The sequence below is a fragment of the Carya illinoinensis genome, chromosome 11, assembly GCF_018687715.1.
Source record: "Carya illinoinensis cultivar Pawnee chromosome 11, C.illinoinensisPawnee_v1, whole genome shotgun sequence".
Taxonomy (NCBI): domain Eukaryota; kingdom Viridiplantae; phylum Streptophyta; class Magnoliopsida; order Fagales; family Juglandaceae; genus Carya; species Carya illinoinensis.
In genome coordinates this window covers 10,922,304-10,994,392 of record NC_056762.1, presented here as the reverse complement: position 1 = coordinate 10,994,392, position 72,089 = coordinate 10,922,304, and the positions used below count along the sequence as shown (strand labels likewise).

Genomic DNA, 72,089 nt, shown 5'->3' with positions numbered 1-72,089 from the left:
TGATCTAGGGTTTTCAAGTATATATGGGCCAAGCTAGATCTAGCTGGGAATATGACTCTTCAGATGATCAATCAAGACAACCATATGTGTAGGCCGGACGCATTAATGCTAGCTGATGCAAAGAGCATAGACAATGCATTAATATGACAATGAAGATTTGTATGTGTTTCCATTGTTGGTTGAGCCATGAAGATCCATTGAAGGGAGTGGAGGAAAAAGTAATCTGAAACAAAAGGCCGGCGGACTGCCGCAAAGCAAGGCGCGCGTACGTGGGGACCATGCATGCATATATATGCACGTTTTTAAGGGTGGCCATAAAAATGGTTCTGGTAGGAGTCGATGGTGACTGCATTGACTTGCGCGCATATATACCATAGTCTTGACGCCATGCAAAAAGAAAAATAATATTTTTTTTTTTTGAAGTACGTACTTAATTCCATAAGAAAATTCTATAGGATTGAATTTTTACCTTAAAAAAATTAATTTAATAATTTTGCTCATGACCACGTTTAACTTCATAGATTCGATCGCCCCCAAGATCAGGTTGTACGTACGTACATTTATAAGCGGAAAAACCGGTGGAGAAAATGATGAAAACGATAAGCTTAGTTGAAACAAATGTCGAGTACTGAAGAAAGAAAAGGGGTTAGAAAGGGATGGAAGTCGGAAAAGCTAGCAAGGCATTCAATGGCGTGAAGTGAAGAGGGATGAGAGGTGAGATAAAAAGGCCAAGCTTCACGCAACTCTTTGGGAAATTGCTAGATTTTTAGGACCCAAAAGAGAAAATCATTTCAACCAAGTGTGTATTAAGATTTATCAGTTTTTGTCCAATATAGCATGAGGGGTGGTACTAGATCCACCGTTAGGAGCTACCGATATATAGATGTTTTGTGTTTTTTTTTTTTTGGACTTTTTTTTTTACATATATTTTTTAATACTTTTAAATATATATATATTTTAAATATAACATTATTAAAAAAATAATTACTTAATCATTAAGTTAAAAAAAAAAAAAATAGGATAGGAGATGTTAAAAAAGTGTATAAGTTCCTAGCTTAATTACAATTTGAGATCTAATATTATTTAGATTTCAAAAAATAACAATTATTGTCATATTATTTTTCATAGTAACTCATCAAAGCAAATCATAGTCATTGAACTAAAAATATTTTCATTTTAAACTATTATTAAAAGGATTAATAACACTTTTTATCCATTAAAATATATTTGGATAAAAACGTCTTTTTATTTTTGAAGATCGATATTGCAATTCTAAATTTGAAAATAATAATAATAATATTATGTTTAAATTAAAAAATGAGAATATTGTCTTTAAATTTAAAAATAATATTTTATTACTATAAGGTATCGCTTAAAAAAACAATTGTCTTCATATTATCTCTCATAATATTAATAATGAATCAATAACACCTTTTAAATTAATATTATTAAAAAAATACATTATTCTTTTTTAAATCTCAAATTAATAGTGTATTTTTACATTTTATCAATATTCCAATAACAATTATATCCATGTAGTTTTCTAAAACAATTAAAAATAATATTATATATTTTTTCATTTATAAGAAAATTATTATTATTATTATTATTTTCTACATGTCTAATTGGTCTAATTATAACTAGTGGAGTAATGCATGTCCTTTATAATTTCAATATAATGAGTTTAGTAAACTTTTTATTTGTTATGTGTTCAATAATTTTATATTTTCTGTTTCCTTTTTTTTAAGTATAATTATAATAATTTGTAAAATTTATTGCATAGATTTTTCTTAATTTTTTCAAATTTTAAAATAATAATAATATTTTAATATTTAATCTTAAAATTCAAAATTTTTATCTCATTTACCAAACCGAACCTAAAGATATAAAATAGAGATTTCTCAAGTTAGGACCTCAAATTATCTCATTTTCACTCATAAATTATTTTATTACTATTTATAATATTCTTATCTCATCTCAGACTTATAATACAGCAAATTCACGTGGATCGACGAAGGATGTGGACAACATACAAAGGTAGACTTGTCAAAGATAGGTGAGCCAAGCCAATTTTGTTTCCGCATAATTATTCAAGGGTGGGGGCCTGTCTTCTAAGTCTGAACACCCACAAAATTACATTAATTTACATCAACAAAAGAGCTAATTGCATGCTATTCCCTATTATTGGTTGTTGGTTACTTTCATTCCTCATGCTTCATATTTTGCACAAGTTTTATAATAATTTTCTTTTATTCCATTTCTCTACTATTAATTATTCGAAATCGAAAGCTATAAATTAATAATTTGATAGGCATAAGGTCTAATTCAATTGTTTTCTTCTTTAACATATAATTAAAAAAGAAAAAAAAATCATTTTCATATTTTATGCTAAATTCATATTTTAAACTCTTTTTCTTTGACTATCTATTTATTTAATAAATTATTTAAAATAAAGAAATGTTATATATATATATATATATATATATATAAATTAATTTTATTATTTTAGCAAATTACTGAAATAGCTTTTTATAAAAAATTTTAAACTACGTTTAGCAACTTTCTTTAAAATATATTCAGACAAGGAAGATGACAAACTAGATTAAGAGTAGAGTAGTAATGTGTTGATTCTATGATGTGGGTAGGGACTGCGGAGACTTCCATACTTGCTCAAGAAGTTAAACTACTGTTCATGTTAGTTCACCGACTCGCTCACTCAATCACCATCTGCCCCTAAAAATAGTAGCCACATCATCTTCCATGGATTTTGGGACGCACTGATACGAGTGGTATCTCTCTTATTCACCTTGAGTCCTGTCCGCTTAAGCCCCACATTACAATACCGCTATATCTACAGTACATTGGTAAAGTACCCCCTCCCTCTCTCTCTCTCTCTGTCATATCAATTATTATCTGACCGGTGTTCTTGCTTATTATATTTGTTCTTTGTTTTTTCTGATTAAGTCCTTGCATTGAAAATTATTACCTGTTTCTTGATTGGATTCACGTGGTTTCAGACATTTTTGTACTGTTCAGTTACGTGGGTTCGGAATTTTTTATAAACGGTTCTTTTTTTTTCAATTCAATTGGTTTATCAGGAATTGAGATTCCCACGATATGAAGCTTCAAGGAGAGGATTTGTGAGGTCTTTCTCTTTGTATATGTAGGCTGACCGACAGTGTTGTGAACAGTTCTTTTCTGATTATCCAATGGTTACCAGTATCAAGTGCTTAGGCGCATTAGTGGATTTGGAGGTTAAAATTCAACTTGGTTTCTGGGCTGAAATGTACTAAGAAAATTCTTTACTTTTTTGGTTGTTGTGCATGAACTGTAGTGGGTTTGTGTGATCTCTTAAACTGTGGCCCAGTTGCTTGATATGGATCCTTGGAATTATGTTGGTGAAGGGAAGGGGCTTGACCCCGATGGAATGGTTTTGCCTAGTAATTCGCCCTCGAGAAACAAGAAAACTTGGTTGGGTTTGGAATTCAGAACGCCATGTAGTTATGGCAACCAGTTAGTGTCTGGTCAACAAGAAGCTGTTGAGAATCAAGGTTTTGAGGAATTGGGTTTTCCAGAGATAATTGGTAAACAGTTAGCCTACGATTCGTTTGGCGAAGTTCTGAGCGGTCACGTTGGGGGTGGAAGAGTTGTTAATCCAATCATGGCCACGTCAAATGCAATTGGAGAAGATGACTCTACTTCTAAGCTCTCAAGCTCTGTGGTGGATTCAAACAGTCGGGACTCGTCCTTCTTTGATTTGAAGCTTGGACGGCTTCCTGATCACAGAGATGGCTGTAATTCTAAATTTTCAAAAGGAATTCCGATCTTATCTTCGTCAGAGTCATCTGTACCTCCAGCGAAAAGAACACGGACATCATCAGGGTTACATTCGCAGACTGCATTCTGCCAAGTTTATGGTTGTAACAAGGATCTCAGCTCTTTTAAAGACTACAACAAGAGGCATAAAGTTTGTGAGGACCACTCCAAGACTTCCAAAGTCATTGTGAATGGCATGGAACAGAGGTTTTGCCAACAGTGTAGCAGGTCAGTTGTGTTTTATTAAGCCTTCACTTCAAATCCCCTACATGTAGATATGCCCAAAGAATTTATTTTTTTTCCCTTTAATTTTCATGTCCTTTCGGCAGTCAGAAGGAGCCATTGAAGAACTTATAGTTCGTTCAACTGTATGCTGTTCTTTGTTTCTGAGTACAGGATTCCTTCAAATTGGATTCCCTCGCATTGTCTTTCACCATCTTGTCTTTCGTATCATCTATTATCATCTAGTATTTCTTCTTTATTTTGCATGAGAAGATATTAATTCGTCTGTCCTATCCTCTCTGGTCCCAATAGTCATTGTTTTAAGTTACTGTGTCCTAAACTTGAGATTTTATGGAAAAGATCTGTTTTTTTTTTTTTTTTTTTTTCTCAAGTTGATCATTTTTACTTTTTAACTCAGGACATGATTTTTGAGAAGTTAAACCAACATTTTTCAACATTTTAATTCTGTAAGCCATTACCTTGACTCATTTATCGTGTTGTAATTCTTATTGCTGCTATGATATGCACACCATCCAGGTTTCATTTGTTGGCTGAATTTGATGATTGTAAGCGTAGCTGCCGTAAACGCCTTGCAGGCCATAATGAGCGACGCAGAAAGCCTCAAGTGGGTAGTCAATTCCGCCGGGATGGGAGATTGCTTCAATCATATGATGGTATTAAACTCTTCCTCCACCTCCTCCACCAACGCCCCTACAACAACCCCACCCCCCCCCCCCCCCCCCCCCCCCCCCCCAAAAAAAAAAAATTCTCTACTCTGGTGCTTAATTGGTCCCAAACAATAAGTTATTAACATGGATTTACCACTCCTTTAGTTTTCTTCAGGGATTTTTTTTGTTGTCCACCATATGACTGAATTTCCTCTGCTTAATTAGAAAACTTGATGGTACTTTGATTTCTAATTTAAGGTCTTTGACTGCTTCCATCGTGTATAATGACTATAGTGGAGTGCAGGATTTCATAATCTTTTGTTCTGTAATCCCTGATATGTTTTTGTACATAGGTTCTAATAGTTGAATCTATATGTATGATTGCTTGTTCAAATATTGTTGTTTGTTTCTGATTTTACTAGTCTCTTTAGATTATTAATATAACTTGACAAAATTTGTTAGTGTCTGTATATTGTTAATATCATTTATTTGAATTATGTTGTACTCTCAAAGGGAAAAATTAATGGGGAAGAGTAAGCTCTTTGTCAAGAATTGAATTGAATATTTCTGAAGTGTCCATTTACAGTGTAGGATCGTATAAAATATATAGATACATGCCTTGTCTTTCTATGGTAACAATTATAAAAAGAATTAAATAATTTACAATTATAATAAAATGCTAAGATCAGGGAATGGCTAATTTGGTGGGGATATGATTCTGTTAATACTCCCCCTCAAGTTGGTGCATGAAGATACGTAATGCCCAACTTGCAAAGAAAGTGATGAAAAAGTTCCTGTCCCAAGGCTTTGATGAAGATGTCGGCAATTTGCTAATGAGAAGATGTGTGAACAGCGGTAAGAAGGCCGGCCCGAATTTTATCACGAACGATGTGACAATCAATTTCAATATGTTTGGTGCACTCATGAAAGACTGGATTGTGAGCGATGTGGAGAGCGGATTGATTGTCACAATAAAGATTGATAGGTTCGGGATGAGAGACACCGAGATCTGTGAGAAGTTGTTTCAGCCAGATGAGTTCGCAAGTAGTGACAGCCATGGCGCGATATTCAGCTTCAGCTGAGGAACGAGCCACTGTCGTTTGTTTCTTTGTGCGCCAAGAAATGGGGCTCATGCCAAGCTGAATAAAAAACCCTGTGGTGGATCGGCGGGTGGAAGGACAACTAGCCCAATCGGAGTCGGTGTAGGCAGTAACATGTAAAGGACTGGAGGAGGAGAAGAAAATGCCTTGACTAGGACTGCCTTTGAGGTAGTGTAGAACACGAATGGCAGCTTGCATGTGTGGATCGCGAGGAGCATGCATGAATTGACTGAGAATATTTACTGCAAAAACAATATCAGGGCGGGTAATGGTCAGATAGATGGGGCGACCAACCAGTCGGCGATAGGCTCCCGGGTCGGTGAGAAGAGATCCATCATGGTCAGTGAGCTTCAAGTTTTGTTCCATAGGAAAGAAGGCAGTCTGAGCAGCAAGTTGGCCGCTATCAGTCAAGATGTCAAGGGTATACTTGCGTTGGTTGAGAAAAATGTCAGTCTGAGAACGAGCAACTTCAAGACCAAGGAAGCATTTGAGAGAATCAAGATCCTTTGTTTTGAAATGTGTAGAGAGAATGCATTTGAAAATATCAATCTGAGAAATATCATTGCCAGCAACTAGGATGTCATCAACATAAACGAGAACCATGGTGATGCTAGTGGGGGAGATAAGAGTAAATAAAGAGTGGTAACTTATCAAAAAAAAGAGTAAATAAAGAGTGGTATGCCTGAGACTGATGAAAACCTGCATCAAGAAGTACAATGGTTAGTTTAAAAAATCAGTTGCGGGAGGCTTGCTTTAGACCGTATAGTGATTTCTGTAGCCGACACACACGAGTCTCCCCCTTAGGGCAATAACCAAGTGGGGGTGTCATATAGACCTCTTTATCAAGATCACCGTGTAAAAAGGCATTGTGAACATCAAGTTGGTGAATGACCCAATTTCTGGTGGCAGCAACGGCCAGTAAGCAGCGGACAGTGGTCATTTTAGCAACTGGAGCAAAAGTTTCATGATAATCAACATCTTCAACTTGAGTGTATCATTTGGCAACTAACCGAGCTTTGTACCTCTCGATAGAACCATCGGCCTTGAGTTTAGTTTTGAAGACCCATTTGCATCCAATGGGTTTCTTACCAGGAGGAAGAGGTTCGAGGGTCCAGGTGGCATTGCCCTCTAAGGCTCGGAGCTCAGCAAACATGGCCTCACGCCAATGAGGGTGGTGAATGGTAGTGGAGTAACAGGAAGGATCAACAAACGTGGTGAGAGCAGTTAAAAAAGTAAGATGAGAAGGAGAAAAACGAGAATATAAAAGAAAAGTAGATAAAGGATGAGCAGTACATGAAATTGATGCAACGGATGAGGATGCAATGGACTCCATATGTATGGTCGGACAGATGTAATCCTGTAGATAAGCAGGTTGAGTGATGGTACGTCTAGGACGAAGAGAGAGAGAAGATTGGGGTGGTGGTGGGGTTTCGGAAATAGAGGGGGAAGAAATAGGAGATGGTGGTGGTAAGATGGGCTCGGGAGCAGGAAGAGGAATAATAGGTAGTGAGGGATCTGGAGGGGTGGGGTGGAGAGTGTTTGGAATAGAAATATGTGTTCATGAAAGGTAACATCACGAGAATAAAAAATAGTGTGGGTATCTAGGTTATAAAGCTTGTAAGCTTTATGATGATCGGGATATCCAAGAAAGACACATTTTGAGGCACGAGGTGAGAATTTATCACGGGAAGCATGAAGGGTTTGAGCATAACAAAGACAGCCAAATATGCGTAAGTGAGCGTAATTGGGTGAGGTATTGAAGAGAAGTTCAAAAGGAGATTTATTTTGAAGAATGCGATTGGGGGTGCGATTATTAAGATAAGCAGCAGTGAGGACACATTCGCCCCAAAATTTTAAGTGTAAATGCGCTTGAAAGTGGAGACTACGAGCGACATTCAGGAGGTGCCGGTGTTTTCGCTCCGCAACACCATTTTGTTGTGGAGTTTCGACACAGGTACGTTCATGAATGATCCCGTGGTCATGAAGAAAATTTTGAAATTTATGGGAGAGAAATTCTTGTCCATTATCAGTTCGTATAATTTTAATCATGGTATTAAACTGATTCTGGATAAGTGCAAAGAAATGAAGAAGATGAGTATAAGCTTCAGATTATGGTACATGAGGTATATCCAAGTGAAGCGAGAAAAATCATCGACAATAGTGAGGAAATAATAAGCACCACAAAGTGAAGAAGTATGATAACCACCCCATGTATCACAAAAAATGCGATTGAAAGCAAAAGTACTTTTATTAGCATTTAATGGAAAAGGAAGTCGAGTATGTTTTGAACGAGCACAAATATCACAATCAAAAATAATACGAGGATTATTATTAAAAAGAGTGAGAATATTTAAACGAGAAGGGTGACCTAGGCGTTGGTGCCATAGGATCTTATTAACGAGAGTCTGAGTAGAAGAAGCCATGACGGATGGAGGCCGATATACGTAAAGTCCATTGCAAAACGCACCCGCTCCAATCAGCTTCGTCGATTGTGGGTCCTTAAAAAAACATTGAGTGGAAGAAAAAAGAACAAGGCAAGTATTAGTTGATGTGAGTTGGGGTATAGAAAGTAAATTAAAATGAAAGGAAGGGACAAAATAGACATTAGCTAAAATGAGAGAATCGGTCAAAGGGATGGTGCCAATCCCTTCAATGGGAAGTGATGTTCCAATGGGTAAGCAAACATTCGGAGGATTGGAGAGGGAGGAAAAATCAGAGAACAAATTCCGATCATGGCACATGTGGTGGCTAGCTCCACTATCAATAATCCATGTTCGGCTGGAAGTGGAAGAGAAAGGGGAAGAAACATTACCCACAAAATTGCTGGAGGGGTTCGGTGGGCTGAGCAAATCTAGGAGCTTTTGATAGAACTCAGGGGTGAGACCGGGTACCAGTGAGTTCGTGGTGGAGGAGTAGGCGTGACGAGCCATCGGTGAGCGGCCCAATGGTGGTTTACCAAGAAGAGAAGGCTGGGTCTTTGGGCGAGGTGCTCGGCCTGGAGGGTAGCCGATGATGCGCCAACACTGGTCACGTGTGTGGCCATTCCTTCCACATTCTGAGCATCGGAGGAGTGGTTTCGAGGGGCCACTGGAGTGGGCAGCAAAACTGGTTATTTCGATTGGGGTGTGCCAAAGGTGAGGAGCCGCTGCTGTTCCTCCTGAAACAAAATAGAGAAAATTTTGGTGATGGGGGGAAGGGGTTCCATGGTTAGAATCTGGGTTCTTAATTGAGAGAAGGAATCATTGAGGCCAAGAAGAAACTGGTAAACTCTTTCATCCTCTGCTTGTTGTTGAAATTCTTTGAGATCACTGCATTTTTTAAGATGAGTAAGTTCATCCCAGAGTTGTTTAATCTGGTTGTAGTAGTCATGAATGGAGGTGGTGTTTTTATGCAGGGAAGCTAATTCTCGTTTAAGATGGTAGACCCCGTGCGTTGTTTCCATGACAGAAACGAGATTCAAGATTAAGCCACACTTCACGGGGATCAGTATGGAATTCAAGAGAGTTGGCTAGGAAGGGGCTGATGGAGTTAAGAGCCAAGTAAGAACCATGTCCTTGGTTTGATTCCATTGAGAATAGTTGGGTGAATCTGTGGCTGGTGGAGGAAGGGAACCATCAACAAAACTGAATTTGTTTTTGGCGTTGAGAGCACAAGTCATGACTTTTTGCCATTTGGGGTAATTATCTCCAGTAAGTTGGCCAGAGATGAGAATAAGACTAGGAGAATCAGAGGGATGAAGTAGATAGGGAGAAGGAGAAGGAGGGGGCTTGGGGGGTTCGGCCATGAAAGGTGTTGGGTTTGAAGGTTTAGAAACGTTGTTTGGCTGATACCATGTCAAGAATTGAATTGAATATTTCTGAAGTGTCCATTTACAGTGTAGGATCGTATAAAATATATAGAGATATGCCTTGTCTTTCTATGGTAACAATTATAAAAGGAATGAAATAATTTACAATTATAATAAAATGCTAAGATCAGGGAATGGCTAATTTGGTGGGATATGATTCTGTTAATACTCTTAAGACCTGCCAAAAACTTGAACGGAATCGAAGTTTCTTGGCAGCTCCTCTTAACCTCAAAATTGATTGACAGGTTGTTGTTTCATTTAGCGGTGTAATTCTGACCCTATTGGGTTGGAATACAGCCCTCCCAACATCAAGCCCAATAGATTTCAGAGTTGAAAATTTTCCTTCTGATTCTACCCAAAACCCACCCAATTCCAAGCAGGATTGACTTCTAAAGTTTGGTGTGAAAGATAAGAAATTTTTTTTGATAAATAAATAATTATATTGATCAAAGAATGGCAAAAAACCTCTATTACAACTCTGATGCCCCACCTAAGTTGGCACATTAAGGCAAGGAAATCTCGAAGGGCCATGCCATTAAAATCTACAGCTATGGCCCAACTACAAAGAGTTCTTAAAAATAAGAATTTAAGCTCCTCTACAGATCTTTCCTTGTCTTCGAAAGTCCACTCGTTGCGCTCCCTCCACAAGATGCAAATAGGGATCATCTTCCACGTAGTTTTAATCGGTTGCTTGCCTCTTATGCTAGGCCAACTGGCCAACGCTACCTCCACCATTTTTGGCATCACCCAAACCATTGCCAAACGAACAAACGCTTCGTTCCATAGAGTCCTTGCTACATTGCAATGTAACAGAAGATTTATTGACTCTCCCCCTCCTTTACACATACAACACCAATCTACAATAATAATCATTCTTTTCCTTAGATTATCAGTGGTAAGAATCTTACCTAGGGAGGTTGTCCAGACAAAAAATGAGGCTTTTGGAGGTGCCTTGTGACTCCAGATCTTTCTCCAAGGGAAATGAGAGTTGGACTCTGGGGTGAGAGCCTTATAGAAAGACTTAACCGAGAAGATACCTTTTCTTGCTGGAATCCACCGCATGACATCTTCTTGCTGGCTATTTACTCTTATAGAATAAATAAAACTGTAAAAATCTGCAATGCTGCTTATCTCCCAATCCTGAACTACTCTACCAAAATTAATATTCCAAGTACTCCGTGTTAACGTATATCATTCAGGAAGTTCTACAATTTAGGACTCTTTTAATATTAGCTGTACATATATGTTACCATGTATATAGGCTGATTATTAGGGATCAGTTAGGGGTTTTTCCATGTAGAGCATATTATCTAATTTCCTTGTATAGCAGCTGGTTACGTTGTGAATGAGGAGGCTGGAAATTAGAGAGCCAATTTTTCCAAAATATTCTTGATTTTCTGAGTGTTTTGACTTGGTATCAAGAGCAAGGTTCATAGTTTGATTTTTTTTTTTTACCTTTTCTGCACTATCGGTGCTGTTTGAGGTTGTGTTCTTGGCTATCGGCGCTGTCTGCATTTTCTTCTGGGGTTTCTTGTGGATTTCGGCGCCATCTGAGTGGATTTTCAGCTTCTCAGCACCATCTGGTTTCTTCTTGGGTACTTTCAGTGCCATCTGGTTTTGGGCAAGGAGAAAGTTTAGTGCTCTAGGTGCACGTGTTGTCTGGAATTCTTGGTGGTTTTCGGTCATCGGTGTGGGTTTGTTTCTTCCTGGCTTCTTGTTGATTTTGGCTTGAGTTTTCTTGGATTTCAGCCTGTGTTTCTTTTGCCGACTGCAAATTTACTTATTGTTTTCGGCACTATCTATTAGTTCTCTTTGGTTTACGGCATTTTTGTTGTGGTGCACAAATTTTGGTTGGATTTTTTTTTCCAGTTCCATCATGTCGTCCTCTGATAAGTTGGACTCATTCCCTATACGTTTTACTGGCAAAAATTACTCTGCCTGGTCCTTTCAATTTCAATTATTTGTCAAAGGGAAAGAACTATGGGGTCATATTACTGGAAGTGATCCCGCACCTAAAGATGAAGAGGCTTTATCTAAATGGGAAATCAAGGATGCTCAGGTTATGACCTGGATCCTTAGCTCGGTTGAGCCTCATCTTGTTCTCAATTTGAGGCCTTATAAAACTGCCGCTGCCATGTGGAATTATCTAAACAAAGTCTACAATCAAGACAACATGGCTCGGCGTTTTCAATTGGAGTATGAGATGGCGAATTTCACACAGGGAAGTCTCTCCATTGAGGAATATTTTTCTGGTTTTCAAAATCTATGGGTAGATTATTTAGACATTGTTTATGCTAATGTTCCCGCTGTAGCTCTCTCTGTTGTTCAAGCAGTACATGAAACAAGCAAGAGAGATCAATTCTTGATGAAGCTCCATTCTGACTTTGAAATTGCCCATTCTAATTTGATGAATCGTCATCCTGTACCATCTCTGGATGCTTGTTTGAGTGAACTTCTTCTCGAGGAGCAGCGTATAGTAACTCAAGCTACCATGGAACATCGGGGTAATGTTAGTGCACCTGTTACTGTGGCTTATGCCGCACAAGGGAGGAATAAGGGTAGAGACATGCGGGCTGTCCAATGCTTTAGTTGTAAAGCCTTTGGTCATATTGCTCGGGATTGTCCCAAGAAGTTCTGTAACTACTACAAGAAACAGGGCCATATCATCTCTGCTTGTCCCATTCGACCTGAAAAAAAGTAGGGTACTGCTTATCATGCCTCCACTGGTGCCTCTAGTTCTGCTGCATTGCCTGCTGCCTCACCAGTTTTTCCTATTCCTGCTCCTACAACCTTAGCGAACCCAAACACACTCACTCCTGAAATGGTACAACAAATGATCATTTCTGCTTTTTCTGCTTTTGGGCTCTCAAGTAATCATAACGTTTCTTCTAAGCCATGGTATTTTGACTCTGGCGCCTCTAACCATATGACCAATACTGTTGTTCCTCTTTCCAATGTCAGAAATTATGATGGAAATCTGAAAATTAACACTGCTGATGGCAGTTCTCTGCCTATCAGTGCTGTTGGTGATCTTTCTTCTTCCTTAACTGATGTTTTTGTGTCTCCTAATCTCTCCACAAATCTTATCTCTGCTGGTCAATTGGTTGATAATAATTGTAATGTTCATTTCTCTCGTTCTAGTTGTGTTGTGCAGGATCAAGTGTCAGGGAAGATGATCGTGAAGGGGCCTAAAGTGGGACGACTCTTTCCTCTTCATGTCTCTCCTTCCACCATTATTCCTAGTTTTCCTTTACTTTCCTTTGCATGTAATGTTGTTGGTTCTGGAAATAAGATGTGACATAGACGTCTAGGCCACCCAAACTCTGATGTACTTCGTACTTTGTTTAATTCTGGTTTATTGGGAAATAAAGCATGTTCTTCTCTTGATCTTTCTTTTGATTGTACACCATGCAAACTTGGAAAAAGTAAAGTTCTACCTTTTCCTCATCATGCATCTCGTGCCTCACAATGCTTCGATCTTATCCATAGTGATGTTTGGGGATTGCACCTATTGTTTCTCATGCCCATTACAAGTACTTTGTTACGTTTATTGATGACTTTAGTCGCTTTACTTGGGTTTACTTCCTAAGGGCTAAGGCCGAAGTTTTTTCAGTATTTAAGCGCTTTCTTGCACTTATTGAGACTCAATTCTCTACTAGCATCAAGGTCTTGTGCTCTGATTCTGGTGGTGAATACATGTCTAATGAGTTTCAGGACTTTCTTCAAAGCAAAGGGATTATCTCTCAGCGTTCTTGTCCTTCGACACCGCAACAAAATGGTGTTGTTGAGAGGAAAAATCGTCACCTTCTTGATGTGGTAAGAACCCTTTTACTTGAATCATCTGTTCCTCCTCGTTTTTGGTGTGAAGCACTTTCTACTGCGGTTCATTTGATCAATCGCTTACCCTCTCCTACGTTACATCATGTTTCTCCCTTCTTTAAGTCATTTGGCCATTCTCCTTCATATTCTGATCTTCGGGCATTTAGTTGTGTTTGTTTTGTGCATCTCTCTGCTCATGAACGACATAAACTTACTGCTCAATCTGTTAAGTGTGCCTTTCTTGGTTATGCTATACCTCAAAAGGGTTATGTTTGTTATGATCCCCATGCTCGTCGTATACATGTTTCTAGGAATGTGGTTTTCTTTGAAAATCAATATTTCTTTCCATCTCATGATGAGCTGCCATCTGCATCTATATCTCTTCTGCCTAGCTTTTCTGATTCCCCGACAATTGTGGAAAGGTTCAAACCTGGTTTTGTATATGCACGACGTCATCGACATGAGTCTGGTTCCACTTCCTCTATGCCCTCTCACGATCTTAACCTGGCGCCTGATCCTGCTCCTGCTTCCACCACTCTTCGCCGATCTACTCGCCCTTCTCGACCCCAAATTGGTATGGTTTCTTCTTCCCTGTCTCTCTTGTGGCTACTTTATCTTCTATTTCCATTCCCTCTAGCTACAAACAAGCCATGGAACATGAGTGTTGGCAAAATGCAATGCAAACAGAACTTCAAGCACTTGAGGAGAATCGCACTTGGGATATTGTTTCTTGCCCTCCTACAGTCAAGCCTATTGGGAGTAAATGGGTTTTCTCTGTAAAACTTCGTTCTGATGGCTCTTTAGACCGGTACAAAGCACGCCTAGTAGCTCTGGGAAACAAACAGGAATATGGGATTGATTATGAGGAGACATTTGCTCATGTTGTCAAAATGGCCACGGTTCGAACCATCTTAGCTATTGCCGCTTCCCAGTCGTGGCAACTGCATCAAATGGATGTGAAGATCGCATTTCTTCATGGTGATCTCCAAGAAGAGATTTACCTGACACTTCCCTCTGGTATGACTACTTCTTCTCCTCATGATGTCTGTAAGCTAAGGCGTTCTCTGTATGGGCTCAAGCAGGCTCCCAACTCCTAGTTTGAGAAGTTTCGCAGTACACTTCTTACCTTCAGTTTTACACAAAGTCAGTATGATTCTTCTCTCTTCTTCCATAAGTCTGCATCGGGTATAGTCATTCTCTTGGTTTATGTGGATGATATTATCATTACTGGCATTGACTATGATTTGATCACTAAGCTTCAGCAGCTGTTGCATGCGACTTTCCATATGAAAGATCTTGGCCGACTCACATACTTCTTAGGTCTAGAAGTACATCATCGGGCCAATGGTATTTTCTTGAACCAGCACAAATATATTCAAGATCTTATTACCTTGGCTGGTTTGGAGGACACTTCTTCTGTTGATACTCCTATGGAGGTAAATGTCAAATATAGGAAAGATGAAGGGGACCTTCTGGATGATCCTACTCTCTATCGGCGCCTAGTTGGGAGTATTATCTACTTGACCACTACTCACCCCGATATTTCTTATGCTGTTCATCAGGTCAGTCAATTTATGTCTTATCCTTGGCATCTCCATCTTGCTGCAGTTCGACATATCATTCGCTATCTTCGGGGTTCGCCCACTCGTGGCTTATTCTTTCCTACAAGCTCATCTCTTCAACTTGTTGCCTATAGTAATGCCGATTGGGCTGGATGTCTGGATACACGTCGATCTACTACGGGTTGGTATATGTTTTTAGGTGATGCCTTAATTTCTTGGAGATGTAAGAAACAGGATCGTGTTTCTAAATCCTCTACTGAGGCCGAGTATCGTGCCATGTCTACTGCTTGTTCTGAAATTGTATGGTTACGCGGTCTTCTTGAGGAGCTTGGGTTTCCTCAAACTACTTCTACCCCTCTTCATGCTGATAACACTAGTGCTATTCAGATTGCCATCAATCCCGTTTTCCATAAACGGACCAAGCACATTGAGGTTGATTGTCATTCTATCCGAGATACCTTGGAAAGTCGGGTAATATCTCTTCCTTACATTTCTTTAGATCTCCAAGTGGCCGATGTCTTCACCAAAGCAATGACTCAACAGCGACATCAATTTTTGGTTGGCAAATTGTTACTGGTTGACTTACCAGCATCAATTTGAGGGGAGATGTTAACGTATATCATTCAGGAAGTTCTACAATTTAGGACTCTTTTAATATTAGCTGTACATATATATTACCATGCATATAGGCTGATTATTAGGGATCAGTTAGGGGTTTTTCCATGTAGAGCATATTATCTAATTTCCTTGTATAGCAGCTGGTTACGTTGTGAATGAGGAGGCTGGAAATCAGAGAGCCAATTTTTCCAAAATATTCTTGATTTTCTGAGTGTTTTGACACTCCGTCCCCCTGACACCTCTATAGTATCCGCCATTGATAAATCCTTTACACTCACCAATTGAAATAGTGAGGGATACAAATCTTTTAAAGCCCTACTATCACACCACACGTCGCTCCAGAATTTAATCCTGGTTCCTGTACCCACTTGGATCTTAACAAAACGATTAAACACCTCTCAGCCTCTTCTAATGTGTTTCCACAATCCAACTCCATGAGGTCCACTAACTTCTCTAGTGCAACAATCTACCCATAAGCCTCCATATTTCTTTTCAATGACCAATTTCCATAGAGAGTCTGGTTCCCTAGCAAATCTCCATAACCATTTGCCTAATAATGCCCGATTAAACACCATTAGGTTCCTAACTCCCAATCCTCCCCCCGGGATAGAGCGGCACACCTGTTTCCGCTTAACCAAATGAAACTTGAATTCATCCCCCAAACCCCCTCACAGAAAATCTCGTTGGAGTTTCTTAATACGGGTTGCCACACTTGCTGGTATCGGGAATAGAGATAAGAAATATATGGGTAGGTTAGATAATGTACTTTTTATCAAAGTGATTCTACCGCCTTTAGACAAGTACATTCTTTTCTACCCCGCTAAACGCCGCTCTATTTTCTTGATCACTATATCCCATATCGAAGAAGCCCTCGAAGCACTCCCCAACGGAAGTCCTAAATAAGTCAAAGGGAAGGAGGCTATCTTGCAACCCAACATTCTTGCCAAGAGGCGAATATTAGGAACAAGCCCGATTGGCACCAGTTCTAATTTGTCCAGATTTACCTTCAGTCCGGAGACTGCCTCAAAGCAGAAAAGTAGGGCCTTTAACGCTTGAACCTGCCTTTGGTCTGGTTTGCACATAATCAGGGTATCATCTGCAAATAATAAGTGGGAAATATTAATAATACCCCTATTCGGGATTCCGATCGAGAAGCCTGTTATAACACCATTCACAACCAAAGCCGATAGCATCCTGCTTATCGCCTCCATGATTATGACAAATAACAAGAGGGATAATGGTTCCCCTTGTCTCACTCCACAGGAGCTTTGGAAGAAATCCACTGACACTCCATTCAACAATACAGAGAATTTTGCTGAGGAAATGTACCAATGGATCCATGTCCTCCACCGCTCTCCAAAACCACACCTCCTTAGTAAATGAAGAAAGAAATATCAGTTGACATGATCACACGCCTTTTCCATATCAAGTTTGCACATTATTCTTGTTTTCCTTGCTTTCATTCAGCTATCAAGACATTCATTAGCAATTAACACCGCATCCAGGATCTGTCTTCCTTTTACAAAAACATTTTGGGGTTGACAGACAATTTTCCCCATCACCTCGCTCAGTCTATTCGCAAGAACCTTGAAAATTATCTTATACACCCCACTTACTAAACTAATAGGCCTGAAATCCTTAATCTCCGCTGCCCCCACCTTCTTAGGTATCAAAGCAAGGAACATTGTATTAAGGCTTTTTTCAAATCTTCCTTCGCTGAAAAACTCCTGAAAGACCTTCAATAGGTCTTCCTTAATAACTTCCCAACAAACCTGAAAGAAACCCATAGAGAAGCCATCCGGTCCTGGTGCCTTGTCCTTTGCCATTTTTCTCACAACTTCAAAAACCTCTCTCTCTTTGAAGTCCCTTTCTAGGCGTGATGTATCACTCACGCCTATGGTGTTAAAATCCAGCCCATTCAGTGGAGGCTGCCATCCCACCTGCTCCTTTAGAAGGTTCTCATAGAATTCCACAACATGATTGTGGATTACCTGTTCATCTTTGCATTCCTCTCCATCCACCTTCAACATCTCAATATTATTATACACCCCTTCCCTCAACCATAGAGCCCTTGATTTTTTACGCCACACATCTCTTCTAATAGAATCAACCTTTCAACTTCTGCAACCAGCTTAACCTTCCTTTCTTGTTCTGCCTGAGTGACGTGTTGTACCTCTTGTAGTTTCTCAATCTCCTGTATTTCTAACAACTTTGCTTTTTTCATTTCCCCTACGTTGCCAAAAGATTCCACATCCCATACTTGCAAATTGAGAGCTTTTAGTTTTGCCGCAAAAATGAAACTAGGAGTGCCTTGGAACTGGTAGGAAGACCACCACTGTTTTACCCTATCCACAAACCCTTCAGATTTCAGCCACATATTCTCAAATTTAAACGGCCGACGACCCTTACAAATGCCTCCACAATCGAGCAAAATCAGCCAATGATCCGAACCAATACGAGGCAACCGCTTCTGCCAAAACCTCTGGAAAATGGCATTCCCATTCCAGTGAAATTAGAAACCGATATAGTCGTGATCATGACTGATTATTAGACCACGTAGCGGTACCACCGGCTAAAGGCAAGTCTACCAAGTTCAAGTCAAAAATGCATTCCGAGAAAGCTTCCATTGCTGGCCGTAATTTTCTACTTCCTGACGCTTCACTTGGGAATCTCACAACGTTGAAATCTCCCCCTATACACCAAGAGAGATCCCACTAGTTGTGAATCCCAACAAGTTCATCCCATAACAAGCTTCTATCTTTGTCTAAATTGGCGCCATAAACACCTGCAAAAGCCAAAAGATAGTTATCGGCTACACTCTTAAAAGAGCAAGCCACCGTATAATATCCAATAAACTCCTCCACCCTTTCTACAACACGTCTATCCCACAATACCACAATACCTCCTGACACTCTATTTGATGTCAAATGAGCCCAATCTACATGAACCCCGCTCCATAAACTTCGCACAATACCCTTATCAAAGTAATTCAATTTAGTGACTTGAGAGTTTCAACCCACCTGCTTCTTTGTCTCCTGCATTAAACGGCGTCGTCTAGCCACCATAAGAGGGAAAAAAATTTTCTCTAGACGCCGAAGTTGAGACGCTTAAAATCGGCCTAGGGTACTGTGCACCCATGGTTGCTGGCACCTTGCCGGAATCTCCCCCTGCTCCCGTCAGCACCTTCTGTGGAGTCGCCGTTGGCAAGTCAGTCATCGGCGAGCATAACACGAGCTTGGGCGTTGTCGAACTCGCGTTGATGGGGACTGGGTCATTCGATTGGGGCACTGGGTAAGCCAGCCACAGGGCTCAAGATGAGTGTGGGCTGGGACGGCCCAAGCCCAGGCCCTGTGCCCCGTTCTTTAAATGAAACACTGGGCCGGGCGTTGTCCACAGAGCCCGGCCATTCTAGATCCAACATAGCTAAAAGTGGCTAAGGCCCACATATGGGCCCTTTTGGCCCTTGATCACACGGCCCCGAGTCCACTTCACCTTCAGCCAGCTTCATCTCCTCCTTCCCTTTAATATCCTTTCTTATCCCGACATACGCACGTAACTCCTCCATTTCCCTCTGCACTTTTTTCAACTGCACTGCAAATCCAACAAACGCCTACTACTCACCCACGTCTCCTACCCAACCTTAGGCCTGCCATATTCTGACGCCCTTACAGCTTGAGTGGCTCAAAACACACCCCCATCCCGCCCATAGTCACCTGATTTCTTCTCACCGTGCACTAGTCTCGCCACCGTGAGGGCCTCTGCGTACGTAAGGTTGGATGGTCTCACTGTCTTTCTATACGCCTTAGCCCCAACAACTTTTTCTATTGGCTCCCTCGACTGGGTCATCTCCTCAGCCATCTCCTTTAGACTTTTCCAACCTCGTCCACCTGAACCTTCCGGAAAACAGAGTGGAGAAACTCTTCCCTCACGTCCGTACTCTGCAACCGATAGATAACGGCCATGGTGGTTTGTGCAACGAAACTCCTATAGCCCTCCCTTACCACGGAGTACACCTCCTTGCTCCCCCCCCTCTCAGGCATGCCTCCAGCACGCATACGAGCCATAACACTGTGTTATGGCACACTACCACCTCATATTTTTCCTTCCACCCCCTTTCAGATATGTGAAAGTTAACTCCTCTCACAAACGCGATCCTTTTCGATTCTACCACTAACTCTCTCGACAGAAACATCCTCCTTCGTAACATAACATAATAAAAAGATTTTCTAGGAGCTTTTACTAAAAAGTAGAGGCTAAGAATTTCCCTGTGCACATTGGCAAAGCAAACTCACTTAGTATGTAGACTTTTCATGAGGATTTATGAACTTTTACATGACATCTTGAAAGATAAGAAATTGCCATCTCTTTTGTCTTCCAAACATCACAAATAGCACTAAAATTTACTTGGTACAAAACTTTCAAGATAGTTCCACACAAATCACAAACAGGCTATGTTAAAAAACTTCCAATCTACAAGGGTTTGAGATCAGTGCATCCCTAGCTGCTAGATCTAGCCGCGAGACTCCCTACAGCATTGAGATGTCTCTCCCATCTCGATCATAGATCACTCGCACTTAAAAACTGTTGTCTCTACTGCCTTCACGCTTGTCATGTGGATGGTCATGCCAAGTTCAACGACAGTAGTGATGCCTTAGATTTTGCGGATGGTGTGGAAAAGTAGATGTTAGATCCTATATTGGGTCTATATTAGGTAGAATTGGGTTTAATAAACAACTATAGGGAGCCCTAATATTGATTCGTCTTTTTAGGGAATTGCACATATGTGGTTAGTGCATTCTCTAGTGTGACAAATGCTTTGAAGTCACCTAGCTGCGTCATGTTGATGAGGACATGAACAGTAAAAACATCATACCCTGATTTGTGTAGATTGTGAAGATCTTGCATAGTAAAGTGTCATTCACATCTTAGGTGGAACTAGGTGAGAAGCAATTAGAAGGGAATCCTAACAATGAATTATCGTTTTTAAGATATTGTGCATTTTTTTTTTTTTTAAGAAGAGGACAGAATCATAATTTTATTAATAGCCCTCACTTATAACAAAGGAAAACCGTGGTAACAAATCCGACACTTAGGGGTTACATATAGACATAAAAATCCAAACCAGGCATCCAAACCAATATAAATCAAAAACTATTTAATACATTCCAAATAAAACTATTATGCTAAAAAATAAGGTAAACCCCATCTATCAGTACGTATAAGACCCTGAAAACGACCTGGACCATCATTCTCCCCAGAAAAATCCAAAGACACCCCCTTAGTACCTTCCTTGCACGAAAAACATGTTGCACCTTTGCATTCAACAAAGAGAGAAGCTCCTGCACTTCCTCCCAAAAATCCCATAGGTACCAAAATCTATGCATTCCAAACAAAAACCAACCTACCACAACCTTTGAATCTGACTCCACCACAATATTTCTCAAACCCAACTCCTAACACATCTTCAAGCCATCAATTAGAGCTCTACATTCGCTAAGTGTGTTAGTAGCATGCCCATAATGATGTGCAAAACCAGCCAAGAGTCTGTCATGGTGGTCCCGAACATCCCCCCACCTCTAGAAGGCCCTGGATTTCTGGCAGAACTTCCATCTACATTAAGTTTGTAAAACTCCATCTGAGGATGATTCCATGCTACCCATTGCACAGGTTTGAACACGACAGGAGCCAATGGACAGTTTAGACCTTGCAACAATAAAACATGTTTCGAATTCAATTTTTTAAAATGTCGAAGAGAGATGGAAATATCCATAAAAAACGTTTCACGGCCCGGATAACTGTCTTCCAATCAAAAAAAATTCCTTCCATCCGAGTTACAAATCTAGTGCGCCAAATTGCCTAAGTAATAATAATACAAGCCACACCACGTAACCACCCTACTTGAGAATTTGAAAATGCCCTCAACCACCAAATATTAATAACTCCCTGCCACAACCTTACTTGCGGCAACCAAACCCCAAAATTAGCTGCAAAATAGTTCCAAACATTTCTTGCCCCCTCGCCATCACATAGCACACGATCTAAAGTTTCAACTTTAGGCGCTACACAACAATCACATTTTAAAACTATCAACACACCGAGACCTTTGATAGTTACATCAACTGGTAAAGCTTTAAGTTGCGCTCGCCAACAAACAAACGACATTTTTTTTGGTACATGTTGTTGCCACAACCACTTTTTCCAAATACAAACTGCACCGTGTTGCCTAATTACATTCCGTGCAGATTTTGTGCTGAATTTCCCATCTACCGATTTCATCGTCCCACTCGACTGGTGAAATTGTCAATAATTCTTGGAAAAAATTAACTGCACCATCATGGACATCCTCAGCTGAATAAAGAATCTGTCCATTGTCCAGCTCAACCCTTTCAATCACCTTATTTTTTATGCATGAAAAAAACTTGTGTTTGCATCTACTTCCGAAAGCCACTTAATCCATGACTTTTGGCACCCCAAAATCTCTTCCCTATGCAGCCGTTGCACATGTTTTTGTTTATAACATAATAATTCATGCTCTAACTTTGAAGAATAATTCGAAATGATCACTTCTTCCAGGTCTAACAACCTGGTTTCAATACTTCTTAGCTCAGATTTCACTCTACCAAACACTTCCACACTCCACTTTTGTAAAATTCTTTTTAAAGTCTTCAATTTTTAAGATATTGTGTGCATATAGAGTCATAGACTACCACGTCATCAAATCGTAATATATTTATATACAATTTCTTTGATTGTCTCTTCAAACGACTTGAACATCCTCAAATGGCGTCTCGATGTTGCTAACTCAATTAATGATGTATCAAATTTACCTAAAATCATCTGCATTGGAATCTAAAGATATGTGCCCTTATGCATCATCTGTACTTTGCCATTGTCTGTCTAATGTGCCTTGTGCACTACACAGACCAAATGTTCCTGTGCTAGGCACGTGCAACTAATCAGAAAAACTCACTACACATGCCATAAGCAAGTGTGAGCTCCCATGTAGGACTGCCCATGCTTGCCCCCAACGGTTTGACAAATCTCGTGCTAGGATTGGTATCCAACTGGACCAATTTGACCCATTTCCTACTCAGCCCCTCCATTCCAGTTGACCATGTCGTCTCAACCTGTTTCACACAATCCAACCTGTACAAACAATTCAACCTGACATGCGTGCTTGGATTGACTTGAACCAATCAGATTTTAAAATAAATGCATATCCTTTTGACACAAACATATGTACAGTTACACCACCAGTCTGACATCCAAATTCGGAAGATGTTAAGAGGACTAAATTCTCTTTACTTCACCATTGCTTCACATGGCACACCTATATTGTCTTACAGGTTATTTCTCATATAACTGGTCTTAAAATACACAACATATAAAGTTAGTCATAAGGACATCCTTTGAATTTTATAGGACATGGATATAGGCCTCTTCGCTAAATTATATTAATTCCTATGTTTTCCTTCTTCCAGGAGTCTGACTATTTACATGCCTTTTATTTTAGATCTTATCAAATTCCATTTAAACTTACTTTTTATTTTATAAATTGTCAATTATCTTCAAGCTCAGCGATTCATTATGCTTATTATATGTTAAGACTCCAAGTAACTGCCCTAAATGGTCATCAGGCACTTTAATACAATAATTGGGGTACTGCCCAAACAATTTCCAGACCGTAAGCTCTAGAATCTAGAGAACGCCTTCTGTTCTTAAAAATTTTCTGGCTGTTGATATTGGTTCCTTTCAATTGCTCATGAGAATGTCTTGTTTCTTACTGTAAATTTATTTCTTGTGAAGACCAGTTCTTGAGTTCCCATTTTTACAGTTTTGACTCTTGTATTCTTAGAATTATGTTTATAGTGATTGTTGAACTCTCCTTGTAGGAGGCAACAGATTTCAGGGAAGTTCTATATCGACAACTTCCTTTATTTGCCCAGAGATTCTCCCTAGTGACCTCTTGCATCCTGAGAAATATGGCACGAGTGACCGGTGCAGGCATCTAAAAGCTAAAGATGGGACTGACTATGGGCCTCTGTCAACAAATGAATATCTGCATTCAAAATTCCCCTTCCCTTGGGCTATTGAAAAGCAGTCCCCCACATTTCATGACAACGGAGCTAATACTGCAACCGGAAACATTTTTTCAGCAAATATAAGTCAAGATACACATGATATAGGAGGCTCAACTTCTAATTCGCATTCTCTTTTCCAGAACACGTCATTCAGAAGGGAAGAATTCAATTTTTCTGATGCAGCATCAACCGCTCAAGGATTATCGAGAATTTTAGACTCCGGTTGTGCTCTCTCTCTTCTGTCATCTCATTCACAGAACTCTTCAAGCCATTTGGCTGGGATTCCCATGGCTTGTCCACTGATCATGCCAAGTTGCAATCCCCATGACAGCATGGGTCAATTTTCTCAGAGATTCATAGGAATAAGTTCACAGCCTTCCTCAGGTGGAGTGTTGAATAAGTTCCCTTCATCTGAAATTAATTCTGCAGAAGAGAATTGGCTTTGTCCAATAATGATATCTGATGGTAGTGGTCCTGTCAACTTTGGAATAGCAGATGGGATTTTTCAAGGGTCTGTTATTTTGAATTCAAACGATCGCCATTCCAGTGAAAATGGGCCTACCATTGACTTGCTTCAGCTGTCATCACAGCTCCAGCGAGTAGAGCATCAGAGGCAGTCCATGCAAATGAAGTAGGAAAATGATGCTTTCTTCTGCCTCCGAATCACATAAACTCCTCAGCAAACAAGGTATATAAATATGTTCCTTGGAAATTTAATTTCGGTGCTTCCATATGACCTACCAACTTAACGGTTTCCTTAGAAATATTCCTACTTTAAATTCTTTTCTCTGTTCACTCAACATTATATATCGTTACATTGATAGAAGGGGATCATTCTTGACCCTACGGCATTAAACCTTAATACAAATACATCTAACTAATGAAAGTAGTAACACTGCATTTAAGCCTAACCATGATAAACATAAGAATAAGCACATAATCCCAACTGTAAAAAGAATGATTATATTGGTTCAAGATGATGGCTTTGCTATCAGCTGTGTTAAGATATAAAATAAATAATAAAATGTATCATTCCCATCAACTTAAGCTTTTGGAACAAGTGGTGATTTGTATGATTGAAAAAAAAAAAAAACAAAACCGATGAACCAGTTCAAAACAAGTCGGTCCGATACCGGTTTCATTTTTCTCAAAATCGATCTAGTTCCGGCTTTCATTTTTCTAAAACCAGACCAGACTAATTTATATATCTTTTAATTTTTTATATTATAAAAAATATTTTTATATGATTTTTTATATTATATATAATATATATATAACTATATATAAAATAATTTTATATTATGTGTTAAATTGTTAATTAATATAATATGAAATTTTAAAATCCTACTATTCATGTATAATAGTAATCTAATAACATAAAATTAATATAACATTTGATATAACATATAATTAATCGTATAAATTTTAATACATCATTTGATATAACATTATCATTAAAAAATTTAATTTTATAACATAAAATTAATCTAATACCAAATTTTAATCTTAAACATGAACATTTGATCATTTGTTATTATTATAAACTATATATATTAAGAATAAATACATTTTATAGTATAATAAATTATAAGATATGTTCTTTTTAATAAATATATTTCTATGGATTTAATCATATAACTTATATAAAAAGTGTTTGTAACAAGCATATTATCACTAACATATATGTAACTAAGTATATTATCACTAACATATATAATCAAATATATAATTTAAGTTAGACACTAACATGTTATCACCTGCATATTATCACTAACATACATAATCAAGTACTATATCACTATAAGATACTATTATTTATACATATACACTAATACTAATACTATTAGTAATCTACTATATATAAATAACTATATAAATCACTATAGTATTAGTAGTTTTTTTTTTTTTAATAACAAACCATAACTTCATTAACCAAAAGAGGATTACAGACATAAATCAAATCATAAGATTTGAGATAAAAAGTCTGAAATACAATCTCACCACATGTTGATACTATCAACAGTTCTTGCATATTGAGCAAGATAATGAGCCAGCCATATTAGCTTCTCTATAGATGTGTAAAAACAAATTCCCCAAAACATAATGACGTCTGCTTAACCTGGCGGTAAAGACCACCAAGCATTGAATTTGTCATACTATCTTGTTGCAGTGCCTCAATAGCTAGTAGACAATCTCTCCACCTGACACCTGTAGCTTGTCAATTCCCATACTTACACAAAGTTGAAGGCCACGGAAAAGAGCTAATAGCTCCATTTGTTTAGGTTCAACCACATCCCCCTCTGATATGCTAGTAGCCATTAAGACTTCCCCGAGTTATCTCTCAGAATTGCACCAGTACCTATTTTTCCAACCTCTGAAAAAATTGTTTCATCCACATTCAGCTTCAACATATATGATTGAGGAGGCTTCCATTTATAACGATCTCTCACCTGCAACCTGGATTGTTTCTGAATAGCTTTATGACTTCTCAGAAGTGATAATGCATTTTCAGCAACTTGATTAGGAGAAATGACCACCTGTTCATGAATATATTTATTCCTCCTATACCAGACCCCCAAGCCAAAACAAAGAAAATAGACAAACTGTCATATTGTTTAGCTTGACAGAAATTAAAAACCACCTCATAGATATTCATGGATTTATCAATAACTAGTGCAGGTAAATAATCTGTCCAGGTTTTCTGAATCTGCGCACAACTAACCAAAGCATGAGATATTCCTTCTCTTTTAACATTACACAAGTTGCAGATCCCATCATTTGGAACATGCTTTAACAATAGATTTTCCTTTGTAGGCAACCCATCCTTACAAGCACGCCAAGCAAGAATTTTGATCTTGTTGGGCATAGGCATGTTCCAAATCTGTTTCCAAACCACTTTCTGAATACTTACAGATGAAGATTCGGCTTCCTGAGAGCCCTGCTGATCCAGAATGAATTTATAACAACTTCTAACACTGAACACACCATTCCTTTCATAACCCTATATTCTCTTATCTGCACTATTACACCATCACACAAAAAAATTTACAGAATATCCCCCACAACACTTGGATTAAAGAGAGCTCTAAGTCACACCCCAAGCTCTAGGATCTTCAGAAATAAGAGAATTCACACAATCCAGCCTGTTTTCATCACTAAACACATTCCCTTCTTTTACTAGTGAATTATGACTCAGGATCCATTTATCAAGCCAAATGTTAATAGAATTCCAATCACCTATCCTCCATCTACACCCATCCACAATCCATTTTTTTGCCTCCCAAATATCTTCTTTAGTGTAAGATGGAGATCTTCCCAACCCAACTACCAAGAAATTTGAACCTGAGAAATCTTTCTCTCTTTCATGATTTCATAGAATCTTTTGATTCGTATTTATGAATCATTCATTCTAATCACCCTTCCATTTTTTTTTTAATATTATTTTCATTAATTTAATATTATTTTCATTAAATAGATTCTATTTCATTTTAAATATTATATTTAAATATTTTTAATGAATTAGAAATAGAATTCTATCAAAGAATAAAATAAATAAAAAAATAAATCTAAGAATAAATAGATATTAATTATAAATCGATATTATTAAAACAATATTTATATGAAATATTGAATATTAAAAAAAAAAAAAAAAAATAATAAACTAAATAGGATAGGTAGAATAGAAATGATACGAGGTATAGGACCTTTTTGGAATGATTACCTAGGGGTGTCAAATCGTGTTAACGGGTCGTGTTCGTGTCGTGTCAAAGCGTGTTAACGGGTCATATAGGTCAACCCTAACTCGACCCGTTAAGCTTATCGTGTCAAAATCTCAAACCCTAACACGACCCATTAACATAACGGGTCGTGTCGTGTCAACCCATTTTGACCCATTAATAAATATTATGAAATATGTTTTTTTTATAAGTAAACAAATAAATTAAGAAAATATTACGAAATAGGTTAATACGACACAATACAACTCATTTTAAACTATTTATATAAATAAGTTGAATAGGCCTGAAATTAACCTTTTTAACCTGATTAAATTTAGCATAATTTTATTAAATGTTAAAATTACAATATCTATAAAAATTATAAAACTAATTATAAGTCCAAAACTACAATCCAAATAATAAAAATATCGAAATTGAAATTCTAACAATTTTATTTTTAGATATAAAAATATAATTGTAACTTTAACTTTCTTAACGTGTCATAACGGGTTATAACGGGTCAAAACGGGTTAACCCATTATCAACCCGTTAAGCAATCGTGTCTTAACGGGTCAACCCATTTGGACCCGAACCCATTAAGGCTAAACCCTAACCTGCTATTATCGTGTCGTGTTCGTGTTGAGTTAACGGGTCGTGTGACATATTGCCACCCCTACTGGCAGACCAGAAAGGGCGATCTATGCAGTAAAGAATTCTCATCTTGGAATAACCTCCACCCATGTTTAGCAAGCATTGCCAAGTTAATCCACTATATATCACTATAGTATAGTTATACTAAGTATATAATCCACAAATACTATACAAAAGTAAAAAAAATCAGACCGAAACGATAAACCAGAAGTACTGGTTTAGGGGTATAACCAGTTATGTATCAATTCTTCAAATCTCAAAATCAGTGTATACCGATTCGGTTATAAAATATGTCCAAAACTGGTCCAAACTGGACCGGTTATACCCCTAGTTATTTCACATGGTATCAGAGTAGAAGTCTTGCGTTCAAATCCTAATACTACACTCTACTTCATTTTATTAAATATTCCATATGTTGGGTCACCTATTAGGGGGACTAGTCTTGCCCATACATGAGGGAGAGTGTTAATATATAAAATAAATAATAAAATCTACCTCTTCCTGTCAGTTTAAGCTTTTGAGACAAGTAGTGATTTCACAAGGTATATCCCTGCTGCGGATGAAATTAAACCACATAGGAAGGAAGCCACTATGTCACTTCCAAACTGTATAAACTATATCGTGTTGCTTTTAGATTTATCAGAATTACAAAGCATCTCATAGTTTTGTTGTGCTTTTCTTTCAGATTATACAACCTGTGATATACCCCATCAGAATAATGATTATGTATAGACCACGCAAACGGTTTTAGTATTCAATTGACGAAACAGATCTCACTGTAATGCAATGGGAACTGAACTAGTCAGAAATTTCACCAGTCTACATTATGGATAAGTTGCATTTATGCCACACAAGGGACCAGGACATGAGCAAGTGGCCAATTTTGTCAAGTTCTGTATGCAGAATGACTACGGTTGACTTCGTTGGCTTCCTAAATTGTATTTCCTTTTGGAGATGGGAGTGAAGGTTTAAAGACTAAACCCTTTTGCGTCTGGACATTCTTGTGGCAACAGACTAGTGAAAAGATAAGCGTTGAGGCGATTATAGCTCGTCAAAGAGGCGATGTTCTGTTTGTAAACATCATAATGTTGCTAATTTATAAGTCATAACTATGATACAATTTTTTTCTACATTCGCATAATTTCTCAGCCATTGAAGGTAGTTTGCTTCCTTCATCCATATCGTGCTTGAAAGCACATTAATCAACCACATTGATAAGATACCAAAGATGTTAGAAGATGATGCTCTCGAATTTACAAGTGAATAGTATTTATGTGGTTGGAAAATTTTAAAGGCAATAATATTAATTTGAAGAACATTGTTCGAAAAATTATTTTTATTTTTTCTTTAAAGAACCTTAACTAGATTATAAAAACCTCTTATAACTCTTCAAAGATGATAACAAGTTTAAAATAGTAGGAAAATTAAGAAGAAATCCCACTTTCTTATTGGTAGACTCAAGACCTAAGCTTAGTTAAGTGGAAAAATATTCAACCATTTATTATAAAGTAATGCTACATACAGTCGTGAAGTACACAAACATATACAATTACTTTGAAAAAGAGTGAGATCAATTACTAAAAAATTAATTTATTTTTATGTGAGTCTCATATTTATTCAATTTTTTTAAAATAATTGTACGGCATTTTTATACTCACCATTGTAACTATTATTTCTTAAAAACAAGTAAATAAATAAGAATGAAACAAAAAAAAAAAGGAAAAGGAACGGGGTACAAACTTTTGTATTAATATATTGATATGATCAAACAGCCATCAACAAATGTCGTTGTAGTATAGTGGTAAGTATTCCCGCCTGTCACGCGGGTGACCCGGGTTCGATCCCCGGCAACGGCGTTTATTTTGTTAAACCATTTTTTTTTTTTATAATCTTATTGTTTAGGACTCTCTCGCGGTTTCCTTCAAGGAGGTGTTCAAAGTATCTATATATCATTAATTTAGCTCTTCGCCATTGCATTAATCGGTTTTAAATTTAAATCGATAGTATTTGACATCCTCGTCCAGTTGGTAACCTTGTTTCGGGTATCGGACAACCATTTATTCGAAATCTTTGAGCTTTCTTTCCATTCAGGTCCTGTCATGGACTCCAAATGGTAACCGCAAAAGCCAAAACATACCTATTTAATATTTCCACATGCCTGATCATGATCTCAGTACTCGATGGTTTAGCTTTATTATGGTGGAATCATTGCTATTTTAATTATACTTTCACTTGTGTGTTGTGTACACCAACATGGCTATAACCAGTAAGTTATCTGGCACCAAGGGTTTGTCTTAATTGTTAACACCCATACCTCTTATTCTTTTTTTTTTTTTTTGAAAGGACCATACCTCTTATTCATTAGAGAGACTTCGGGGACAAGATGAGATAAAAAAAAATATTTAAATTAGTAATGAAATAGTTTGAATTAAGATGCTTTATTAGATTTTGAAAAAAGATAGAGAAGAAGTTGAATAAAATTTTATAAAATTAAAATATTATTTTTATTTTGATATTTGAAAAAATTGAATTATTTTGAATGTTTTGTTTAGAAGTTTGAAAAAGTTGTAATAATTATATAATGATTACGTAAAAAAATTAAATATTTGAAATTAAAAAATATTGATGTTTGAAAATGAAATGAAATGAAAAATTTTAAAATGAAATCAGATAAAATTAAACTGTCTATATTCTCAAACAACTCCTTAAGATTGGGATATCAATTTTAGAGGATGAAAATTGAAAAAGCTGTCAACCATGTCACCCTAGTTGTTTTTAACTGAAACTTGAGTTCTTTTTATTAATTCCCTTTTTTTTTTTACTTTTGGGTGAGGGAGGTAGTTTGAGATACTTGTGACAAGGCTTGAAAGAAGCAAACCAACAAAAACTGATTTGTCTGCATACATTTATGCACCTTTGGGCTCTCCATTATGAGCATCTTTCAATAGTGTTTTTTCTATTGATAATTATTCTTTTGTCCTCTCTTTTTGGTTCATTTATTTTCATAATTATTCACGTCTTATTTTATCTTATTTAATTATTATAATTATTTTAAATTTTTACATAAAATAAAATAAATTTAATTTTTTCAATTTTTAAAATAAAAATAATATTTAAAAAATATATTATAATAATATTTTATTCAATCAATCTATTTCATCTCATATCTAAAAACAAATTAAGTATCAAATGCTGTCAGGGACCCACATGAGCACTGGCTTTCGGCAGCTAACATACTAATCATACACTGCAATTCAATAATACTGTTGATATATAACACAGTTGTCGAGTTTTCTAGTTTTATATTCCTTCGAAAGAAAAAAGAAAACACAGTTGCATACATCCAGTTCACGTTGCATCCCAAGTGTGCAGTTTATTCTTGTAAACAACCCAAAAGAAAGAGAGAGATATCTGGCATCCAACTGTATCTGCGGAATGAGGCTTGTAAATAATGTCTCTCTAACCTACTACAGTTTTGAACTGACAAAAGCAAAGAAGAAAAAGATATAAACAGCCTAACATGGAGGTTGGGGAGCACATGGTGACATGACATGCTCTTGAAAACACAAGACATGACTTGTGATTATCATCAATGCATGACAAGAACACACTTGGAAAGATTAATAAAAAAAAACATGGGAAATATCTGTTATTGTCGATGAAATTACTGTCAAATTCTATTCAATATTTGTTTATTTAAAATGCCATACAAAAGTGGCTATAACACTCCTATCTATCTACAACAATGCAGCGCTGTCGATATCAACTTACGGATAGATCCACAACACCTCCATGGGTCTAAGTCTACCCAATAATAGACCACGGATAGACCCACGACACCTCTATCGGTCTAGATCGACCAAGGAATGGACCATAGCACTACCATACGTCTAGATCGACCATGGTGCAAGCCACAATAGAGATGGACGACCATGTCAAAATGATCGAATATGAACTTGATTGGATATTGGTACAATTTACATTCTTAAGAGCTGAGCTCCCATGTCATCCAAGTAATTTGATTGGGGATGAATCCTGCGCACGTAATGCGAGCAAAGTGCTTGCCCCATTAGTGGGAGATGTTCTTGCTCACCTTGGGCAACGAACATTTTTATTTTTGTGAGGGCCAGTTTACGCGCACCTCGACTAATCCCAGTAGGTCTTGAAGTTAACGGCCAGGTAAACCTCCAGTGGCCTTGAAAGAACTCGAACTAGTGACCATTGGGGAGCAAACTCAAGGCTTGACCAATTGAGCTACCTCTCAGGGTTAATTGAGCGAGCTCCCATGACCTTCAAGAAACAAGACCGTGCATATAATGCAAAGAGTTCTACTTGAACCGAGTAAAGTGCTCTCCCTAGGTGTAAGATCATTTCATTTATTTGCTTGAATGCTCACTCCTGCGAGGAGCATGTTTGGGGGCGAGTTCAATTTTTAGCCAGTTTGATTCGAGCTTTTTTGCTTGAATTTTGTTATATATAAGTACAGTTGCATACTAATCTGTGTAACAATACTGATTCATTTATACTTAAAATTTAAATTAACACTATTTTCAATAAAATCTACTTTTTGATCAATCACATCATATTGGTGTACAGATTAATACACAATTATACTTGCAACTATATTTTTCCTTTTTGCTTACCCAGAATACAAGCACTTTTGCTCGGTTTGGTCGAGAAATCTTTACTTGCGATCCCAGGCAGCATAGGAGGGCAACAGGTACTTATGATCAACTTCGTCATTGTTCGATCTAAGCACCTAGCCCTTGACCAATCGAGCGTGCACTGTTCTCTACATGTTGTTGCTATAACCGGAGTTTGAGCCCCTCATGCTCGCCAAAGGTGTGAGCTATCTCCCCGAGGTCGGAATGTTGTTCCTCACTCCGAGGTTCATGCCCTCTTTGTTGTCCCCTAGGTGAGCAATGATGCTCACCCCTGGGTGCAAGCACTCTTTCTTCGCCTGCAGTGTGAGTTGTTATTGCTTGCCCCAAAGTTCACTCGCACCCGGGGTCCAAGCACTAATGCTTGCCTCTAAGAGGAGCATTATTGATCACCTAGGAAAGGAGCACTTCTCTTGCCTTAATGTGTCGACCACTTGTTTCTAGTCTTCGAGCTCGCCCAAGCTACGAGCGTTCTTTGCTTGCCCCTAGAACAAACTTCTTGCTCACTCACCCTCGAGGTTGAGATGTCTTTGCTTAGCCCATGGGTACGAGCACTATTGCTCAATTTTATGGGGTATGAGCACTCTTTGCTCATTCTGGTGTGTGAGTGCTCTGTTGTTACAAGTTAGGTGTGTGAGTGCTCTTTGTTGTTACAAGTTACCCAAGCATGTAAAGCGAGCAATGTGCTCAACCTTGCATTTGAGATGTTGTTGCTTGGGTGCGGTAGTGAGTACTTTTGAGTGAAGTTTTGCTACACATAAGCCCCCACACACCACATACCATACATTTTTTTATTTTTTTAAATTTTATTTATTTATTTGTTATTTTTCTTAAACTAATTGAATTATTTTATTTATTATCAATATACTAAACGTTTGGTAAAACAGAAAAATAAAATAAAAAATAAAAAAAGTGTAATGAATGATATGTGAGCTTATATTTATTTATTATTTATTATTATTATTATTATTATTATTATTTGAGTGGCCTCCAATAGTTTTTCTTGGCTGGGGGTGCAAGCACAACCGTTTCACTTGCCTTGTTAGGACTTTTGGTCAAACCAAGGAAAGTGCCTGCCCTTGAATAGTTTTGAATTTTGTTCGATTCTAGCATAGCACCTGGTACACTGTACATTCTCATTTTATTTCACACCAAATTCCGGTCCATTTCAACCCAATTCTATATTACATTCCGCTCTGAATTGTTTTAATTGCAATTTTGTAATTTTTTTCAGTTCAGATAACATTTTTGTAAATTTTAAATCTAGATGTAATTTTTTTCAGTTTAGATAACATTTTTGTAATTTTAAAATCTAAATGAGACTTATATAATTAATTTTTTTTATAACTTTAAATATGTCTCTTCGTATGATATATCAGTTTTGAGTTTACTTCTATAAAAAAATTTCTTTATAGTTGTAGCATTCTATTAGGTAAATACCACATTGTGAAGAGCCATTAACCATTATCTTAATTGGAACTTCAGGCAATATATTGATTCATAGTAAGATGTGTTAGGTTTTGTCACCTCCACAATTAAAAATCCAATTCAAAATATATTTAACATAAACCAACCAAATTTGTAGCTAAACATTTCCGAAGACTATATAATCTCAATTTCTCTCAAATAAATAACTGATTCAATCAGTAATAATACAAAATCCATAATCTTTTATTGTTCTAAGGTCATATTCTGATATGCTGAATAGAAGTATCCTCTGCCCAGCTAAATAAATACTATCTGGAATGCAAAAAGCCTGGATAAGATAGAAGCCTAGGAGGTAATCAAAAGGGATGGCGGTGTCAATCAAAAATCTATTTTGCAGGACCATTAGTTGCATCAGCAGATTTTCCTCCAGATGAGTTCTGCTCATCCCATGCTTCAATCCATGTGACCATGGCATCAGCCAGTTTGTTAAAGTATTCATCCACCTTACCAAGTTTAGCCTTGACTTGCTTGGAGATTTCAATGTAGCATTTCTGCACAGTGGTGCAATCCTTTGAAAGGGTAACAGATTGGAAGAATGGAATCAGCTCTTCTTGCCAGTAGATTCCTTTGTATTCCTTCTTAAGGTTCACAAAAGGGTTGCTTGCTTTGCTGTGCCAAATATAAGGTAGACCAGTCTTGACTCCATATCCTAAATGATCGCATATAACCTACAAATCATAAAATCAACTTGTTTTGAGCAGCTGAGCGTAAGGAAGAGTGAAGCTCCAATGGCAAAGAAGAACATTCAAAAAGCATAATATATGAACAAGATTGGAATTAATGAAGATAGAGGCAATATTAATAAAAGGTACATAGATACCTTCATGCACCAGCCAGCCCACATATCATCGTAGCGACCGATTGGCTGGCCATCACCCATGAGTCCGAAGTACATTGCAGGGCCAATCAACTCGCGATTGAATGCCAGATTCATACCACACATGGGGAATAGGGTTCCCTTTGGTATTGTCAACACTGCATCCACATACCTAATAAAGAAAGGCTTCAGATAAAGAGTTCCGTGAACAGGCAACACATATATTTCTTAATGCGCAAAGGATCTCTTATACCTCGTGTTTCTCTCAAGTGGCTTGACAAGCTGGGTTGGAGCATCATAATCTGGGATGTTGAGCCAGAGACCATGTGAAACAGCTGTTGGGGCACCTTCACGGAGGCTAAATGGATATCCACGGACAAAATCGGCACCTTCTCTGTATGGGTCATACAGGGTGTTGAAGAAAAATGGTGTTGATGGAGTCAGAAGGTTCTTTATGTGCTGTTCAAGGGCATTAATGTCCTTGCCAGATGGGTTTTTAGCAACCTGCAAATCATACAGAATTTAAGGTTGAGAACCAAGTGAAGTCGAATGAAACTGGAAAACAATAGAATCATAATAACCTAGAGTAATAAAAAAACATTGTAGCTTCTAGAATAACAAGGAACAAATACACACTGCGATTGTAAATCCATGGATAACATGCAACAGAGATCTCAATAGGTAATGCCTATTGGGAAGATTCAAAATTTGAGCCCCAAGTAGCCAGAAAAATGTTGCAGCAAGCAAAAAACGGGTGGATATAAAGTAGATCTGGAGGCAGTTAGAAGACAAAGAAGCACTGTCTCAAATTCGCCGCATTTCATTCACGGTTCAACTTATATCAAACAATCTAAAATGATTAAATTAGAAAGTAATTATAATAGAAAGAAACAATTCTATGAAAAAAATAATAGATAGTAAGGAACAAACGATCTAGAAAGTGTTTGCACGAAACATAACTAGTAGAATGCCATTAACAATCTAGAACTCTTTTTAACAAACAGATCCGTAGATACTCATATCACCCGTCAATATCACTATTAGAAAATACGAAACAATAAAGGCCGCTTTGATCCTGTCACAAGATATTTCATCATAGGAATGTAATCAAAATCAAAATACAACAAAAAGTAAATCTCATTTCAGACTCTGGCAGATTCAGTTTATAGTACACCCCCTAGCAGATCCGTACCCCAACCAAGCTAACACTCAAATTATTATCAAAACCAATAACCAATCCACTAGTCAAATCATAATCCAATTTTTCAGAACAGGGCCAAAACCCAAAAACAAAAATTCAACCAATATATTCAGAAGAAGATCCAAACATCCTCTCCCTAATATCCGAAACCCACATCCAAACACTCCCAAAAGAAAAAACCATCACATAAATTAAAATTCCAAGGAAAAAAGAAAAAGAAAAACTAAAACAAATACTTACAAAGCAATCATCATCGATGGTATAGATGTACTTCTTCTTGGAGACCATGTAACCGAAGCAACGGCAGGCGGAGTCCTTGAAAGAAATGCATGATGCTTTGGGACCCAGAATCTTGTTGATATCGTTGCGGTTGTAGAGCTCGTAGTCGAAGCCTTCGGGGACCCTGATGGTCTTCGACGGGTCACCGTCCTGGACTATGATCAGATGGTACTGCTCGAAGAATGGCCTCCACATCTCGAGGAAGTCCAGGTTCCGAATCGTGGGGATCACGATGTCGAGCTCATCCTTCAGTAGAGGCGTCGGAGAGACCGTCGTTCCAGCCATCGTCAAAGCTAGGGAGGAGAATTGAAATGGAGAGAGAGAGGTTTGAAATTTGAAAGACAAAGGTATTGCATTTCCAGTTAAATAAGGAAAATTTGAGAACCTGTGGTGGATGGTGCGTGCGTTTCACGTGCTCTTTGTGTGGAAGCTGAAAAAAAATCCGTTAGAGAAGCAGTAGCGGTAGAGCAGTGAAAACTTTTAGCTTTTAATAAAGAATTTCAGATTATCAGTAAATAAAAAAGAAAAAAAAATAGTTTATAATAATAAATAATAGAAAAGTAATAAAACCTAACACAACTAGGGCTGAGCAGAAATCCGAAAATCCGACTCCGACTCCGACTCCGCTCCGGCTCCGCTCCGACTCCGACGAGTCGGAGTCGGAGTCGGAGTTTTTTTCCCCTTGGAAGTCGGAGTCGGAGGTAGAGGTGTCCCGACTCCGACTCTGATCCGATCCGACTCCGACACACCGACTCCGACTTCCAATCCGACTCCGACTCCGACTTCTACTCCGACTCCGACTCTGATATTGTGCATATTTTATAAAAATATTTGTTATCAATATATTAACATCTAATAAATAATAATCTATAAACATTATAATGAATAATATAAGTTAATTTACATTACTAATTTACTATAAGTTAGTAAGTTACTATAAGTTAATATAGTTATTAGTTACACTATAAGTTACTAATTACTATACCTTATATAGTTAATTTACATTACTAATTTACTATAAGTTACTATAAGTTAATATAGTTACTATATAAGTTACCATACCTTATATAGTTAATTTACATTACTAATTTATACTATATAAGTTACTATACCTTATATAGTTAATTTACATTATTAATTTACTATAAGTTACTATATAAGTTACTAGAAGTTACTATATAAGTTACTATACCTTATATAGTTAATTTACATTACTAATTTACTATAAGTTACTATATAACTTACTATAGCTTATTTTATATTTTACATTACTAGTTTACTATAAGTCAATATATAATATATAGTTATATATATACTATATATATTAAGGGCTTATATAGTATATAGTTACTATACTATGTATAGTAATTAACTATACTTATATAATATATATAGTTATACTTATATAATATATTGGAGGAGTACTTATATAATATAATATATATAGTTATATATTAACTTACTAATTAACTATACTTATATAATATATTGGAGGAGTACTTATATAATATAATATATATAGTTATATACTAACTTAGTAATTAACTATACTTATATAATATATTGGAGGAGTACTTATATAATATAATATATATAGTTATATATTAACTTACTAATTAACTATATTTATATAATATATATAGTTATACTTATATACTATAATATATATAGTTATATATTAACTTACTAATTAACTATGTTTATATAATATATATATAGTTATACGTATATACTATATAGTTATATTATATATAATAGTATAGTTCATATATATAGTATTAAAACAATATATTAATATTTGATTTAGAGTTAAAAAAAAAAAAAAAGGGGGCAGAAAATACCAAAACAGAGCCTAAACGGCGTCGTTGGACTCTGTTTTGGTTGCCTTTAGTAAAACAGCGCCGTTTTGGAGGTAAACGGCGCCGTTTACCTCAGTACTGATTACTGAAGAGTCGAAGACCGGTTATATTCCCCCCCCCCCCCCTCCGGCGATACTGAAGCAGTTAAGTTAGGGTTTTTAACTTTTTATACTTCAAACTTCAGGGCCTCAGGCTTCAGCCCCCACGAAAGTCATTCCAACGCAGTGGCAAGCCGGCAGCCCCAGCCTTCGACTCCCTCAGCCACCACGAAACGGCGCAGCCCCGGCTCCGACGGCTTCTTCGGATCTCCTCTCTCTCTCTCTCTCTCTCTCTCTCTCTCTCTCTCTCTCTCTAGTTTTTGTTTGTTGAAAATGGGTTTGAAATCCGGTATCTCCTCTCTCTCTCTCTCTCTCTCTCTAGTTTTTGTTTGTTGGTTGTTGATTTTTGATTTCTTTCTCTCTTTTATCTGCTATCGTGGATTCGTGAGGCCGGCTAATATTATTGAAAAATATCGTGGATTCGTGGATTCGTGAGGCCGACTCTGCTCCGACATATCGGAGGCGGAGTCGGAGCGGAGTGAGATGTAAGCGGAGTCGGAGTCGGAGTCGGAGGCCGGATTCGGCCTCCGACAAAGTCGGAGTCGGAGTCAGAGGAGTCCAAATCCGACTCCGGTTGAATCGGTGCTCAGCCCTGAACACAACCTTAAAAATGAAAGCATTTTGACTGAAAGACCTTTTGGGTCTATTCAAATTAAATTTATAATAAAAATATATTTATATTTTGATTAGTGTCCAAATTTATTTTTTATTTCTCAATTTTTTTATTTTATTTTCTCTATTTTGTTTATCCTTGCAAAAATACTATTTTGATTCATTTTCCTAAAATTTTTCTGAGAAATAAATATTTATCACATTCATTAATATCTTAATTTTTATATTTTGCAATAAGCAATATATTCATACACAATCTATACAAAGCATAACTTGAATGCATAAATATCACGTAATCATTATAAAATAAGTAAATAAATACATGACTTACATGAAAAAAAAAATTAATTTTTTAATAGTAAATCTCATTCTTTTTAAAATGATTATACAACATTTATACACTTCATGACTGTATATAATATTACTCATAATATATTGACAAAAACAGAAATATTTCTTAGGGCAAAAAATCCACTTATTATTGCATGGCTATTTCGGTGTCATTGTAATTCCATATCCGTCACAGTTGTGAGTAAACATCTTTCTTTTTCAAATCATTCCACTAAATATTTACAAATGATGAGAGTATCCTGATGATTTTGCTCAATTCAAAAGGTCTCTGCTCTTTTTGGTATGCTTTTAAATTCTTACCTATTGAGAATAACCCAAAAAATCACTTAGAGAAAGTTTTGTTTTTAAATTCTTACATACGAGTTCAGAGTTTGCAGGTCAAAAAAAAAAAAAAAAAAAAAAAATCAGCAAAAACAAAAAAGGAAAAAAAGAAATTCACAGTATATGCAAGTGAGTTTTTTCTTTGAAGTTGGTTTACTTTTTCTCAGTAAAATATTCCATGAAAGTCTTGTACTTGTACAGATTGTTTTTCAAAACAAAAATTTTATGTCTAGTCATTTTTACAGATTCTTTTATACACTTCAATGATATGATTAATTGTGTATTAAAAAACAATTAAATCAATCAATCATATCAGTAAACTGAACAAAAAATATGTAAAAGTGACTGTATAAAATATTAGTGTTTTCAAAATGGAATATTTTACATATTATTCCAGTATATGCCATTTCTCATCAACATTTGAAATTTTCTTTTTAAAAAGTAAAGAATGATTTTGTTATAAAAACTATAACATCTTACACAATGAAGTGAAAATATTCCAAAAATAAAATGTAAATCTAGTATCCGTTTAGAATTTAGACTCAACTGAAATCAACTCAATTTAATATGATTTTAAACTGAATTTGATATCTAAATACTTAAATCTCAAATCATTAAATTTATTTAAACTTAAAATCTCTTTATACATAAAACTTACAGTATTTTTCAATTTAATATCTTTTTATACACAAGATCAATAATTTTTTTTAATTTTTTAAAAATATATATAAATTTATCTTAATATTTAAATATATTTAAATTCATATCAAATAAATTTAACAAAACTTACATTATCATTACAATTCATTATTATTTATTAAAAAAAATAATTTATTTCCATTCAATTCAATTAAACGAGTTCAAAAGTTAAAAGTAGGAAGAAAAAAAGTAGAAGCCAAAAGAACTCGGGATCACGGCGTGAATTGAGGAATTGCGGAGAGCGCGACGTACGCCACGGTACGTGTGGTGTCGAGATGGTGAGGCTCGTGACTCTCGTCTTTGTGTGGAGTTGTGGGGTGCGACCCCTTCAAAGTCGCTCCCTGCTGCCTCAGATCTATGGACCTTGCTGTCACCAACCCAATTTCTTTTTTATTATTTATTCATGGGTCCCACCGGTTCCACGTTTCCCACCGACACCGGACGGCCGACTGTAGTTTCTTACCGTTGGATCTTACAGACTCCGTCAATGATTGCCTAGGCGTGTTGACTAGATCCAGCTCCGTTTCGTCTGTTTCACTTTGAATTGAATTTGTCGGTCATTGCTCAATCAGACCCAGTAATCAAACTTTTACGAGCATTAAAAGTAGACAAGTTTGGGCAGTAATAGAAATAAGGTAATAAGGTCTGGTTGGTTACCAAATTTTTTGTCCTTTCGTAAACGTAAACTGCGTAAGTTTAAAAAAATTATAGAGTTTATTATTAAAAAATTATTATTTTTATATAAATTTTATATTTTTTTTATTAAAAAAATTATATAACGTTTATATATTTCATAAATATAAATATCATTTATTTTTTTGATTTAGCAGTCTCAATGATAGTCTGGATTTTACGTTTGAAAAGCAGGCCGAACTTTGAGCAGTGAAAATGCATTAAAAATAACCACTATTGTTTTCACTAATAATCATTGAATGATATGAAAATTTTAATATAACGTTTTACCTCAAATCAATGATGTTGTAGCATATAGCGATATAGAAGGTACGGATTCTAAAGCCGGCCCAGAATAGATGTGAACAGTATATGAACATTAGCTATTTTTTGTATCGTTTTTTTTTTTTTTTTTTGATTTAAAGTGAGTTATTCTATTATTATTTATTATTTTATCATTATTTTTTATTTATTTTTACTATTTTGTATTACTATTTAATATTTTATTATAACTTTTTTATTATTTTTTCTTTATTATTCACAAAATATATGATGAGATCACTTTAATACTCAAAGGCAACCAAACTAATTTTGAGATGGAGAATCAACTCGTGAAGAACATTGTGTGTGCAAGAAACCTATATTGAAAAGAAAAGCATATTGGTGGTGAATGTGAGTGGGATTTCAACATCTTATGGACCTAATTCATCAGCCGTGGTCGTCGTGGCAATGAGATATTTAGCACAATATAAAAAGGGAAGAAATTGAAACCAACCAAACCCATTGCCAAACTAGCACCATTCCATTGACCAGGCCAGCTTATTGGAAATGAAGTCCATCGATCGGCTTCTTTCCTTTGTCGTTATCAAATATCTCTCCTCTCTAAACAACACTACACACACCATTTTATAGCCATCATATTTACACATTATGAATAATATTGGATTATTTAAATACATTTTTCGAACCCAAAAAAAAAACATGTTACAGTTTCAGGATCAAGTTGTCGGGTTGAATTGGTATGTTTTTCACGACATCACTAGATGAACGAAGAAGGTACCAGATTAAAAAAAAAAAAAAAAAAACATTAACTAAAGAATGGCAAGACTCCTATTTTTGACTTGGCACATAATTAAGGATTTGACTGAGGGAGATTTTGACATCCTCCATTCGGTTAACTTCTACACTGAGTGGATGAGTTATGACCATTGGAGGGCCAAGTAGACCCACATAAAGAGTGGGTCGAGCCCAGCTGCTCGCTGCTACAAAGGCCCATTGACTAGAGGTTAGAGGCCCACGAATTAGTAATTAGAAGCTGGAGCCATTGCACGCTAACACAAATTCAAAATCGAGAATTAATGACATAACAGGCAAGATTATTCCCGGCGTGATCTCCGGCTACGATACTCACCCAGGGTATCAATTCCTCCCAAGGTAACAACTGATTCGGGGCCCAGACAATCCAATAATCCATCAAAGATCAGAGAGACAAGTCTTCTTATCACACACCCAACCCGTATAAATAGAGATCAAATGACACACCTGAGGTGTCCCTAAACACATCCAGTCCTATCTATTGAGTATTGTAATGATTTCCTTGAGCTCCAATCATAGTATTTACTAGATATGTAATTAACACTCAGAGTTGTTACAAAATGATTATTTCTGTGTTTTCATTGATCATCAAAGTTATTTTCCTCTTTGACATCTTACCCCTAAAAAACAGCATTTACGTTCTTCAACCAGAGTTGGTTTAGACCACCATTGAAGAATATATACTTCCAAAAAAATTTCCTGTGCTTAACTATACTATACTGTTTTTTTTTTTTTTTTTTTTTTGAACTAGAGAATTTATAATACAACATTAATCAGAAGGAGAAATGGAAAAATGAAAATGAGCGAATGTAAATACTTAGTGAATTGAATACGAAATATATATAATTTCTAAAAAAAATTACATATATTGAGATAGGATAAATAGCTTAATCAAAAATGAAAATCTTTTCTAAATTATGAAAAGTAAATCTATTGATTATGAGAATAATCATATCAGTCTGATACCACCAAGGTGATGGTTGAGTTGGTATGAGTTAGTATTTCATGGTTTCGAGGTCAAGAGTTCGAGAGGACATAAGTTGAAACAACTTATGGTAGTAAAGCCTGACTATTGGGCTATGGGATGGGCTTTGACCAGCTGGATATTTTGGGAGTGCTATGGTGACGGGCTCACCCTTGGGGTAGGTAGCTATGACTCAAACCAAATATTCCACAATGGGGAAAGGCTCCTATGGTTACGCTCAGAGAGGGTTGCTACACTGATCGCCTCGCCTACCCTTTTGCGAAGGAAAAAAAAAAAAAATATCAGTCTGACATTAACATGCTGATTGAAGCATTTGTCTTGTGATAAGATCGAGTGGCCCCGATAATTAAGACATGCAGTTGCATATCAGCCACTTTTTTTCTGTATAGGTATTAGGTAAATGGTAAGAAAAATCTTTCAGATGGAGACAGACAATTAACTTGTCCTAGAACCTCCCCTTATTGGAAACTAGAAGGTCCATTTCCTCCCCTCCCTGCTTATATACAATAAATGATATTCCCGAAAAAATCCCAAGAAGTGGAAAAAGAAAAAAGAAAACAAGATGGTAGTTGCATGCTGCAGCCTGCATGGTTTTTGTGAGTCATGTAAACAGAACTTCTCTAAGCAACTCACAAAAGAATACATGAATCTGTAATTAAAGAAAAAAATTAAATTAAATAAAATTACAGTTTGCAGAAATCTCTGCTCAAACCCTCTCTCAATGCAAAGAGATTTCATATGACTAACAGTTGAAACTATTGAGATGGTGGACAATTTCAGATGAAGTAAATGCATTATACATTAGCATGTTTCAGAAACTGATCTGATTCCGTATGAAACTAAATCTTGGGCAGCTTGTGTTCCTATTCTCCATGATCATCAATACAGCAGATGGTAACCTAATACCAGATTGGCTGTCATCTTCTAGCAAAATATTATTGGGTTGTCAATTAATATGAATGGAAAGAAATTAAACTTGGGTTGATCATGCATGCATCTCTGATAATCTCATGTGTGACAGATAACTGACCCATGAGCGGTTGTGTTCACGTGTCTCAAAAAATCTCTCTCGATAGGGCTATGTCTGCATTTGAGTGAAAGGGGAATCCATAAGATATAAGATGGGATGAAATAATCATATGTAAGTACTAACAACCAGTAGGTGAGACATCTTGAGGCACTCACTTTCAATTAGAATCTTCTTTTACCCTTTTAAAACATGGGCACCACAAGATACTTCTGTGAGTTATCCTAAGGAATCTTGTGATCGGAGACCTTGATTCAAACCATGCAATTCAGCAAAGATGCCTACTGTCCGGTTCGGGATACTCACCATGAGGCCAAAGATCATTACCAAAGATGGCAATGCTACTTAGTTCCAGAGCTGAAGTTCAGACTCTTGGCTGCTTTGTTTGTCGTGATGTTCTCCCACGCAGGTAAATTCTTGTTGACATTCCAAAGTTGGAAAAAATACATCTCCTTTTCTTTTAATGGCGTAGTTTATATATATATATATATATATATATATTTTTTTTCTGAATAATAAAAGATAAAGAGTGGCAACCGGAGCTAGCCTCTCTATTTAGGCATGACCATAGTAGCACCTTAGCTACTAAGAACCAGACAGAAAGGGCCTAGATAGAGAAGGAAGTCGAGCTCCCTCAAGTTGGATAATCCGAGTCATAGCCTAGACATAGTACATACTTATCCACATGGAAGTAAGCCAAGGAACATTGAGCATCCACACTCGGTGTATGGCCTGATTTATATATGTTGCATTTATGCTCCTGTTTCTGTCATTGTAGTGGCATATGATCCATTGGATCCTACTGGAAACGTAACAATCAAATGGGATATAATGTCTTGGACGGCAGATGGTTATGTGGTGAGTATATCCCATCAACTTGATAATTGTTTTCTTCATTAAATAGAAGTCCCTACGATTGCTGATCCCAGTGCCACTCGAAGTACAACTTTCGTGGGGAATTTTTCTCTTTTCCCTGTAAAACTTGCTTAAAATGCAGGTGCAGAGTAAATTTCTGAATTTTAACACCCGGCTGATTTATCCAACTTTTACCAAAATAGTCCCACCTTTCTCCTAGAAAAAGAAAAGATATCAAAGTAGTAAGTAGTTCACACAAAAAATTCAGTTTAAGCCAGCATGAGAATTAATTAGTGCTGTAGAAGATATATACTTTGGATCGAAGAGGAGACAAACAAAGCTCATTTACTTTCACATATATGATATATGCCAAAACCAGAGAGAGCTGAAAAGAGAGAATGAAATCAATACAAGGAGAGAGACTCAAGAAGACAAATCTTCCTTTTTCGGCCATAATTATTATCATCATATGTTTTTATCATAAAAAGAAAAAAATTATACCAGGCTACGGTGACAATAAACAACTTTCAACTGTATCGAGGCATCGCCAGTCCCGGGTGGATTGTAGGATGGCATTGGGCAAAGAAAGAGATAATCTGGTCGATGGTAGGGGCTCAAGCCACAGAGCAAGGAGACTGCTCCAAGTTCAAAGGAATTGTACCGCACTGCTGTAAGAGGAATCCCAAAATTTCTGACTTTCTCCCCGGAGTTCCTTACAATCAACAGTTCTCAAATTGTTGCAAAGGAGGTGTGTTGACATCATGGGGACAGGATCCCACAACTTCAGTCTCTGCCTTCCAGGTGAGCGTGGGACTTGCTGGTACATCTAACAAAACAGTGAAGCTGCCAAAGAACTTCACTTTGCTTGGTCCTGGACCAGGCTACACTTGTGGCCCTGCCAAGAAGGTGCCATCGACACTCTTCCTCACGGCCGATCGGAGGCGGAGAACTCAAGCACTTAGTGAGTTTGTTTTTATCTATTTACCTATGGAGTTTAATTTTCTGGGACAATTTCCTGATATTGTTTTGTAATGATCTCTTTGTATGCAGTGACATGGAATGTGACATGCACATATTCTCAGTTCCTTGCCTATAAGAATCCCAGCTGTTGTGTTTCCTTTTCATCCTTCTACAATAACACAATCACCCCTTGTCCATCTTGTGCTTGTGGTTGTCAGAACAAGAAAAATTGTATCATGTAAGCTCCCCCATCACTTGACATCATGCATACATAACCATGAGCAATGCTACTCTACATCATAAATCCTATCATCCCTGTTCACACATGATGGTGTGTCCCACTTTCATTATTGAATCCTGGAAATACAGGAGCGACTCAAAACTACTACACCAGGCAGGGATAAACACTTCTAAGAAGGATAATACACCATTGCTGCAGTGCACGCATCATATGTGCCCTATACGTGTGCACTGGCATGTGAAGCTCAACTACAAGGATTATTGGCGCGTGAAGATTTCCATCACTAACTTTAATTACCGGTTGAACTACACTCAGTGGACCCTCGTGGCGCAGCATCCCAATCTCAACAATGTCACCCAAGTCTTCAGCTTTGAGTACAAGCCTCTTCTCCCCTTTGAATCCATAAGTGAGTCTGCTTACAACCATAAAAGAAAAATATAATCCTCGTTTAGCTTTAGGGTATTTGGATTTCATGAAATTATATAAAAATATAATCCACTTTTGTGCAGATGATACTGGTATGTTCTACGGCATGAAGTTTTATAATGACCTGTTAATGGCAGCCGGGCCACTAGGAAATGTCCAGTCTGAAGTGCTGCTGCAGAAAGATAAGAACACATTTACATTCAAGCACGGATGGGCATTTCCTCGGAAAGTTTACTTTAATGGGGATGAATGCATGCTTCCCCCACCTGACTCGTATCCATTTCTCTCAAACACTGCTTTTGCGAATCCAATTGCAATTTCGACAGTGGCAGCCTCTGTTTTCTTGCTAGGGTTGTCTTTGTGGTGATCACACTCCTGTAGGGGATATAGACACAATCCTGAAATTTTGAAGGCGGATGAAGCAAGATGGTTGTGACTTGTGTGGCTGGACCACTGTGAAGAGGTACATACACCATATATATCAAGAAGATATGCTTTGAAGTGCAATAATGAAGTAGATTGTTTAGATTGGATGAAAACTTCAGCTGGAATTCCCTGCAAAAAAAAGTGTCCCATGATTTTTGAGTTGTGACAATGGTTCACCATTTTAACTGCTGTTTCCTTTTCTTTCATATAGCATAAAATTTGGTTGTGTTTGGAAGTCGGTAATGAATGTTGAAATACCTTCGAGATAAAACTCAAAAGTATATATATGTATATATATGTATATATGTACATCAACTGTCATATCTATGTCATTTTCCTTATTGCAGTATTGGGAACATATTTTTACAATATAAGAGCTAAATCTATACGAAAATGGCAGCAAAAGGTATTCACAATACATGACACAGGTAACAGAGCGGAATTTTGCAGTGCAGACGCAATAATACATCTGAACCCAACCCCACTATGCCCAAACTTGTAGCACTAACACATCCAACCCCATCAGCTTGACTACCATAAGCTTTGCTGCGATCCAAACCATATGACAAATTCTAGATTGTTCTAGAACAACATATAGTCTTTTTTAGTTTGCACCGGGCGTAACTCACTGTGCAAAAGCCAATAAGAATACCAACAAAGACAAGATGGTAAAGGCTGGATAAAGTAGAGAGACAATAGGCCGTGAACCAGCATTTGGCAACCATGGGTATCCATCTGGAGGTGGCATGACACAGTTATCACCATTGAAATAAATCCTCCGAGGGAAAGCCCATCCTTTTTCAAAAGTAAAAGTTGATTTGTCCTTGCGGAAAAGAAGCTCAGATTGCACATTCCCGAGAGGGCCAGCTTGCATAAGAAAATCGTTGTAAAACTTGATTCCCCACAACATGGCAGTATCGTCTGCAAAACCAAAAGCCATATTCTCGAAGAAACATTAGTAATAGTTTATAAAATGTTGAAGTTGCCACTTTACAACTAAATTTGGCAAGATATAACTTACTTAAGCCTGCATAAGGAGTTAAGGACTTGTAATAAAAGCTGAAAATCTTAGTAAGATTATCGAAGTTCGGGTGTTGCACAACAAGATTCCATTGTGTGTAGTTCATTCTATAATTGAAATTTGTGATTGTGACCTTCACCCTCCAATACTCCTTATAATTTAGCTTCACATGCCAATGGACTCGGATAGGACACATATGGCTGGTGCACTGAACCAGAGGGGTGTTACTCAATTTTCCTGGACCTGATACTGCTGAGGCTAAATACGGAGATTCTGGACTGCATGCATCACCAAAAAGAAAATATATATCTCAACAAGTCGAGCAAAACAAAGAGATAGAACAAGGACACACACACACACACACACACAGAGCAGTTTGAGATATCCAACAAAAAGATCAAATGAGAGACTTACTTTACGCAGCTCCCAGGTTCTGTTACATTGTTTTGACAGCCACAGGTGCACGTGGGGCAATTCACTATTGTCTCATTATAAAAGGAAGAGAGAGAAACACAACAAGTAGGTGTCTTCTGAGCGAGGAATTGTGAATATGTACAAGTAACATTCCAGGTCACTGCCACGAGAGATGAGCAAGGTAAGGTAAACCTTGATTAATTTATTGCCGTACTCAAGTTTTCATACACAACAAACAACTGATATAATTGTAATTGTATCTTAACTCAACTTTTGGTCAATTGGTGTTACCCTGATATTCCTCCACCACAAGTGAGGGCTATTTATAAAATTAGAAGGTACCGTCCTCTTTGATTAAAAAGAAAACTTTTGGTCAATTGGTGAAGTTGGTGGCACTTCCCCCCATTAATAGGGGTGGTAGGTGCCCTTATGTGGGTTTCAATCCAGCCACGGGGCATGCCTAGAATTAAAAAATAAAAAATTAAAATAAATTTAAAAAAAAAAAAAAAAGGACCAGAAAAAAAGGATACCACATTTACATATTGGCTTAAGATGGGATATCATGGTATGGGCTTGCTTATGACAATCCAGAAAGAGATGCATGCACTTATGCACCTAATAAACATTACAGAACCCTTTTAACAGCTAACTTACTCAAAGCTTGAGTGACTCTCCGTTTATCTGCTGTCACAAATTTACTTGGCCTCACAATCTTTGCAGGCCCGCAAGTATATCCAGGCCCAGGAGCCTTCAGAGTGAAGTTCTTAGGTAATCTGACAGTCTTGTTAGTTGTTCCAGCATTACCCACACTGACCTGGAACGCACTTGCTGCATTGGATGGGTCCTGGACCCATGAGTTTATTACTCCCCCTTTGCAGCAATTAGCAATCTGCTGGTTGTATGGAGTTCCTGGCAATAAATCCACAACCGTAGGATCCTTCTTACAGCAATGTGGAATGTTCGCCTTAAATCTTGAACAATCCCCTTGCTCTGTTGTTTGGCCCCCCATCATGCTCCAAATTACTTCTTTTTTCGCCCATGTCCACCCCAATGTCCATCCTGGGGCTTGAATATGGCGATATTGCTGGAAGTTATATATTGTAACAACAGCCTGCCCAACCAAAAGAGAGAGATTGTTAAAATGTGCCAAAACATCTAGTAAATCCCATACTGAAGGGTAGAGAAGTAAAAGAAAATACGACGATCATATAATGACATGCAGATAAGAAAAGATAAGTAAATTGCAGTTGGAACACTTTATATAGTCTTAGGGATGAAGTAGTTTCAGTCCAAATGGGACCCGAAAGGAGTGAGGGTGGGGATGGATGTACGTATGTATGTATGTATATTGGATAAGAACAGAACTATTACGAATATAAAAGTAAACCAAAAGTATCACAATTATTGAACACTTGCTACTGCTTACAACATAGCCATCAGGTGTCCAGCTCATTACATCCCATTTGATTGTGATATTTCCAGTTGGATCAAGTGCATCATAGGCTTCTGCAGAAACATCAAGGGGATAAAACCTTAGAACTTGAATTCTTTGGCCTACCCACAAAATAACTTTAATATTTAGACCAAATCAATTCCTTTCCATGAATTATACCCAAATGAATTCATAAATTCAATTCAAGTGGATCATTACATTTCTCTGTTGTTATTTATGAGATACCACCATAGCATTAAAGATGAAATTGACTTCTGTTTTTTTTTTCCATCCAGAAATTAAAGACATATGGATTTCCTAGCCCAGTTATTTGGCCAAATACATGAGAACTGCTGCTCTTCTTGGGGTGAATTAAATTTCAACTCCATGAAGCAGGAACTCTAGGTTTTTAAGGTCCTCACTCCACCCAGAACACAATAATAATGGAAGGAGAAGAACTAACTCCTACAGTCCTACATCTCATATTGCAAACCTAGGGTATTTACTTACAACTGCTTGGAGAAATCTTTCTCATTCCTAGATTATATTGAAAACAGGAACTCAATTTATCAACTTCGCTCTCTCAGCCTCTACACTAGTTATAGTAACCCAACTAAAAAAGTTCTACAAAGCCGAAAATATTGACCTTCAAAACTCTTTTTTTATTTTTTATTTCCAAAAAGAAAAATTCTCGAAATTTCAAATCATCCTACTATGCCACTATAGCAAAAAGGAGAAGAGGGAGAAATATACACGCATACATACATATATAAGACTATTGAGAATCGGACAACCTCAATTACTTAATAGCAAAGGTAACATTTCCTTTTTTTTTATTTTTTATGACCAGTAACTAAATTCCTGGAAAATGGAGCGCATCTCCAGCAGATAACCAATACCCAGAAACAGAAAACAAGAACAAAAGCTCCGAAGACACTAAATTGGTAATTATGGACAAGAAAGACAGCATCTTGGTGGCACCCACCTGTAGAACTAAAACAGGAACAAGAAAGCAACAACACAAGCAGAACAGCAAAACTGCTGAGCTTTGCCATGGATCCAAAGGCTGATGAGGAGAGAGACCTCATTTCTTGGCACAGATGTTGGAATTGAATGTGATGATTAAGCTCTGGTTTAGCTTTCAAGATCAGCTCAGGGAACGGAGAGACAGAGCGAGAGACAGATCGAGAGACGTTGAAGCGAAAGGTTGAACTTGTCTGTTTCCAATGGGAAGAAGGGAGCTTTAGATATGGTTCCGTTTGGTAAATAAAATTTTTTATTTTAAATTTAAAATTTTCATCTTATTATAATAATTTTTTTAAATTTTTATATAAAATATAATAAATAATTTAACTTTTTTTAATTTTTTTAAATTTTAAAATAATAATAATATTAAAATATAATTACTTTAAACTCAAAATTTTACAAACCTGGGAATGCGGCAAAGCATTGTTGTTGGTCACTTGCATGCAATGTCATATTACAACTATACCCTTGGGCATTTAACTGAAAGAAATGGTTTACATTGAAAAATTAGGGGTGCATTATGGAACAATTCTGATCCACATGTCGAGAAGTGGATGGATAATCCCAAATATTCACTTCAAAATTTCTTAAACTTTTTTTTTTTTTTAATTTCAAATATAATAATATATGAGATGTCAGCCAACATGCTGCCCAAGTCTTCTACTAATTAAATCGAATTATTTATTTATTGTATTTTTATTAAACATTTTTTTTCATGTATGGACCAATTCCACCGAAAAACATATTAATTTGTTTTCTTAATTATAAAAGAAAAAACATCTTTTCTTTCCTTTGCTTTATAAATAACTCGTTTGTTATTACAAATAAAATAAGATAAATTGAAATAAAAATTAAAAATTAAATAAAATATTGTAAAAATAAATATTTTTAATATTATTTTTTTTGAGATTTTAAAAAATAAAATTATTTATTTTATTTTATGTAAAAAAATAAAAAAATATATAATGATTAAATGAGATGAGATGTGAATGATTATAAAATTAACAAACTTTATTTGTATAAAGTCACTTTCATTTTGCAGGCTTGAAATTTGATTTTTATATATTCAACAAACTCCCCATATTTTAACAGATTGTACTAAAATAATCCAGGCTCTTTTAGTTAGCATCAAATTTTGACATTAAAGTAGTTAATTTTCAATGATATATTCAACATCTGAAAGGAACAAGTAAACTAACTCAAAACATTTGTAAAGATTAGATGACATTATTTTAATTTTTGTGACTTCCATGGATTTTTTAGTAAATTGTGTTGGATTTTTTTATACTTTTGACTCTTCTTCTTGCCATTGCCTTGCAAAAAAATAATTTGCAGTTTGTTTGGTGATCATAAAAGTCAAAAGTTCCTTTGTCCTCATGAAATTACATCATCAATCATTTCCCTATATTATTATTAAAATTTATGAAACTTTGCTCTTATAAGAATAAGAAAAATACTCTAATTACAAAAAAATTATACAAAAACAATCTCACAAACTGATGTGACTTAATTTAGTTTGTCAAATTGTAAAATTACTTTTATTGTAAAGCATATCTAATGAATCAAATGAAAACATCAACTGATAGGATTGTTTTTGTATAATTCTTTTGTAGATATAACATTACTCTATTATTAAATAAAAATTATTCTTATAAAATTGTGTCATCTACTCTCCAAATTTATTATTATAAAAAATAAGAAAATAGAACATTCAATTTGGTATACATATTAAAACATCTAATACGTTATTGATGTAAAAACCTTCCACATTATCCATCATAAAAAATTATTGAAATTTTGACTTTTGTTATTGCTTTAATGGAATCCAACAAGTGGTAAAGTTACGAGATTGAAGTTTTTCTTTTGGGAATTTCCCAAGGTACTACCATAACCTTACGTTATGTACACCACACCCTCGGGGCAATCAGAGCCCGCCACGTTTTTGCCACCTTGGTCACGCAAATTACAACCCGTGAACTCTAATATCAAAAGTTCCAATCATGCACAGCATTGAGGAATATGGATAATATGGATGATGTATAGTGTTGAGATCTATAAATAGCATCGTTCCTGGTATCCAAATAACGATAAAAAATGTTAAATATATTTAAGAAAAACTTCAAAAAAAAAAAAAAAAAACTTCTCGACATGTTATTGATATACTGAAAATAATAAAATTTAAAATTCAAAACTTGAATTTCAAAAGAAAACTAACAAAATGAATCTTATATGTAAAATTATAAGTAAAAGTATAAATACATGTAGTACTACTCATAACAAATTCCAATCAAATTCGGCACAAGATTCGAACTAAAGAACCCAGAACTAATTTCCCACAATCGATTGCTTTCCAGTCCAAATGGTAGCAAAAATAAAAACCCAGCCGCAATGCATCTTAAGCCACCTTAATTTTCTGAAGTAGAAAATCTACAAGGACTAATTTTCCATTTTTTCTCACAAGAAACGCTTCATCGATTTACCTTTGTTAATTTTGGGACTCTGACACGGATCTTGGCCTCCTCTTGATGTCGAAAACAAGGTGTAAATGGACACAAACCCAAATAATGGTTGGAATATATCAAACCTGAAAAATATATCAACATTGGAACAAAAATTTGAAAAAACTTGCTATATAATAAAAAAAATAACAATAAAATAAAATAGAATTCATAAAGATGAATTTCTCAAGTCTCAACTTTTTTCTTAATTTTTAGCGGTAGATAGGATATAATGAATACTATACATTTAAAACATCTACAAAATATTTGAAAATAAAAATATTTTCAAAAAGTATATATTTTATTTTTTAAATACCTTAAAAAATTTCACACATCTCGCAGATTTGCGATTATTTTTTATTGCAGTGCATAAACTCGGTAATAGTTGGCAATATCCAAAGAAATGTTGGGCAAAACCATAATCTGCCCGGAAAAATTCCCTGGTACAAGACATAACAATATCGACAAAGTTGTACACAAATTTTCCTTTTATGTACAAATATAGATGGTAAAGCAAGAATGACATACGTGATTGTTGATACATGAATCAATTTTTATGCTGATTAGCAGCCTCCTTTGCACCAAGAAAGTAGAGGACAGATCAGTAGAAAGTGCTTCAGAATAACATGGAGCATTCATCTCGCATTCTTATATCAGAAACATTCACAAGGCCTACTTCATGGAGTGCCTTATTCTTCCAAAGATGTTACAGCCATTTCATTTAACCAGCATACATAGGCATTAATATCGTCAATTTTCCTCTCAGCAGTCACTCCCAACAATCAGGTGGCTGTAGCCTTCATACTCTAAGAAAAGATTTGCAGGTGTCCAAAAATGAAACTATGAAAATCCAAGCCTGTAAATTTCTCTCTTTTGCAAAATATAATCTCACAAATGCAAGTTTCCTTTACCGTCAGGCACCAGACAACCAAAAGCATGGCACCAACAATTGTTTTACAGCTTAAAAACTCTTTCGTTTAGATAACAACAAATGATTCTCTCTCTCTCTCTCTCTCTCTCTCTCTCTCTCTAAACCAACGACTCCATGAAGCACTTCATATTTTTCACCTCCTCTTTGGATTCTGAATGCCTCTGTGGTTTAAAGAGCTTCCACAGACCAACTGGATGTCGGCTTTTAACTTCCACATCACCTGAAAATCTGCCATACATTTTCTCACACTCTGGATATGGCCTGACATAGAGATTGTAAAATCTAAGCCTACTTGGCTTTATCAAATCTCTCAATCCCACCTCAAAACGAAGCCCACCGTTTGCTCTCAAATACTTGATCACATTGTATCGAGGAACAATCTGTTTTTCAAAGTTTACACCCAAATAATTGGGAACATCAACCAAGCAACCAATGTTGAATTTCATCCTGTTCACCAAAAACTCAATCTTCTTCTCAATATCCTCTATCCCATATAAAATCACCCTTGGCTCTTTCCACAACACTTTAAAAGCTTCTCTACGAGTCAACCCATGTTTGCATAAGCAGTCACTTCTCAGTTTCACATCAAACCCAGCTCTAAGTGCTCCTTCAGTAAAAATCTTCTGCTCAATTGGTTCCCGACATTTTAAAGTCTTCAGCAGCTCCAAATACCTTGAAAGTTCCCCCAATTCCATACTGAGAATCCTCGGTTCCCTAACGATCTCTTTCCTAACCAAATTCTCACTAAACCCCAAATCTCCAAACTCAAAAAGCAAAGGCTTCAACCTATCTTCAATCCCAAATCTTAATACACTTGGATACAAACAAAAAAGGCGATCAATTTCAGGCCTTGAAAACCCAAGTCCCACCAAAAATAAAATTCGATCTTGAGTTTCCCTCTCATTCATTATAATTATTCTAGGAAAACCTTCTAAAACCCTCCGCACAGTATCATCACAGAAACCTAGACTCCTCAAAATCTTCACACTCCTAGCAAACCCATCTGGGTCTAACTGGAATCTCCTAGCAAGTTCCAACACATTGCGAATGATCAATGGGGAAGCACTCAAGAAGTCCAATCCTAGGAAATCTATTTCCCATTTCTTGAGAAACTCAAACTCCAAGACTCCAGGACAGTCAGAAATCAATGAAACCAAAGACTTCTGAGGAATTTTCAGTTTTGTTAGAATACGCAAAGACTGATCAAGCTCGTGCAAGTTGGATTTCTCTAAAAATTTGTTTTTGTTTAGGAAATTGTGGAGTTGAGATGCTGGGAAGCCATATCTTTGGAGAAGATTGGCAAGGGAAATCTGTTTCCTGTAGGGAGATGGCTGGGGAAATATGGAAGGAGTTGGGTTTGAGGGCTCAACGGTGGTTGAAAAGGACTGGATTTTTTGTGTTGGGAAAATTAGTGTTCGTTTGTAAATTGATGTGAGGCGATTGAGCATGGTTCTAGATATAACCTTCATGACCACTTGGAGATGAGCTGGTTTTTAAGCCAGTAGCCTTTAAAGTCCTTCCACATAAATTAAGGCTCTGCAATTCTCCATAAGTTCATAACATAAAAACAGCAACATTAGCTATAAACAAGCCATCAACCATGCCATCACTTGTGAGTCCTCGGAACCACGATCACCTGCTAACAGGAGATGAAAACTTATTGACATAGAAGAACTTACATAATAGTCAAGTCCAAAATTATATAAGAGGAGAAGCGTGCCTACCCAGTAATGGATTACAATAATGCAACCCACCCAATTTTTATTGAAGAGAATTGACATCATTGAAGACAGATCTACTATAAATGTGTAAGATCCTAAAATGAGTAATCTTTCTAAAGAACAGACTGTACGTGAGAAAAAAATAATAATAATAATTTAAAAGTCAGCACACTGAAACGTCATATTTTAGGGGCACAAAAGATTGGGAAAATCCTGTTCCTTTAGATGTGAACATCTACCTATTTATCGACTGAAAACTATGTCCAATGTTTCATTTCTTCAATTTTTTTTTTTTTTCCTATGCAACAACTTTAAAATAGTCTTGATATCACCAATCAAATTTAACATGATACCAATTTCTGATAGAAAAAGAGTAATCACATCTAGTAAACTAGCAATTCGATTGCGAAGCCAAGACACTTATGTTTTCAAATTGAGAAATTAGCCTTCGTAATATATATTATCAAAACTCAAATTCAGTAACAACCACTCAGGTAATAATAAAGGGTGCGAAATTACTAGACCATCCAAACCTGAATTTTGCAAATTGCAATCAACCGACTTGAGAGATTAGTCGCTGTGATTGTTGCTCTGCAAAAGCTTACGTATACATGAGGAGTGAACAAAGAGGGAGAGGCAGGTGAAACAGGTCGGGCATATTCAAAAAAGAAGCACCAGACAAATTTAACCTAAGAGAGAGAGGAAAGGAAAGAATCCGAGCAGGTCGAGTGCGTGAGCGATGGATGTGAGGGACGAAGCAGGATGCGGCGGGGTGTTAGCTAGTCTGCGTGAAGCAAAAAAACAAAAAGAAGAAAGGCAAACCTCCAAGTTCCAACCCCGAACAGGAAAGGGGAAGTAAAAATGTAAAGAAAAATGTTAATTTTACTTAACAAAAATTTATTAAAAATTATCTGTAAGTTGTTGAGATCTTAAAAAGAAAAAATTTAGTTATAAATATAATTATGTATTAATATATATATAAATTTAATATAATTAATTAAAAAATAAATTTGATTAAAAGTAGTGTTAATTTAAATTTTAAATATGAAGTAATTAGTATTATTATGTAAATTAGTACGTAACTTTACTTATATATAATAAAATTATATTAAAAATTATAAAATTTGAAAATAAAAAAATAATAATAAATAAGTATCGTAAATATAATTTTTAAACCTTTCATCAAAACAACGCCTACCATTTTATATAATTTTTTAATTTATTTTTAATAAATGTTAGCACCATTTCATTCGTTTAAGTGAGATAACGTCAATATATATATATATATATATATGTGTGTGTGTGTGTGTGTGTATATAATATGGCTGATTTAACGATTTTGTATCAATTTCAGACTCTAGTGGCCAATTCAGTGTAATCGATTTTTATACAATCATAGTGGCCAACCACCACAATCCGACTCCAGAATGGAATTGGATTGGATAAATTCAGCTAGAATGACAGATCTTGATCCATAACTAAAGCTTTTTTGACAAGTTCAAGCTGCTGTTCACGGTGGTGACTGCCACCGGCAGATAGTCGATGGTGTTTGCCGCCCAATGTTGGATTAGGTTTTTTTTTTTATTTTTTCCTCATGAATTGTGATGTTGCGATAGTTTCTTGAGGTGCACAAGAGAACTCGAGGGCTGGGGAAGACAAATATGGGCTTAGGCAGTAACGGATAACCCACAAAACGCACTGTTTGGTGCTCCTAATTTTTCTTTAATCGAGTGGGCTGGGTATTATTTCTTGGGCTTGGGTCTGATCATAGGCCCGGTCATTACAATCCAACAAAAAATCATTCTTTCAACTAAACAATTAATGCAACATATATCAGAGAAATTGAAAGAGCACGCTTAAAACTAGATGAGAAAACAACTATTAGAAGAAAATTAGAGATAGAAGTTCAAGAAATTAAATTCCTTTTCTTTTTTTTTACTATCAACTTATGTATTCATAATATTATAGGATCAAGGATAGGTGTGGAGCACCCAACAAACAGCCCATGCATGAACCCAATGCAATAAATAGAAATGAAAAAGAAATTAAAAAATAATAATGCTCATTCCCACAAATCTTTGGATGTGGGGAGCCGCCTTGATTAATGACAACTTGAAAATAATCCGATTTGCAGACTATTGCACTATTGTTAAGAACCGTGATGAGTCGAAGATTACTGCATTGTACTGTTTTGTGTTGGCTGAGGGACACTACAACATTTGTTAGTTTTTGCCGCAAGGAGATGTGGTCGGAAAAACTATAGTCGTAGTGGGAAATGATCTTTACCCACTAAATCTATCCGTGGGAGACTAGTGACTTAAAGTTGGTGACACTAAGTGTTTTTTTCCACTAATTCATGAATTGGTGGGAAATTGTGACATTTTTCCACCAAATAGATAGTGGAGATAGCTAACGAATTTCGTGGCAAAAAGTTACTCAAATTAGATTGGTTAGTAAGAAATACTATATTTTATGACAAAATATGCTGGTGGGTATTAATATTACCTACTGGAGCATTTGGTGGAAAAAAATATTTTCTGGCAAAAAAAAAGTATATTTGCCATGAGACATATTTGCGGCAAATAGTAAAAGAATTCAGAAAAAAAAATAATTGTAAAAATAAAAATAATGATATTGTTTCACACCTACTAATCAACATTCAACTAAATTACTAAATATCACATATAAAGGAGGAAGTAGAAGAATTAAGTGAATATTCCCGTTCAACATATACAAATTGTAAGTAGACACAAAACCCCTTTTTTTAATAATCTTAGTTCATGTATCCTAAAACTACATTGAAATCTAAAAATAAAATTACCAAGCTAGTCATCATTGATCCCATAAGCATAAGTACTACAACAAGATGCTGACCTTGAGATGCCCTCTTTCATGAAAAACCCATTTTCTAAGTTGAGTAAAAAACTGCTCATTACTCCTGTCTATTACAACTGCAGCTACATCATTAATCTGAAAATTAATGTTAATAAAGTTAGTGAAATCAAGAAAAGATGCAAGATGTATATAAACATGTCAACCCCAACAAGTCTAGCTATTAAAAAACTAGAGTGACATTAGAGTGCTAACATCATACTTCACATACAACTATATATATTTTTTTTATAAGTGCTTCACCTACAACTACATTCAATATATATAATTCTATCCATATCAACTATATAACAACTCAAACACAATCACTAACTTTATAAGCTTTATTCACACAATACATTCCAACTCATACATATACAATTCATCACTTAATCCTTGAAATATAACCCTCTTCATAATATCAAGCCTTACAATTTAATCCCTCCTCACTCTTAGATCACCACTAAGATACATTACCCATCCTCCACATGCACACAAAGCGATCCAACATCACTCAAGTCCTCATCCATTTCTCACCTACAAACATATTACACAATACATTCCAAGTCATACATATACAATCCACCAAGCATACATGTGTCATACCCCCTTATCACCTAAGATCAACTTATAATCTACTTGAGCATTCACTTGCTCACATAAACCTCATCCATAATCAATACATTTAATATTAACAATATGTCCATATAGCACCCAACACCTTCATCATACCTTTTAAGCTCACCACAACTCCATCATTCAATCTCAACACTACAAGACACCATCTCCATCAACACACCATACGCTCATATCCAACACCTCAAGCACCTTAATACAACTCAATTATAAACCTAGCCCAACTTACACATTATCATGCACTAGGGTTTTTCTCCACACAACTCAACCTTCCCCATTACTATATTAAATTAATAAGTCTCTTAATGCATATTGCTCACATAAATCCCAACCATCATCCATTTAACTCACATACCATGCACCCGACTAATCACATAGCTTCTCAAGTTCCAACAAATGCAATACCCATGCTCCATTCACAATTTCCCCCACTTAAGAAATCTCAACACTTCACCGACTACAAAAATATTCTCAACAAGGCCCAACACTTCACAATCCAACAACAATATCACAACCAAATCTGTTTCCCCTTCGATTTCCACAACAACACAATCAAAATACTACATATCCATGTATATAAATCTGTCTAAGCAATCAACACCATGCTATAAATCTGTCTAAGCAAGCAACCAACACCAAACCGAGTCCCCTGTCCATTTACTCTAAAATAAAACATTAAAGATATAAATGGAGGATTTTACCAAGCTTAAGGGCTTCGACAGCGAATGAATAGCGTGTGGGAGGTGCTGCTGTGTCGGTGGGTTGCTCATGGTGGTGCGGCGTCGTAGCTAAAGGCAGCGATTGTGGCTCACGATGGCAGATCTGGTGGCTATGCACAGGGGATCCGTGCGAGAGAGAGAATGCGAGGGAGGAAGATGGGGCTGAGACCGTGGGTCGAGGTGGCTCACGGTGGGCCTAGCTAGGGGCTTCGGTTGGGGGAAAGGGAGGAAGGGGGCTGTCGGCGAGGTGAGGGGCTGCTAGTGGTGGTGCGGCTCAGCCACTGGTGGCAGAGCTGCTCGCGACGGCAAGGAACCGAGTCATTGCACAATCGGCTCGGTTTGGGCTTGCCTCGGGGAGAGAGAAAGGTAGAGAGGGAGGCGTGGGGTGGGGTGGCTGGGTCCGGTGAGGTGGTCGTGCTCGGTGGCGGTGACGGTGGCCTGGGATGGAGCCGAGGAGAGAGATAGCGAATGGGGAGGGGGTGCTGCGGCGTGGGGGGAGCGGAGGGGAGGAGAGAGAGAGAGAGAGAGAGGGATTACGGGTGGGGGGAATATTAGGTTTCAATTTTCATCTCAACCGTCCGTCCATATATCTTTAAATTTAATCCAACGGTAAAGAAACAATATCAAATTAAACACAAATTTGTGGCAACAAGAAGTCGCCGGAAAAGGTTTTTTCTTTTTTGCCCTCTGTCCTCTTTGGTGTCAAAAGGTTATTTTATTTTCACTACATAAAATCGTGGCAAAAAACAGCTTTTCCCACGATTTTGATACCGTGGGATACGAAATCGTGATAAAAGAACATATTTTTTTCCACTAATACAATTTGTAACAACAAGTAAGTATTGCCTATGAATATGTATCGTGGGAAAAGAACTAGTGGGAAAAGATCAAATTTGTTGTAGTGGGAGAGAGTTGATCATCTTCCTCCCTATTTATTATTAGGGTAAGCAATAACATTAAACTATTGTCGGGAGGCTCAAGTCGCTAAGGCCAAGAAATCCCTTCTACCACTATTTTCTAGCGTGGGGTGGCCATGTGACAAGTGCAGAGAAGTGAGAAAAGTCAGATCTGAGAGACTTGAAGTCCTTGATTCCACTAGAGTTGTGTGTGTCAATGTAGGACTGCTAGAGACATGACGGGCTTATGTTGGTCGTTTGGCCGTGCTTTTCCTGCTCTTTAAAGCATTGTTAGTCGGTAAGTTCAGCAGGCTTGTGTGTTTGAGCTTTCCGGCCGTAGAAGGTGGTAGATCAAGCATTCCATAGCTAGCTAGGCTTGAAATTTTTTTAACAACAAGTGCATAAACATCTATTTACATTGTGGTGATTGAGGATGAGAGTAGACTTATGGCTGAAAAATGAAAGATTTGGGGGTTTTGGTTTTCTTTCTTGAGAGAGTTTGATAATATATAGAAATAGATGGCAGATTTTTAAAAAGTACAAGCCTTTTTTTTTTTAACAAGTAGAACTAATATTAAAACATATTGAAGATTCATTGTCAAAGACCTAGATTAACATACAAATTATAAGTCCAACTGTGGGGGATCTGTTCTACTATGAGAGTCAAGTAGGCTGTTCACGGGGACTCAAACAAGGGAATACTTCCATAGATATTAGTGGAAACTTTAAATTACGTAATGAAATGCATGCATCGATTATGGTTTTGTTGTATATTTTGCATTTTCAGCTTTCAAAGGACTGCAAGAAACATCTAGTGTTTCTTCTATTGACTTTATCACCCAATATGTTGCTTTGTATGGCTAAGCAATTACTTGGATCACTACTTGAGAATCTAGCTCCTCCAGTTAAAAGCTTTTTGATCCGTTGAGCTTGTGCTTCTTATACTCTTATGATGCGGCTACGCTTCACCACCTTGATTTGGATTTTGACTACGTATGAAGCTAGATTTCACAAATTTTAAAGAGCCTTCATTTGATATGCAGATTGAAAATATTCATGTTATGCATGTTAATCTTACTACTACATCAAATATTAATGAGAAACGATCTTTTGGTGCAAGACTTCAATTGTGGCTGCAAGTCTTATTTTTATTGTCCCATTCTTGATCAAGACAAATGAAATCATGAATTACCTAATTTATCAAAAACCAAACATTATTTGTTATGATCCCACATCGACTAAGTATGAGAGTGGTTGGTGGTTTATAAGCCCCTAAGCACCGTTACCTTGCAAGTTGGTTTTCAAGGGTAAGTTCTATTTAGTGGGTTCATAACAAATGGTATCAAAGCCACTCCACGTATGGGTCATGTTGCCACGATTGCAATCGTGTGGCACGGGGGGTGATGCCGGCATGGCAATGTTCGTCTGGGACTCGGAAAGACCTAGTGCACAGCCAGCCTGTGTGAGCACCAGAACCGCCGTGGACATTGGCTACAGAGCGTGATGGTTGTTATAATCCCACATTGACTAAGTATGAGATTGAATGGTGGTTTATAAGCCTCTAGGCACCCTTTCCTCGCAAGCTAATTTTTAAGGATGAATTCTACCTAGTGGGTACATAACATTATTCATGACCAAAATAACCAACAATTGAAACTAATGGATGAGTTGGAAGGATTAATGAACTTGACGGGGACATAATCCTTTTGATCCAGTTGGTTATTCCATGTTCAGCAAAGCAAGAGATCTTTAAAGGCTATGAGGATTGTCTCCATAGGATCATGGTAAGAGAGCAATTTAAGGACAATTGTGTTGGGGTTTCTTCTTCCATTTTACGGATGGGACAAAGGGTCTGATGCTCATCAATGGGAAGGAAGTTTTTAGTAGTGACTTAGTAGGTAAGATGTCATTTAAAACTTCATACGAAGAGTTTTTAACTTTCAATTCATAATATTTTCTAGAAGAGTTCCGCTTTGGAGCGGATGTAGCTGTTTTGTTGAGATTGACAGACACCAATAAGATATAGACACGTAAGCCATCCAAATAATAATCTATTGAGCCGCACTACAACAGATTTAGAGAAAAAGTCCTACATTTTATGTCTTGTGGCTGCAATTTTTTTTTCTCATTCTCAACTCACTCCATCGACTTCTTCTCCACTCTCAACCGCTACAAATTTTTCTTCCCACTACTGTCAACCATTCACTGCTGCTAGAATGATTTTGCTACCACAACCAGCCGTCATCCTCAGTCCCCCATAGTCTAATTTTTTTTTTTTTTTTTTTTTTCTGTTTTTAATTTAGAAATGCAGCATCATATTCTACCTTGAAACAAAACTATTGTCTTGCCACGTCGTTTTTTATTTAGAAGGGTTTTTCTGTTTTTTTATTTAGAAGTTCTTGAGCATTGCTTGCCTAGAACAAGCAATCATGGTCACTTTGCAAAATGAAATTTTCGGAATTTCATTTTTTTTTTTTTTTTGGGCGAAATGCCTCTGGTTGGGAGAGATAGATGGTTATGGGAGGGTGGGCCTGGGTGGCATTCGGGGAGGGAATTGGCTTTGAACAAATTCGTGGGATTGGAAGAGAGGGGGTGTTCTTGGTGTTGGAAGAGGGTGGGTCTAGACGGCATCCTCTGTTTTGTGATCCAATATAAGTTTTTCAAGAGACTTACGTGGCAACATTTTATTACTAGTTGCTTTTTAGACATTATCGGAATGACCTGTAAGAAGATTTTCTCTTTCTAGAATATTGGAGGATAAAAGGATTGCTGGACATGAATTGAGTTTAGGTCATAGCAGCATGTGCAAATTTTAGCGAGAAGTTCCTCAATGAATGGTGAGTCCATTTGTTTAGTTATTTATGTGATGGAATTGCTATTGAGATTATGGGAGTTTTTGGATTTCATTTCTTGAGAGAACAAAGCTTGAAGTAAGTGGACATTCCATCTTCCTGGCTCTTCTAAGATCAATTCAGAGATTGATAATTAGGCATCTATACATGTTTGAGGCTGATTGAGGAGTTGGTTTGAAATTAATAAGGTTGAGTGAGAATCGAGGTATATAACTACTAAGCTCTAGTTCTGCCATTATTAATAATTTGAAGCAAACACTAGATTTTGGATCAGATGCTGCTAGAAAAGAATTATTTTAAAGTATTTTTCGGAGAATGTGTGATTCCAGATAGTGTTGATGTCGTCATTGATGAGTTCCCACATTTACAAAGAATAGTCTTGTTGAATTGAGAGATGAGTTTGAGACCTAATCCACCCGCCCACTGATTGTGACTTTGGCTTACAAATTTTGTTCCATGTTTTGAGGTGAAATTGTAAGTTTTTGTTGCATGGGTACCCCCACCAAAATTCCATTACGGCAATGTTAATGCTTTTCAATATTGATTTTGGAATCCAAAGGGATCGAGGATGGTGTGGTGCTTGCTAGTGACCTTTTAAGGGTGGTTCGGTCTGCTTGTAATAAAAGTTTGGACTTTGGATTTCCAGCCATCAGGCTTTTGATGAACTTTTTCCTGGATTTCAGCAAATTAGTTCTTTTTAAATTTTGAAAGAAAGAAGAAGAGGAAGGTATTTGCCTCCTCAAGATATTGGGTTAGTTCTTTATATATATATATATATATTTGTTAATAATGATTCATCTAATTATTCAAAAAGATCAGCTCTAGTTCTTATTCACACTTAAGGCCATCAAGTGGTCACCAGACAGCATTTATTGTTGTATGTGTGAACATTGTCATATCATCAGTAAGGAGTGACATAATGGTGAGCTTGATTTCACCACATCAAGCTTAGAACAAGTTACACGGGTGCGGGTCCACGTAGCCGGCTATACCCTGGTGTGTAATGCCGTTTGATTGGATTGATCATCTGCCTTAGGAGAATCCAACTCTGACTCTTCCTTGTGTAGGGTTCCGATTTGACAAGCAGAGTTAAATTTAGACTTTCAATTTTAAGTTTTTTTTAGCTTCATATTTAATTCATTTAAAAAAAATATTGTAGCGTTTCAAATTTTAAATTTAAAAAAAAAAAATTAGCGTTTCAAATTTCAAATTTTCTAAAAAATTTAAAACTAAAATTAAATTATTCACTACTAATTTACTTCTATATTAATATCTAACCTTTTTTTTTTTTTTTTATACTAGACATTTTTTTATATAGATACTAAACTTATACTATAGTGTTAAATTACATTTTATCATATTATAATATTACATATTATTTTTAGTGTCTAATTACATGTTATTATACTAATGTCTAACTTATTTCTAGCTTAATTATATACTAGACTTTCTAGTGTCTAATTATATATTATTATAATTTAGAAAATTAGTATATGTGTTATTAATTTATTATATTAGACTTATTTAAATACTAATGTCTAATTTATTTCTATAATTGAATATGCATGGTAGTAATACTATAATGTTTACATATACTAAACTATCATTAGTCTATTTATATTATAGTATAAATATATTATTTTACAATCATGAGCTCATACTAGTATATTATTGAATTGATTATATAAGTTCTAGTTATAAAACTATATAACTATAATAGTATATATGATAAATATATAGAAAAGTACATATTTTTATAACATATGAACGATATCAGAGTTGGATTCAAAGTCAAAGTCGGAATCAGAGGGAAAAGTTGGAGTCGGTCCAGCGACACCTCCAACTCCGACTAAAAAATTAAAAAATAAATCTCACTCCGACTTTGTTTTCTTAGAGTTGAAACGGAGCTAGAGTGGAGTCAAAGCAAAGTCGGATTCGGAGTTGGATTTTTGAATTTTTGCTCAACCCTAATTTAGCCTGGATGGATACCCAGACATACCCAAGTTTTTTAAACCCGTAAGCCAATTACCCAGATTGTTTCTAGGTATCCAGATTTTGCAACAAACAGTTTAGGTTTTTTTTTTTAATCCTTTGTTTACTATAATTTTTTTCGAGAAAATAATAATGTTAAAAAAATAATACACTAAATATTGGTTCAGCTACATAAAGCTGATCTAAATACACTAAGGACAATATTAAGGTGACTACCAAATGTGCCCACCAAATGTGTATAAATGAGTTTTGTTTTTTTAATTTTTTCTTCTTTAATCATTTTTAAACATTCTTAACCACTAAAAAAATAAAAATATATGTAAATTCACTAATAATCACTTCTTTAACCATTAATAATAAAAAATAAAAAAATATATGAGTGGACACATTTGATGGACATATTTAGTAGTTATATTTTCATTTTCCCTACACTAAACATGCTTGAGACTAACGTCCATCCATCTTAGTTTCTAGAACTTTGCAATCATTCAGACTTATTTAGTTTATAAATGTGTCATCCACATGACATATATTGCAAAGAGATATATGTTGTTTGGGAGAAGTAAGGAAAAAATAAAATAGTAGTACAAACAAGACACCCGTGAAGGGTATAACACAAGCAAAGGAGGGTATAACACAAGCAAAGGCATCCTATCTAGATTGAGCAAACTCAAACTCTAACAAGCATTCTACAGCAAACAAAGAGAAAAACCACATAATGCAAAGCAATATCAATCATTGGCAACCAGAGCCTTCTTGTTGATTATTTGATAGACCGTCAAAATTGTTACGAAATATCCAGCACTCCCTTTTATAGCTTATGAAACTTGAATAGACTCTCCATGTGACACATTTAGATTCCACTTGGAATTTGATGGAGATTGAAGCATCGGAACATGCAATACAAAATCACATACCCCCATTCATGACGGTAAGGATGTAGTGCACCTAGCATACATCGAATAGTATGTAGTATTTACAGTGGATAATTATTTTTAGCAATACATAATGTACTAGAGTGTCATATCCCAAAACACAATCATAATTGCATAATATTCACATCTTAAAAGTTATCTAACAAGTCTGTATCAAAACAAGTACTAGAGACAACACTCCACAAGTACGAACATGAAATAAAACTAATAAGCTAAATCACTAAGCTACTCATGTAGCTATGATCTCTAAAATAACATCCAGAAAATGGAGGATCGACTCCATCAGCTTCTTGTGCCTGCTCTGTGGTCTAATCGACCTCGTCCATCTGGTCGAATCCCTAGTCCTCTACCAAATCATCTACCATTTTGAGTGGAATGGTAGTTAGTGCTATCAAGTGAGATTTATAAAATCTCAACAACTAAAGCTCCTAAGCAACTGATGTTATTTCATGCATTACAATAATATAATATGCATGCATCATGACATGGACATTAAAAAGCATGAAATGACTTAAAAATAACATGATTTGACTTGAAAGCAGCATGACATGGCATGAACATAGCATGATTATGCGAACATGAAACCTTGTTAACATATACATGATATTTGTCTATTGATCTACTCAGACATAGCAAAATGCCAACACCCTTTTGCTTTGTCAAAAATATTCAAACAAAGCAGATTGCCTCAACCCAAAATATTCCACCAGAGATACTGAGACAAAGCCAAATTGCCTGCACCATGAGTATTTTATTAGAAGTACTCAAATAAAGTAGAATGATTCCATCATAAGCACTGATTCAAGTTTTTTATTAGAGATACTGTGACAAGCAGATTGCCATAGCCACAAGTACCCTATCCATGCTTTACTAAGAAAAAATTTCATAACGGCCTCGTAGCACTTGGGGTCGTGATAAAATAAGACTCATGCATGAGATAGAAATATTTCATGACATACTAAATGCTGACAACATTTTATTCATAGCATGTAATAGATAATCATGTAATAGAAATGATGACGTAGCATTCATGGCAATATAACAGATAATCATATAACAAAAATGATGACTTGGCATTCATGGCATGTAATAGATAGTATTCTAAAGAAATGATGTTGTGGCATTCATGGAATGAAATAGATAATCATGTAATAGAAATGATGACGTGGCACTATGGCATGTAATAGATAATCATGCGATAGAAATGGTGACAAGGCATTCTTGCCATGTGAAAGATCATTATGTACAATAATAAGTGACATGGTATGGAATATTATAAAAAATTATAATAAATATAATACACAAGAATATAAAGTTCTTACTGCTAAACGTAAAAATATTGGTAGTAAGTTCAAAGCAAACTTACAAAAATGTAGTGTAACGTAAGTGAAACATAATAGAGTGTAAGCTGAAATAAGATACATTCTAGGGTTAGAACATCTCACTTAATCTTCCTAATTACAAAACTCACAAACTTATGGTCAAATTCACAAAGTTATACCCCAACTTTGAGAAATTACAAATTCATCCCTAAAAATAAGGATTTTGCAAACGAACTCCAAAATTACCAAAATTCATATTCTTCATGTAAATTTCATACTAAATCTAAATCTGAACTTAGAAATTTTTAAAAATAATCTCAAATATGCAAACTCTTTCTTGAAAAGGCTAAAATCTAGGGTTTTGTTGCCACTTGGCCATTTAACACTCTAACACTCTAAAAATAATATCCTTAGTTTTAAAATCATTTTAAAATAGTAAATGACATATTCCACAGAAAACTTTGACTCACTACATCAAAGAAAGTGCCAAAATATCAAGATCATATCAAATAAAATTAATTCTAAATGTTCTGGGTCTAACATTTTCATATGAACTCCAAGGATTCAAAACATTCATAAATAACACTTTTAACATTTTCATCATTCAATCATAAGTGATAACATGCTTTACTAATCAATAAAATATCACAAAACTCAACATAGAATAATCAGTTTGCATAGAAACTTAGAAACGGACATGCATGCTTTTGGACTTGAAACCAAGTGACTAGATCCTTAATTTTCATGCAATAACTCTTGAAGGATTACAACCATATACCTCACATTGAAGTACTAACTAGATCTAAGCATCAAATCTAGCATTGCATAAGAAATAATGCCTTAAAAAAATTATCAAACCGAGAGCCTCTAGACTGAGCTTAAAACAAACTCTTGCATATTTTTTAAAAATCTAGCAAAGATCTAAGTTATAAAATTTTAGAACTCATTCTTAATCAATGGATCTAAGCTTTAAAAATAAGATTCATGAAAATCATGGCCATAGAATCAAAATGGTAAAGCTAAAATCACAACCTAAACCGAACAAAACTTACTTTGCACCAATCGGTTTCTACCACTTTAAAGATCATACGAAACCATTTTATAAAATACTAAAATTCTTTTAATCAAACCATAAACTTGCATATAATCATGTCAACACTTCATCATATCAAGATCATTCAAACTTCATCAAAAAATTATAAAACTTCCAAAGTTCATCACCAACATAAAAATTGAACCTCTCCATCATCAATACCAACTTTCATCCAACATAACTCCAAGAAAAATAACCAATGCTAATCGAGGTAAACTAGACTCATTACTTAGCAAAATATAGAAGATTTGAACTAAGGAAAATAACTTACAAAGGGTTCGAGCTTAAGAACACAAGTTGGCCTGATTTTCTCTCTAGCTCTCTCTTGGTTTGCTCTCTTGGAATGGATGAAGAAGATGTACAAGTGAGGGATTTTGAGAGGGGCTGGCATGGGGCTTAAGGGGAGAGGGTGTTGGCTGAATTGGAGTTGGTGGGAGACACTTGATGTGAAGGTGTAACAACCCGGCCCAACAATTCTAAGGTTGGAATATTGATAATTTTTATTGAGCCTAAATTATATTTAATGGGTTATATTGAATAAGCCCACGAGTAATAAATTATTGAGATTGATTAGGAGTTTTAATTAGGTTCAATAACTAGGTTAAATCTCATTTATTATTTATTGAATAAGTTAGACTTGTTTTAGAATTAGATCGGCCATTAGAAATTTATTTCAATTTAAAATTATCACTAGATCCCCTATGCAATCTCAGTCACTGCCAATCCTATATTGAATGAACTATTAGATCATATTTTTAAATTCAAACTCTCTTCTTGAATAATTGCAACTGAGTTTAACTCAAACTCGTAATCGTCGGTACCCTTTCGCAAATCTCTCTATAAATATTTCCCCTTCCGTGTGTTATTTGGAAAAACCATAAACTTCCTTATGTTCAGTAGCCAAACCCAAGATACTAATTCTAGCATTGTGTGTATCCCATGTTCACCACACCAACAGTCGACTGTCTCATTCCTCTCACAACATTCCTCACATTTTCTATCATGCTTTCGATTAATCTATTTCTCTCTCTAGCCAACGCAGAGCCCATGAAAGGAAATCATGCGCACCCCGAAATATATCAAATTAGTATTATCAGGTAAGTAACTTGATTATAAATTAGGATTATCATATATATTAGCTAGTTATATATTTTTATTATAAAAGTCAATTATTTGGAAACCAATGTTTATGTACCACACATGTTATGATATTTGCAAGCATGTTATTCATCATGTTTCATTATGCATATTATAGTTATATATAGTTAAAAACTAAGTACGTTTAGGTTTTGGGAACCATTTAGTGTTTTGGTTACCCTAAAGGGTTTTGTGTTTCATTAGGGTTGAAACCTTCTTTTGGTTGACCAATTACTGCTTGGTTAGATAAAATAGTAATTGGTTGTAAGAAAGCATAATGATAAGCTTGATTCACACTCCATCTTTTACACACTTTGTCCGCCCCTTAACAAGTTTCCTAGAGTTTCCAAGCTGATGGGTAGGATTGTATCGTGTGTCCAAATAAGAGTTTTTTAGTGATCCTAAGTATATTTGAACCAGATACCACTTGGTGCTCTCTTGAATGGTTACTATTCATCTAAAAAATTCTGAACTTTTTATTGCACTATAAACTCCTAAATATTGAGGCAAGTATAATGGTGCAATTCATTTCATAAGATTATACTTCTAGGTACCTTAATTAAAATAGAAAGACAATTCTATCACTATAGTGGATTGGGATCCGACTACGCCAACAAACTAAAACCTAATCGACCGCTCAATTCATAAAATCCTTTTGGAATTTCATGATGTTTCTAAGGTCTCAAGAAATACTTATATCAAAATTCTTTCAGGTTGTTACATCCTCCCATCCTAAAAAAGATTTCATTAGCAAAATCTTGGTGTGCATGCAAAAATATAACTAACTGCCACAACAAAAGGAGAAGATACTCACTAATTATTGCCCATAAAGAGACATGGAGTCGTTAAGCGATGTGGGTGGCGGCATCTCCAATTTTTACGATGCACTGTCCTAAGAGATAGTCAACACGTTGTCATCAAAATTGTAACATGAATTGACGGGGGTAACATGGGATCAATCTTAGGTGCAATCCCCTAATTATCACTACTAGAAGTCAATCTATTCTTGAGATAGTGGTGTCGACGACTAGACAAAATTGATGTTTAAGAAGTTTTTAGCATTTGTTAAGTAGTGTGCTCCTCCGCAACATGACTTAACTTTGCTTCCTCTTTCGATCTTTGTGCTTGGACCTTATTCTATACTATCTTGGATTAGGTTTGTCTCTATTACATAAATCAAATCACCTCCTTCGTAGGTGATACCTTGACATGCATCTAGTCCTTATCTTGAACTTGAAGCTCCTTCTCATGCAATCGGTGTAGTTTCTTCTATCTAACATGAGCCACCTGCAATCTTGTTTCATAGGTGTCATTTGAATCATGGCCCAAGAGCTAACAACATAATAAATTTCCACTAAGGAAAAAATGCTTTCTCCTAATTGCCTGGACTTCCAGGATAGAAGCCCTAATTGTATCATCT

The 72,089-nt window shown here is 36.2% G+C and overlaps 5 protein-coding genes and 1 non-coding gene across 9 annotated transcripts; 3 read left to right on the top strand and 3 right to left on the bottom strand.

Moving 5' to 3' along the window:
* The first annotated feature begins 2,625 nt into the window (after window positions 1–2,625).
* Window positions 2,626–29,230, top strand: LOC122281747 (squamosa promoter-binding-like protein 6). 3 transcript variants are annotated; one of them, XM_043093505.1, is made up of 6 exons: window positions 2,626–2,864; window positions 3,099–4,044; window positions 4,576–4,712; window positions 23,545–24,117; window positions 24,229–24,421; window positions 28,786–29,230. In XM_043093505.1, the coding sequence occupies exons 2-5, from the start codon at window positions 3,377–3,379 to the stop codon at window positions 24,366–24,368; spliced, it is 1,518 nt and encodes a 505-aa protein (XP_042949439.1). In that variant the 5' UTR covers window positions 2,626–2,864; window positions 3,099–3,376; the 3' UTR covers window positions 24,369–24,421; window positions 28,786–29,230. The 3 variants fall into 3 exon arrangements, with proteins under 3 accessions (XP_042949439.1, XP_042949437.1, XP_042949438.1); XM_043093503.1 differs by having other exon boundaries at window positions 2,627–2,864; window positions 23,545–24,421; XM_043093504.1 differs by lacking the exon at window positions 2,626–2,864 and having other exon boundaries at window positions 2,900–4,044; window positions 23,545–24,421.
* Window positions 29,231–29,884: 654 nt separating this feature from the next.
* TRNAD-GUC lies at window positions 29,885–29,956 on the top strand. The gene has a single exon. It is a non-coding gene; the product is annotated as a tRNA-Asp (tRNA).
* Window positions 29,957–34,368: 4,412 nt separating this feature from the next.
* LOC122282122 (probable UDP-arabinopyranose mutase 1) lies at window positions 34,369–36,892 on the bottom strand. Its single transcript, XM_043094081.1, has 4 exons — window positions 36,508–36,892; window positions 35,320–35,570; window positions 35,070–35,238; window positions 34,369–34,917 (listed from the first exon to the last, which is right to left on the bottom strand). Exons 1-4 carry the CDS (start codon window positions 36,829–36,831, stop codon window positions 34,576–34,578), a joined length of 1,086 nt encoding a protein of 361 aa, XP_042950015.1. The 5' UTR covers window positions 36,832–36,892; the 3' UTR covers window positions 34,369–34,575.
* Window positions 36,893–44,475: 7,583 nt separating this feature from the next.
* On the top strand, window positions 44,476–47,325 carry LOC122281512 (COBRA-like protein 4). The gene is made up of 6 exons (XM_043093042.1): window positions 44,476–44,674; window positions 45,044–45,123; window positions 45,625–46,081; window positions 46,171–46,318; window positions 46,450–46,727; window positions 46,831–47,325. Exons 1-6 carry the CDS (start codon window positions 44,527–44,529, stop codon window positions 47,112–47,114), a joined length of 1,395 nt encoding a protein of 464 aa, XP_042948976.1. The 5' UTR covers window positions 44,476–44,526; the 3' UTR covers window positions 47,115–47,325.
* Window positions 47,326–47,416: 91 nt separating this feature from the next.
* On the bottom strand, window positions 47,417–51,305 carry LOC122281513 (protein COBRA-like). The gene is made up of 6 exons (XM_043093043.1): window positions 51,026–51,305; window positions 50,035–50,114; window positions 49,263–49,719; window positions 48,609–48,768; window positions 48,195–48,472; window positions 47,417–48,094 (listed from the first exon to the last, which is right to left on the bottom strand). The coding sequence occupies exons 1-6, from the start codon at window positions 51,126–51,128 to the stop codon at window positions 47,799–47,801; spliced, it is 1,374 nt and encodes a 457-aa protein (XP_042948977.1). The 5' UTR covers window positions 51,129–51,305; the 3' UTR covers window positions 47,417–47,798.
* A 1,972-nt stretch (window positions 51,306–53,277) lies between these two features.
* Window positions 53,278–57,049, bottom strand: LOC122281965 (transcription termination factor MTERF15, mitochondrial). Of its 2 annotated transcripts, XR_006230351.1 has the most exons (3): window positions 56,750–57,049; window positions 54,093–56,131; window positions 53,278–53,650 (listed from the first exon to the last, which is right to left on the bottom strand). XR_006230351.1 is itself a non-coding variant. In XM_043093857.1 (2 exons), exon 2 carries the CDS (start codon window positions 55,962–55,964, stop codon window positions 54,594–54,596), a length of 1,371 nt encoding a protein of 456 aa, XP_042949791.1. In that variant the 5' UTR covers window positions 55,965–56,134; window positions 56,750–57,049; the 3' UTR covers window positions 53,950–54,593. The 2 variants fall into 2 exon arrangements, 1 of the variants encoding a protein (XP_042949791.1); XM_043093857.1 differs by lacking the exon at window positions 53,278–53,650 and having other exon boundaries at window positions 53,950–56,134.
* Between the last annotated feature and the right edge of the window lie 15,040 nt (window positions 57,050–72,089).

Excerpts from the sequence above, each read along its gene's own strand:
- LOC122281747 (XM_043093503.1), top strand. The coding sequence starts at position 3,377 with ATGGATCCTTGGAATTATGTTGGTGAAGGGAAGGGGCTTGACCCCGAT. Across the intron at positions 4,045-4,575 it reads TTTTGCCAACAGTGTAGCAG|GTTTCATTTGTTGGCTGAAT; the intron begins GTCAGTTGTGTT and ends CACACCATCCAG. Across the intron at positions 4,713-23,544 it reads ATTGCTTCAATCATATGATG|GAGGCAACAGATTTCAGGGA; the intron begins GTATTAAACTCT and ends CTCTCCTTGTAG.
- LOC122282122 (XM_043094081.1), bottom strand. The coding sequence starts at position 36,831 with ATGGCTGGAACGACGGTCTCTCCGACGCCTCTACTGAAGGATGAGCTC. Across the intron at positions 35,571-36,507 it reads CCATCGATGATGATTGCTTT|GTTGCTAAAAACCCATCTGG; the intron begins GTAAGTATTTGT and ends TATGATTTGCAG. Across the intron at positions 35,239-35,319 it reads CCACTTGAGAGAAACACGAG|GTATGTGGATGCAGTGTTGA; the intron begins GTATAAGAGATC and ends TTTCTTTATTAG.
- LOC122281512 (XM_043093042.1), top strand. The coding sequence starts at position 44,527 with ATGCAATTCAGCAAAGATGCCTACTGTCCGGTTCGGGATACTCACCAT. Across the intron at positions 46,319-46,449 it reads AACAAGAAAAATTGTATCAT|GAGCGACTCAAAACTACTAC; the intron begins GTAAGCTCCCCC and ends CTGGAAATACAG. Across the intron at positions 46,728-46,830 it reads TCTCCCCTTTGAATCCATAA|ATGATACTGGTATGTTCTAC; the intron begins GTGAGTCTGCTT and ends ACTTTTGTGCAG.
- LOC122281513 (XM_043093043.1), bottom strand. The coding sequence starts at position 51,128 with ATGAGGTCTCTCTCCTCATCAGCCTTTGGATCCATGGCAAAGCTCAGC. Across the intron at positions 48,473-48,608 it reads GAACCTGGGAGCTGCGTAAA|TCCAGAATCTCCGTATTTAG; the intron begins GTAAGTCTCTCA and ends TGATGCATGCAG. Across the intron at positions 48,095-48,194 it reads AACTCCTTATGCAGGCTTAA|ACGATACTGCCATGTTGTGG; the intron begins GTAAGTTATATC and ends TTGGTTTTGCAG.
- LOC122281965 (XM_043093857.1), bottom strand. The coding sequence starts at position 55,964 with ATGAAGGTTATATCTAGAACCATGCTCAATCGCCTCACATCAATTTAC.